At 36.9% G+C, this 72,089-nt stretch overlaps 4 protein-coding genes across 4 annotated transcripts in view; 1 reads left to right on the top strand and 3 right to left on the bottom strand.

Moving 5' to 3' along the window:
* The window catches only part of LOC134746660 (synaptotagmin-15-like), a 71,990-nt gene extending 50,546 nt beyond the window's left edge, over positions 1-21,444 (bottom strand). Inside the window, exons 1-3 of the mRNA XM_063681163.1 lie at positions 21,178-21,444; positions 3,597-3,761; positions 2,689-2,883 (exon numbers count right to left, since the gene is read on the bottom strand). Of these exons, the coding sequence (XP_063537233.1) occupies positions 2,689-2,883; positions 3,597-3,741 (340 nt within the window). The 5' untranslated portion in view covers positions 3,742-3,761; positions 21,178-21,444. The remainder of the gene's footprint in view (positions 1-2,688; positions 2,884-3,596; positions 3,762-21,177) is intronic.
* Positions 21,445-36,174: 14,730 nt separating this feature from the next.
* On the bottom strand, positions 36,175-41,594 carry LOC134746646 (basic juvenile hormone-suppressible protein 2-like). Its single transcript, XM_063681140.1, has 5 exons — positions 41,502-41,594; positions 38,795-38,928; positions 37,873-38,706; positions 37,560-37,744; positions 36,175-37,211 (listed from the first exon to the last, which is right to left on the bottom strand). The coding sequence occupies exons 1-5, from the start codon at positions 41,575-41,577 to the stop codon at positions 36,176-36,178; spliced, it is 2,265 nt and encodes a 754-aa protein (XP_063537210.1). The 5' UTR covers positions 41,578-41,594; the 3' UTR covers position 36,175.
* Positions 41,595-45,953: 4,359 nt separating this feature from the next.
* LOC134746645 (basic juvenile hormone-suppressible protein 2-like) lies at positions 45,954-49,776 on the bottom strand. The gene is made up of 5 exons (XM_063681139.1): positions 49,657-49,776; positions 49,237-49,370; positions 48,318-49,151; positions 48,049-48,233; positions 45,954-47,028 (listed from the first exon to the last, which is right to left on the bottom strand). The coding sequence occupies exons 1-5, from the start codon at positions 49,733-49,735 to the stop codon at positions 45,993-45,995; spliced, it is 2,268 nt and encodes a 755-aa protein (XP_063537209.1). The 5' UTR covers positions 49,736-49,776; the 3' UTR covers positions 45,954-45,992.
* Positions 49,777-67,616: 17,840 nt separating this feature from the next.
* LOC134746640 (hexamerin-like) lies at positions 67,617-71,615 on the top strand. The gene is made up of 5 exons (XM_063681104.1): positions 67,617-67,752; positions 68,422-68,555; positions 69,002-69,781; positions 69,864-69,985; positions 70,109-71,615. Exons 1-5 carry the CDS (start codon positions 67,653-67,655, stop codon positions 71,613-71,615), a joined length of 2,643 nt encoding a protein of 880 aa, XP_063537174.1. The 5' UTR covers positions 67,617-67,652.
* Positions 71,616-72,089: the final 474 nt, after the last annotated feature.

The raw sequence follows: 72,089 nt of genomic DNA, 5'->3' as shown, positions 1-72,089 counted from the left end.
TTCGATCGCATTTATGGTGCGCGTGAGATGCCTAATGATACGATACCATACAAGGTCGTAGCAAAGCAAGATGAAAGTCTTAACAAATCAAATCGGCCATTCGTCCTAATGGCCCTTAAAATTATCATAAAATTGAAAGAATACTATCAGCAACATTTAAAGCGCATCTACTTTAAGAGTCGAGAACGACCTAAAGCATTTCAGGCGAACATTTACAGCGCCGTTATGGCGTTAGAAATATGATATGGCCTCATGAACATTTTTATGAACATCATTAAATACGAGTACGAAGGTTTTATAGGTTTATAATAATTTAACGAGGGCAAACGCAAATTTTCTCTACAACTTGTTACAATTTTATGTTACCTATTTCGTTTACATATTTATTAACCTTGTTATTACTTCACGGCCCTGTTCAATACACGTACTTAATGAAATGTAATCAAAAACGAGGCAAAAACTTGAACGGTTTCTTGAAATTTAATATATTAATTTTGTTAAATTAGATCAAGCCAAGATTGGCGTTTTCTTTGAAAGACTAACACGACCGGCACCCGATTTCATATTTACAAATTAAGGGGCTACCCGAGGTTCGATTTTTGACAAATTTTGAATCGTACCTCTTACTTTTGCATTACATATAGAATTATTAAACCAACGGCTGTCGGTTCTTCAATCTTTTATCCCCATTTTTGTCTACCGGATTTTGAAAGAAATTAATACTTATTTATTTATGTTTTTTTTTAAACATTGGCCAAAAATAACACTTTTTTCATATCTCGATTGCTGTGAAAGATTACCTATACATATACGAAATATATATTTGGGTTCGTCTTTGACGTCTCTAAAAATTTGTAAGTAAGGATTTAATTTTAAATTAATTAACACAAAAGTTATGGCAAGAAATGCCAAATATCTCGAAAACAATGAATTTTGAAGTAAATATACCCATATTAAGCTACAAAAAAAACATTAGAAAATTAAGGGATTCAGATCGTAGGTCATTGGGGCATGGGATCCCCTTAAAACGTTAAAATAGTTTCTAGTCTAGCCTTTTGTATAGTATTCTTTATTTCGAACTTTTTGATTAATAGTAAATAGGTTCCAAATTTAAAGACAAAATGATTGCTCTGGGTCATGAGAAAAATCACGGTTACCGCGATAGTTACTATGCTATGCTATGCTGTTACTAGTTTTGTATGTGGGTATTTTTGCACTTTGTAGCTGCTTTTCCTCAGTCACCCGTTGACCACGAACGCTGTAAAGGGTTCGAAACGTCGGAGTGTATTATAAATTCAATATACGCGATATAATCCGTTTCATAGTTTTATTTTATACGAAAATCTATTATAGATCACATGTTTGATTTAGTTGAAAATGATACCAAACATGACTTCAAACCTAAACTTGAACAGTATTAACCCCACACCCCATTTCACACATTTAAACTAGGAGGATATAACCAAACGGAGACGCCACGTCTGTAATTTTCTGTACAAAAAAGTGCCGATTTTTGCGGGGGAGGGGAACGTCCGTCAAAATAGCCATGTCAGATAAACGTCAGTCCATACATTGTGTATGACCATTGGCCGACTATTTTCGACAGAGGGTAACGCCTGTTAATGGCTACTCCGTAATGGTTATATCCTCCTAGCAATTTTTGAGATAAGAAACTATCTTCTCTCGGGACTCAAAATATCTCTATACCAAATTTCAACTAAATCGGTTCAGCGGTTGAAGCGTGAAGAGGAGTTTAAAAAAAATATTTGTTTAGTTTATACGTTTTTATTTCGGAATGGTGTCAATGTGATGCGATAAATGAATTTGGCACTCCCGATTTAAGGATGACTCACGTTAGACCGGGCCGGAGCTTCCGGCGCTTCGTTTTCTATGGAGGGCATCACGTGATCACCTGTCATGTCATAGAAAAGTAAGCGCCGGAAGCTCCGGTCCGGATACGGCCCGGTCTAACGTGAGTCATCCTTTATACGAAAACGATACCAAACACGACCTTCACTGATGTAGACATCTAGATAAAATTGAGAGCCACAAATAAACTTTCAAGAGAGGATATCTCGAAAACTATTCAAGATATCGAAAAACATGACTAAATTAAACTTGTAGTAAATTAAATCAGCTTTCGTTTTGTGTAAAACCGAAAAATGTCGCTAAAAACCGAAAAATGGGACCTTCTAACCCCTCCCCCTCCCGGCTCTAGGGCTACGGCCGGGGACTTGTGTTATGTTTACCTCCTAACTAGTCCAAACAAAGCTACCGAGTCGAAAATTGTGTTCCAAGCATATCCCTCTTGTTGCTTAATCTATTAAGCGTTTGAATGTGTTTGTTCTGTAGAAACACAAATATTGAACGATGTTGAATGTAGTAGCAATTTATTGGCTAGGTTTACTTTATTTGCGAATAAATAAACAAAATTAGTGTTTATTTACACTCTTTAAAAAAAGAACGTCGCAATAAATCAACTTTTCGTTCCACAAAATAAAATTACCTTTCAAATTAAGATCATTAGAACTAGTGACAGAAGAGCCGGTGACGGAGCTGGTGGTGGACGACGTAGCCTGTGACTTCGGGTGCAAATGAATAACGACAGTTTAACTAAAGTACCTAAAACGCCCTACCACGTAACCGAATACAACCTTATGCTTCCTTGTAAAAAAATAGTATTATTACCTCTCAAATTGACAGCATTAGCGATAGAGAAGCCGGTGACGGAACTGGCGGTGGGCGTAGACTGCGACACCGGGTTGGGCGCGGACGGCAGGCTCTGGTACACTCGCGACGTCACTGGGTCGTCGTACTCAGGCGGGCTCGGGTCATAGTACACCTCGGGCTCGGCGCGCTCTCCCGCGTTTTCCGACTCGTACTCTATCAAAAATTAAATGATCTTTAATAGAAAATAAACAGACTTCTCAAAACAGTTTCAAATGCCTTTAAAATTATTTACGGCTATGGCTATGTGCATCTCAAATAATTACAATTAGCCCCAAGACGTAAAATACGTGTCGTGGAAGATTTCTATTCTGGTTTTCATCAGTATAGGTAGTTTAATTAATCAAATAGCACTGTTCATGCAAATGCTTGGTTTTTAGATTTAGAAAAATAGCTAAGTATGCTTGGGTAAGTATTTATATTTTATATTGTTGGGTTAGAATGAATTGCCTACGACTACCTACGCTTTAAAGGTTGTTAATAAAAGTTTTCTCATCATAAAAAGCTTATAAAAAGCGAAGGAACTTCTGCCCATAAAATAAATAGGTTTATATTTTTTAATCACAACTACAATAACGGTTTTCCTTGAATATACGAGCGTTTTGTTCAATCGTTGCTTTGTAAAGTCGTTCCAATTTTCAGTTTCTTGCAATCAAATTTTCTAAACTTTTTCTCGACTGTAAACTTGTTCCTAGTAATTTAACTTCATTTCGAGTTTTGTAACAAGATCACCTTTATAGTGCATCGATTGAAAATTTGTCTGCATAAAGTGATGAAATGGTCTGATGAAAGTTGACCTAATGTGTGAAAATCTTAAAGAACATGTGTTTTAAGGTAGAACAAGAACTTAGTATATCTTTTTGTCGTACCTCTGTTGTTATACTCCTCCTGGTCTGTTAATGATTCTTGAGGGTCGACAGGCGGCGCATACCAGGGCCTCCTAGAGTATATCTTCTTCGTGTTCACCGCCCGCACCTCACCACCATTCCAGCCTGACGGTGGCAGGCTTAACATCTCTTATCATCTGATGATACCTGTCAACAATATACGGAAGTCTTTAAATATTATAATTAATGTGTCTTTTTAAGACAACAATTGTGGAGGAATATGTTGGCCACCTTTGAGTCTAAAGTGTGTTAATTAAATAAGTTAATATTTTCACCCTTATGTAAAAAAAACCGGCCAAGCGCGAGTCGGACTCGCGCACGAAGGGTTTCGTACCATTACGCAAAAAACAGCAAAAAAATCACGTTGTTTTAGCGGCTACAGAAATACATCATCTGTTAAAATTTCAACTGTCTAGCTATCACGGTTCATGAGATACAGCTTGATGACAGACGGACAGACAGACAGACGGACGGACAGCGGAGTCTTAGTAATAGTGTCCCTTTTTTACCCTTTGGGTACGGAACCCAAAAAAAAGTTCCACATGTAAATGTAATTTAATACCAGTTTGTTGTTTCGTTTTTCCTTTTAAAGATTAATTAGCAATGCCTCAGGGCATAAACGGCACAAAAAATGCTGAAATTACCTTCAAGTAGTAACTACCTAGTGTATACGTTATGGATGGTATAGAAAGGATCGCAATCTCTTATGGCAGAATTGTTGTAAAAGTGTCCGCGTTAAGCTTTAAATAATAGTTCCTAATCTCTCCGGTGGCGCTAGTTAGGCTCTGGGACATGAGTATAACATAAACCATATAGGGCAACAAATAACCCGACCAAATTACGTAGGTTGTTTTTGGTAGTATTTCGGTGTATGGTGGCGCCGCCTAATTACTGTTTTTTGATGGACACTTTTCATACATAGAGATTTGGCTCCTTTATATAGTCTCCATGGTATACGTGTTACCTACCTTCAGACAGATATATTGATCTAAATCCATTGTTTGTATAATAAATTTGCTATAGGATTATACACTTATGGACAAATTTAGAGGAACGCAAAAAAAAAGTTTAATTACTAATTTTAAAATTAAAATAATTAAACCTTTTTTTGCGTTCCTCTAAATTTAATTAATAGTTATCTATTCTAACTCTTATCGGAGCTGACTGTTAAAAACTGATAATCGAATGTCAGTTTTACTCATTGAATATAGAGCACAATGTTAGATGTACCGCATGTTGTCGCTAAATCGCCTCCGCTTTTACAGTGTATACATTTCCCTTCAAGATTAATTTATCGAAGTAATATTTCTTTTTCTAAATTTTCTATACAATTCTGGAGAATAAAAAGCGAATAATATGCACCCCTGACATTGTGTCTTAAAAATAAAAATTGTTGCTATAATCTTCAAGGAAAAAAAAACAAAGACCATCGGAAAAAAGTGGGCGCAGTAGCAATTTTCCGAGATACTCAATTGTCATTCCCAGACTGTCTTGTATTGTGAAAAATAATAACCTTGTTTTTGTCATAATCAGTGTTCGTCTTTTTTCCTAGTGTAATATTTAAATATACACGGTGGCTAAAAAATAAGTGCATTCCCGTTGCCAGGGAGGTTTTGGGATTATACTGAGCAACTTACTATGGGACCAACCCCGAAATCACGAAAAAAAATTTGGCTGTTTCATACATTTTGGCTGGTCCATTTTCTATGGGTTTCGCGAATTCGTGGTTGGTGGTTGGTAGTAAAAGTTGCTCAGTATAATCCCAAAACCTCCCTGGCAACAGGAATGCACTTATTTTTGGCCACCCTGTATGTAGAATAGATCCTACAAGTTGTATAGACGGGGAGGATGCATAACTAGAAAACGACCTACATAGCAGTATGTTTTTTATACCGTCACCAACGATGTTTGAAATTAGTCCATTCATCCTAAGCCCGTCTGTCAACTTTTTTTAAGGTTATATGCGGTTATTTTGCAAACAAGCTTCTGTAATAACTTCTATTTTTCCTTGTTACCAGTTTCCTGTTTCACGTCTCAAGTAAATTAACTTTATAAATATGGCAGAAAAGGCAGCTGAAAAGTGAAACACTATAATTTTTAACCCGCGTAATGGAAATGAATGTTCTATTGTTTATTAAGTTTTTTCGGGATTATGTAGTCTCTTAGTTGGGTTCTCTCATTTGTTAAGAGATATTTTTTTCTGATTATGTCTGTCTATTTTTCATCGCGTAGGTACGAGTACTAAGGTCAAAGGATTTCGGGAGTTACAAAGTAAGTACCTATGTACTGTCATATTACAGTGAGTATGCAGCATCCCTATGATATAACATGAATACCTTACTTAACTAATTAGGTAAATTTAGCTTGTGAAAAATAACGTTATATCATGCATGTATATGTCGAGCAGTCTATTTTTCAGTCAATTTTTTATTTTCGAAGTAGCACGGAAATACAATACGATATAAGTGCTATATAACGAAACAATTGTCATATACGAAGGAAAAAATGACCGAGGCCTCCAGTGTCCAGAGCTGGAACCGCTGGCTGGCTGGCTGGTGACCGGATGGCCGAGCGGTCTAGGCATCTGTCGCGTAAACGAAGGACGCTGCTTCGATTCCAGCTCTGGACACTGGAGTCCTTGGTCATTTTTTCCTCCGTATATGACATTTATTTCGGTTTATAGTTTAATAAAGTATGTAGTGTGTCTACTTGGAATAACACAAATTAAAATATTTTCATAGAAATTTAATTTGTTCTTCGAATTAACTTTTTCAGTTTGCGTCTGATAAAATGTTCACAACTTCACAGTGCCGAATGCTGCATCGTACATTCGACAGTTGAATAACATCGTTATCAAAAGTAAACTTACGTACAGATTCGTCACTACCCATGTAAGTGCACTAAAATCATATCATATCATTTAATATTTGCCACATCAATCAAAATTACAAAAATGTACTTGAGTGTTCAGTCCTGACTCCTGCGTGCAAGCATGACGCCTGCTACCAACAACGGTGCCAGTAGCACGCGTCTTCCACTTAAGAAAAGTCTTTCAAGATTCCCTACATACAATGAAAATAATTCTAGTAGTTTCTTGTCTGAAAATAAGTTTATTTTCAACCTACCTAGTAGGTACCTAATCAACCTCTTAAGGGTTTTCTGTTTCACTTTTATCTATCGGTATATATATGTATATGTATATATTGTATATGAAGTGGAATCGTATGGAATCGTATTTACAGTAATAATTGTGAACTTATACCCCATCAGTTCAACTCGGTCGAGTCGGTAAATACGCATTAGTTTTAGTAGAACCCATTCGGTCAGAAGTTTTATTGTTATGTGCTTCTTGCGGTTGATATCGAAGTATCGTTCGTACTATTTATTTAACGCAAAACTATTTTATATTCTAAGCTATGTGCCATGTTCAATAATAAATATAGTCAATACATATATTTATTACATACGCTTTATAGCCTAAGGTGTTTTATCGAAGTATATCTATCACAATAAAAATGACCTTTTTGTTCCGAAACTTATTTGAGAATTCTGACCAAACGCAAGGCAAGTAAATAGAGTAAATATGTACTAATTATAATATAATATGTAATATGTATTATGTAATATGTACATATATTATAATTATAATATGTACCTATCGAGAAAACTTTATTGACCGAAGCGTCCGTAGCGAAGGTTCACGTTTTGTATCAGGCATTTTGCTTTCGTATGTTGGATGTTCTCCTCTGCAGGTCGCAATAATTATCAACCAATTGTCGTGAAATTTTGTGACCAGATTCTATGAATACATATAATTTTTTTGTCCGGTTTTTGGAAAATTTTCAAAACGGCGGAATCGTGATAGCTCGCCCCTTTACAAATAGTCGTATCGATATATATCATAAGTTTTTTTTCTTTTTGAGACATGTTTACAGAGTAAATGGCAAAAAATGCAGAAAATTTGTATCGCTGGTTTAGGCGCTATTGAGTTTTCACTCGAGATACATAGTAGTTAACATACATATTAAGTTTTTACTCGAGAATAAAGGGGCCCACTCACTATCAGTCCGCCGGACGATATCGGCCTGTCAGTTGAAACAAAAATTTGACAGTTCCGAACAACTGACAGGCCGATATCGTCCGGCGGACTGATAATCAGTGGGCCCCTTTAGTAGCCAAATCTCGTCAGCTTAGCTAAAGGCTATATCATGGCGCAGTTTGCAAACAATCGCTTTGTAATAGGGACCGTTCGATCCCCAGTAATATAGTAGTATGCTGTGTGTGTGTGTGTGTGTGTGTGTGTGTGTGTGTGTAGTAGTAGTATACTGGGACCATAATTAACACTAAAATTTCGAACAATCTTTTAAAAAAAATATTTAAAATTTCATATTGTTGATAGATTAAGCGCAGGCTAAGCGTATTCGTTTTATTTTTACAAGCTTTTATTTAACTAGCCCTAAAAAATATGTTTTTATTTGTCATTTTTCTAAACGGCGGAGCTATACATTTGCTATGCTCGCGAGGTCTACAGCTCACAGAGCCACTAGTGCACCTAATCGTGTAACAATGCTGCTCGATACAAAATCGAATCGAAAATAGGTAGGTACCACAATTAGGCAAAACCATAGGTATTTGTTTCCAGTTTTGGCTTAAAAATATTTGCGGGTATTTTACAACCACCTGGTTGCTTATTTTCCTGCTTAAACCCACAATTTAAACGATGAGGCAGTACATATATATACTGTGACGTGACCTACTTATTATCCAAAGCAAACCCCTCGACAATTAAAACTCATATACATAACCCATTTTTTTAATACTACGTCGGTGGCAAACAAGCATACGGCCCGCCTGATGTTAAGTAGTCTCCATAGCCTATGTACGCCTGCAACTCCAGAGGAGTTACATGCAATATTAGTCGGAGTTTCCCTGTCCGGGTGAGGTTGACACCTGAGGAGTGTATGGAGGTAATGATAAATGGATAAAAGAGTATTTTTAGGAGAAATTTGTTGGGAGGAATACGTGACACTGTAAACGATAATATAAACGCTCATGGAGACATATATTTTAATGCGCACATGGATTTTCAACATTATGTCTATGACTTCAATCAGCGGTTAAGAAAAACTTTATGATAAGGTTAATATTATTTATTTTTACAACATAATAAACTGACTCAAGTTCTTTATTTCTAAAGTTAGAACTATTTATATAAATGTGAGAAGCACTGGTGGCCTAGCGGTAAGAGCGTGCGACTTTCAATCCGGAGGTCACGATCATAATGTGATCATCGCTTTTCAGGTGAAGGACAACATCGTGAAGAAACCGGATAAATCCCAATAAGGTCTAGTCTACCCTCTGGCTTGGAAGGTCAGATTGTAGTCGCTTTCGTAATAACTAGTGCCTACGCCAATTCTCGGGATTAGTTGTCAAGCGGACCCCAGGCTCTCATGAGCCGTGGCAAAAGCCGGGAAAACGCGAGGAAGATGAGAACTATTTAAGTGTGTAGTGGTCAAATAATCTGCACACGCTCGATAAAGTATGCACAGATCACATTTTGTACACCTTGTCCGCTTAGAAACGTCTCTGACTGACAGTGTCAACATCGTCTACTGCTGAGTGCAGCCTAGTTGGGAAAAAACCGACACCTACACCATACCGTCAGGCGGGCGGTACGCATGTTTGCTTATCGTGCTATATAAAAAAAACTGCACCCATAAATATGTAAACATAGCGCAGCCTAGCTTCATGAAAAAGCAGCCTAAAACCTAGCAGAAATGACGATAAGGTTAATCTTCCCCGATAACAACACGTATTTAGTATCTACACTTGCCGAAAAGGCCACTTTCTTAGCTCATTTGCTTCCTAAATGAGTTTGAGTTTTCCCAAATACATAAAGAAGTTCTATTTCTGGAAGATCCTATCCCTGAGAGGATTGAGGGAGGTTTCATTTTGCGAGTTGGCTAACACGCCCTCCAGTTCAATTTGTTTGTGGAACTGGAAAAAGTTTGCAAAACCTTTTTCACTCAAACCTTGAAAATCTGCTGACGCGAAATAAAGTCTTGTTCAGTTACTTTAAAATAATCATAGAACAGTTTTTTAGGGTTCATTTTTAGGGTTCCGTACCTCAAAAGGAAAAACGGAACCCTTATTGGATCACTCGTGCGTCTGTCTGTCTGTCCGTCTGTCACAGCCCATTTTCTCCAAAATTACTGGACCAATTAAGTTGAAATTTGGTACACATATGTAAGTTTGCGACCCAAAGACGGGCATGTAACGTAAACAAATAAATTTTAAACATGGAAACCACTTTTGGGGGGTAAATGAGAAGATTACAAAATAGTTTTTCAAACTATATCGTGTTTACATATCAAATTTTAAAAATAAATAGTCTTAAGAAAATAGAAAAAGATGAGCATCCCCCCCCCCCCGTTATTTCCGATCTAAAATTATGACAAAATACACAAAATAGTTAGTTAGATGACAAGAAAACCTATTAGAAATGTGCAGTCAAGCGTGAGTCGGACTTAATTACTTAGTTTTTAATCCGACCCGGGTTTTTTAAAGACCTTTCCTCTCACGTTTCATATATAAAAGTACATTGTTAAAAAAATGTGTAATGTACGGAACACAACACACTATCGAATGTTGCCTTTGGAAAAAGCTTGCAGAGAAAAAAACGCCTCTTCTTTGACAGGCGTTTCGGCAGCTATTCCTACCTCTACCTGCCATAGCTAATCCGTTCCATTCAGACAACATATTAAGAACGGTTTTTCAATTTTCAATATTAAAAAATAAACGTATTATAATGATGAAGAGGTAAGTAATAAAATAAAATATGTATATTTTTCGTATTCTCACATTAACAGTAGGTTTTTATGTTGGTTACGACGTTTAAAGGAAACTAATATTAACACTCATCAATAAGTAGTCATGAAATGGAACAAGTATAAAGTATAAATTTAAAATAATTGGAAAAGTAAAAAGCACTAGTTCGCGAATACCTACTTTCCGTACGCTAAACAGCTACGTAAAGTAGCACTTTTTGAGCAACTGTATTAAAAATTATTTTCTTACCATAATTTCGTACTTCATACTTTAATATTAGGAAAACAAGAGCGTATGTATACAATTTAAAACATTTATTTCGCTTATTTGATCTGTATTGTTTCTTTTATTGACGTGCATAATAAAGAGTATTCTATTTAGTTTTGAATGATTCACGGTTAGTTTCACTAGACTTATATTGACCGGTATATAGACCGTGATTACCTTTTGTATCACGGTAAAAGGTAACCACGGTCTATATCCCGGCCAATATAAGTCTAGAGTATTCTATTTATCTATCCAACCGAGAACTGCGTTAGCAATATGAAAAAAGCACTTGATTTGAGATCTTTTTTTTGTAAGTCCATAAAAAGTCCCATTCAGACAATAAAAATGAACTGTAAGGCAACGTTTCGTCCGATTCAACCCGGAGATTGTCGCCATAATCGCCATTGTCTTAGTCAAGCTTTGTAGGAATGAAAGGAAAATCGTCGTTGGCCGACTGTGATAAGATATTGAGGATTCGAAATGAAATGGCCGAGAGTTGTTACAAGAAAATTTAAACAACAGTAGCAATTGTTTGACTTAATGAAATAGAAATTGAGTTTGAAGTATCTAGAATGTAAAAGTAATATCTAGATATACTTACTTATATATAAAAACAAATGTTGGTATAAAGCATCGATTAGTAATTTGTAGCATAATTCGAAGGAAATAAAGTCGACTACTTAAGTAGAAAGCGTTATACATACTCGTAAATCAGCTTATACCTATTACAAGTTTGTTTAGAGCAATTTAATGTTTTTGTACAATAAAGATTATTTTAGTCTAAACACAAGGTCAAATTTAAATGATGAAACTCATTCATAACTTCAAAGCTAGTTTGATTGAGTTCAAGTTTTCTTTATTCTATAATTTTTATTCCTTCTCATTTGGATTATTAATTTAAGATAAATGCCTTCAATTTAAATAATATAACATATAGTTTTTCTAACTGCTGTCAGTTTAATGCATCTAATTTAGTGTATAACTGTCAGCACCAAACGAATCTCCCATATAACTTTATTTATAGTGTGGCGTCCCTTCCACTATCTGTCAATTCCAGCGTCACGTCACAGCCATGTCTATTCCATATGCTGCTGACATAATTCTTTAGAATAAGCAAAGATAGATATAACTCCGTAATAGATGGATACAGTCTAAGGAAAAAACGTGCCTCGAAAATCAAGAAAATTTGATTCTCGATCAGATGGCGCCACTACCTTTGGCCTACTCTCGTATAGAGGGCGTTGACGGTTTCGTTTGTTATTTAACAATTTTAACGCATATCAGTGAAAGGACATGGGTCAAATCATATAAAAATAATTAATGCAAATAAAAAAATCATTTATCCATATTTAAATACATTTTATCGTATTTTTATAAATCTTCATTTTTAGTTTTAAAGTGTATCGATAGATGGCAGTGAATTTTCTGTGGTTACAAAATTTACTATGACAGTACCGCGCTATCTTATTATATCCCTCTTTGGAATAAGATACAAAATATTGTACCTCGTGGAAGTTTTAAAGTACTGTCATGAGGCTTTTTATACGTAGCTATTTTGAGCACTAGACATATTGACTTTCAAAGCATTGTCATTAGGCATTTTGTACAAAGGAATATTGATTTTCAAAAATGAGATCGTTCGATTAAAAGTTCATTAGGACATGCATCTTTAGGAATTTCGTACATTAGACATTTTAATTTTCGATGTTCTGTCTTTAGGAATTCCGTACTTCAGATTTGATTTTAGAAATTATGCTACATAACCATTTACTAAATCCTAAAATAACTTGAGTTAGAAATTCTCCTACTCAGTTTCCGCGCGTTATTGTTAAGGCGCGAATAAGCTTATCGGTATAGGTACAACATGGATACCGAAGATTTAATTTTTTACATAGGTAAACCTTCTTAGTATCGAAAACAAATCTCCTTAGTCGCGGAACGTTCCTAGCCGGATAAATAATAAATGTTGAAAAGATTATCTTGTGAAACACGATACGACAGGTTGAAAACAAGCATACGGACATTTGATGATAATCGGGAATTGCAGCTTATGAATGATTGAAATATCAGAAACTTACATTTATTTTTGTCAAAAAAGCTAAACTTGTGTTAATATTATGTATACCAAGTAGATTGCATTAAACACAATTATCCCGTTCACAACAATCTACTGATTGACTCATCACATGTACTTTATATGTACGACTGTACGTCTGTTAGTCCAATGCAATATTAGACAGTAGTTATACGTTGATATAAACCCTAAACACGTTCTACCACCCCCTACCTAATTGCTTCGGGTTAACAAACGCGAACGTAAAGGAAACTAAATAAAGGAAGGTTTGAGTAATGTACAAACGGAATTGACCTTGTTGGTCTCGAAACTAAACCACATGCGGACTAACGTTTCAACTTGGTTTGCTATTGGTTTGTCATTAGTTGCAGTTAAATTCGCTCATAATATCACATGTTGTTAAAAATATATAAACATAACCGGGTTATTTATACATATAAACTAGTACTAATTATGGTTAGGTACTCGCATAGCCAAAAGAATGTCTTCCTAATAAAAATTTACATGTATCTCTGGGACATAATCTTATTGATAATAAAACAAGAACAGTTAGCTTTTTAAGTAAGGCTCTCAGCAAACGGCGTCGCAACGTAAGAGACACGTAAGCGCAACGTAATACGCGCGTAGAACGAGAGCGCTACGAGCACGAACAAGCTCGAAGAAGTCCGCACACGAAGCGTCGTCGTAGCGTAGCGTATGAAATTTCTGTCGTCATTACGACAGTCGTAGGTGTAGCGTAAGCGAAAAGAACTTTTGATGCAAACAGAACGATTACGCATACGCGACGCTTAGTGCGCAGAACTTTACGCGTCTCGTACTCTTAACGTTTTAACGATACGCTCCGTGTGCGTGTGCTGAGGGCCTAAAATACGCGAGTATCATCTTGTTTGTAGTTTTTTTTTCTTGTTTATCATCTTGCCTACCTACTGAGATTGCAAGCAAAATCCACTTTCCTTTAAAATTCAATCCATATTTTAAAATAAGATTATGTGATAAGTACCTAAGGGCCACTTGCATCATCCCACTAATCAGGCGTTAACCCGTTAAACTGCTAACCCAGTTGTCAAATTGTACTGGTAACCATGGTAACTCCAGGTTTAACCGGTTTGGAGGTTGTCATGAGGGATCAGTGTGTGTTGTCGCCCTGCACACTGCCACCTGCTAGAGGGGGAGCTTCGGGTCCAGGGCCTTCGGGTCCATGGAAGGGACAGCTTTGGCAGACGGAATGCCTAAATGCATTACTCTACGTAAAAAAAATGGTGCGAGTGGCCCTAACTATTATATTTAAGTAGGTTAACTAAATGGTCAAGACTTCTAAAAAACACGCTTGCTTCCCATCAGGTGAGTTGGTGGTCAAGCGTAAACCCAAGAATCTAAAATAAATATACACAAAATTAAAAAAATATATACTACCGGTGAGTGATTGAAGTGATGTTACAGTTTTACAGTATTTTGAGTGACATATAATCCACCATACCGGAAATAGTGTAGCGAAAATATGTATTCGCAAAAATTTGTCAAGACCGAAAAGTTCGACAAGTTAACTTCGTTTCGTATAATATGACCCTCTGCCTGTTTAGGATCAAGACAAGTGGTCTGTATGTGGTCAAATGGTCACTGCTCTGCAGGTTATTCACATGACATTTAAGGGTTAGACTATTCACACCTATGAATGAACCGTTTTTTCATCGGAAAAACTAGCACAATATAAAGTTACTTTTATTTTCGGACCTTATTTCACTGTTTTCTAATATAAAAACGAATAAATGTCTCTATTTCATAATTGTTGTTGTGGTTTTATTATGTCAAACCCTTAAAACGTCTATATGTATGGCACAAGCCGTTGGTATACAGGCAGTCGGCATATATCGACCACAGGGTTTTTAATAAAAAAAGCCTGTACACGGCGGGCTATATTTTTACTGCAATATGTGGTCACAACATTGTCGCCAATATCCCTGCCAGCTGCTGTGTTACAATAAAAAAAAAACAGCATGTGGCTGGAAAATATATATCTCGTCAATATATCTGCAACACTATGGCTCTGTGGTTCTTTACACTGGCTACATAATTGATGTAACAATGGCTGACGAACTTGTACGCGTCGCAGCGGCCTATGTAATTTTAAAAGAAAGCTTAAAATCTAAAAAGAAACGAAAGATGTGGATTAGACCTTATTTTAATAGACGTAAAAATCATCATCATTCACTTGCCCTTATCCCATTTATTTGGGGTCGGCGCAGCATGTCTTTTTCTTCCATACCTCTCTCTCGCCCGTCATCTCATCATTCACTCACATTCGTTTCATATCATCTCTCACACAGTCCATCCACCTTTTCCTCGGTTTTCCTCTCCCGATACTTCCCTCCACATTCATTCGTAATACCTTTCTAGTCCTACGGTAAGCCCAAGGAGGCTTGACAAGAGCTCATAATTATAACTATACCGAACAACGTTGCGCTTTATGAGCATTTGCACAATTCCTATTACCAAATCAAAATACGTCGTCATTGGCAAAATCCTTCCTGAACCTACAAAAGGGGAAAGCCACATATTAATAAAAATAAAATATATAATGTCAGACGTATTAATAAATCAAAATACTAATTTACTTTTGTATTTTTTACGAGAAGAAGCAAGTGACGATAATGCTACATGCTATACGAAAAAGAAGACCAGTTTGCTTTTCTACAAGAGTCAGAGTCAGACGAAGGCAGCTACCTACGCAATATTAATAAAACATTTATTCAGGGAATATTGCCGATTAAACGAAAAGTCAACGTTGAATGAGACTTAATAATTGACGAAATACAACCAAATTACTTACTCAAATGAAATTAATGCAGAGGAAAAAATATTCTTAACATTAAGGTAAGTTCCCATTTCCATAAGGTAAGTTGCGAGCGGCACAGGATCGGTCGGAGTGGCGAGCCTTGGGGGAGGCCTATGTCCAGCAGTGGACGTCTATCGGCTGACATGATGATGATGATGATGATGAAGTTCCCATTGTGAAATTTGCACAATTTCCCCATCCTCTTGACTAAATGCGTGACAACGGCACACCACACAGCGACGAATAACTGTTATGTTACCGAATAATAAATTAACTTTTACTATAGAAGCTCGTAAGGCTCTCTTTACTCTTCAAAAACTGATGAGAGTTGCATTTTATCCACAAGAGTGGCAAAGTACTTTGATGTTAATTTTGAGTTGTTTACTCATGTTGGCTGTTGGAATTAACTTTTAAGTGATGATTTTGAATGATAAAAATTTAGTAGCGTTCATTTGGATTGATTTGTAATGTTTTGCAGTTAGTATTTTCCTCGCGTTAGTGTGGAGACAAATTTTGTGTTTCACTTAGTAGCAGAGTTTTTTAATCCTCGTGCCTTGAAACCCTATCTACGCTCCAGATTCAAATGTTGATATCTTTCGCTGGCTCGAAAATCAAAATTAGCACGAGGAGTTACACAACTACTTTGCTCCCTTGTAAAACAAACAAGATATAGCGAAGGCGTTCGATCGGCTCTGGCATCGGGGTCTCCTGTCGAAGTTACCATCTTATGGATTGCCGGAGGGACTATACAAATGCTAGCTTTTTAAACTGAAATAAATGTCATATACTAAGAAAAAAAGCTTTTTGTCCGGCAGACGCATACGAGCCGTGGTAGACGGAAGCTGCTCCGATAGCATGACCATTAACGCTGGCGTTCCGCAAGGTTCTGTGTTCTCCCCAATGCTGTTTTTGCTGCACATCAATGACATGTTGTCTATCGACGACATTCATTGCTATGGCTACAGTACTGGGGATGGCTATTACACAGGCCGTGCCAACATCCCTCGTTCTGTGGTACTGGAGAGTCGTGAAAAGCTTGTGTCGGATGTTGAGAGCACTCTGTCCAGAGTTTCGGTGTGGGGTCGGGACAATATAGCCCGATTCAACCCCACCATGACACAAGTTTGTGCGTTTACCGCTAAGAAAACCCCATTTACTGTGGTCCTACAGTTCCAAGGCACAGCCCTTACCGTGTCAGGGAGTATTGGGATCCTCGGTGTCGACATCTCCAGTGACGTCCCATATGGAGTACTGCTGTCACCTTTGGGCAGGAGCATCTGGATGTCAGCTTGGACCCTTCGACAGTCCAAAGGCGCGCTATTCGAATCGTAGATGATCCCAAACTCACAAGCGGTATTGAACCTTTAAGTCTAAGGAGAGACTTTGCCTCCTTGTGTGTGTTCTACCGCTTGTACAATGGGCTGTGCTCTGAAGAATTGTTTGACATGATGCCAACGGCCGCTTTCTATCTCCGCACCGCTCGCTTGCCGTCGTCAGGGTGTACATCCCCACACCCTAGACCCTAAGTGGTCGCGTACTGTGCGGTTTAAGAGGAATTTCCTCCCGCGGAATGAATGGAATGGAATGAACTCCTTTCCGAAGTTTTCCCGAGGGTCTACAGTATGGGGTTCTTCAAAATGGAGCGTACAGGATTTTAAAAGGTCGGCCACGCGCATGTAAGAGGAGTTGCAGCCGTCCATAGGCTACGGTGACTGCTTACCATCAGGCGGGCCTTATGCTTGTTTGCCACCGATGTGGTATTAAAAAAGCAACTTTTACCATTATATTTAACTCTAAAATAATCTATCTAAAAAGTGGCCACAAATATATCCCGGTTTCACGTTATTGCCCTACCTTTCTCTTTGCCTTCGACAATTAGTCACCAGCAAATATAGCGATACCTACCCTTTATAAAATAACTACCTACCTATTACTAGAAAAGTGGCGTAAATACGTTAATGGTGTAATTATCAATCGGTGTAATAGCTGTTGCTACTACAAACTACAACTTATAGTAGGGCGGCGGAACAGGTGTTAAGTTACTTTTCGTTCATGTCATCTCGGATTTGGGTAAATATTATCAATGCATTCAGTATAATGTCCTGAACACAAATATATGCGCTTGTCATCTCATATATTTGTATACCAAATATACCCATGTCGGAGACGACATGAGCGAAAAGTAACCTAAAGCCTGTTCGGCCACGCTACTATACAGGGTGATCAATCCAAATGGGTCAGTATGGAGAAGTCAGAAACTATGAGAGCGAAATCTGTTCTTAGGAACCATGGCGTCGATTTAAGATTTAATAATAATGACATTCAAACTTTTTTTAAACTCGTACATAACCGGGAAACGAACCTGGTCAATATTCTTTATGTAATCGCGTGTAGTATTTGTTTGTATAATTGATCCTGAAATTTGAATAAAAAATTAGAAAATTTTGAATGCCATCATCATCTTCCTTGCGTTGTCCCGGCATTTTGCCTCGGCTCATGGGAGCCTGGGGTCCGCTTGGCAACCAATCCCAAAAATTGACGTGGGCACTAGTTTTTACGAAAGCGACTGCCATCTGACCTTCCAACCCAGGGGGAAACTAGTCCTTATTGGGATTAGTCCGGTTTCCTCACGATGTTTTCCTTCACCGAAAAGCGATGTAAAAGATAAGTTTCGAAAAACTCATTGGTACGAAGCCGGGGTTTGAACCCGCGACCGAAAAAAAACCTAATGCCATTAATGGCATTATTTTATAATAATAATATAGCCTTTTATTCAGATCCACTTAACCTAGTAACATTAAACTGATTTTAACAAAAGATAAACATAAAAACTTATTCTAGTATTTGCTGCTTGCTTATTTTTTGTAGATCTGTTTGCCAATCGGCAAAGGCCTCCTCCAACCTTTTCCATTCCGATCTTTCCCGAGCGACTCTGTTCCACGTCACTCCTGCCACCTGTCTAATATCATCATCCCATCTTTTTCGTGGTCTACCACTCTTCCTTTTGCTGTTCCTGGGGTGCCATCCTGTCACTTTCTTACTCCATTTATCATGACCTCTAATCATGTGCCCTGCCCATTTCCATTTGAGTCTCCTCATTTTCCGTGTTACATCTATGGTTTTTGTTTTATTTCTGATGACATGGTTTCTCAGTCTGTCTGATTTCTTGACATTTATCATACTCCTTTCCATAGCGTATTGACAGGATGCGAGTTTTCTGGTCATTTTCTGATTTAAATTCCATGATTGGCAGCCATATATAAGGACGGGTAGTACACACGTGTTAAATAGTTGACTTTTTATGTTTATGTGCAGTTTTTTGTCTTTCATAGCTTCTTTTAAGCTCCAGTATCTTTTCCAGCCGTTCGTAACTCTTCTCTCTACTTCTTTGCGCATAGGTTCTTCTAGTGTTATGAGCTGTCCCAGATATATATATTCATCAGTGTACTTGATTTCGGTGTTTTCTAACTGTATCGTGACTTTGTTTCCATTTGTCATCATTTTAGTCTTTTCGGGATTTAGCTTTAAACCCACTTTTCCGCTTTCTAACGTAAGATCTTTTATCATTCGATTTATGTCGTCAGGTGATTCGGCGAATATCACAATGTCGTCAGCAAATCTTAAATGCGTCAGCGATACACCGTCCACATTAATCCCGAGATTTTCCCAATTTAATCGTCTGAAAATTGATTCTAGTACCGCCGAGAATAGTTTTGGAGATAGGGGGTCTCCTTGTCTGACGCCTTTTCCTATTTTGAATGGATCGCCTTTCTTTTCTAATTGGATTCTAGCTGTACTATTCCTATATACGTTCCTGATTAGTCGAATGTATTTATGTTCAATCCCTTGATCTCCTAATGCTTCCCAGATGTTCTTATGTAGTAGAGAATCGAATGCTTTGCTGTAGTCAATGAATGCAATATAGTATGTGAGCTGGTATTCGTGGTACTTCTCTAGAATTTGACGTACTACATGGATGTGGTCAATAACCGAGTAGTCTTTCCGAAATCCAGCCTGCTCGATGGGTTGATGTTCATCTAGTGTTCTTTCAATCCGTTTTAAAATGATCTTGGCGAATATCTTGTAAATGTTGGACATCAGGCTAATAGGGCGGTAATTTCCTATTTCGTGTTTATCTCCTTTTTTATACAGTAGGGTTATGTTGGATTCTGTCCATTGTTGGGGAATTATTTCAGTCTGTAGAATATCATTAAATATGTTTGTAAGGACTGGTGTTAAGACTTCTTTGCATTGTCTTATGATAACGTTATTTATACCATCAGGACCTGGTGCTTTGTCTAATTTTTGGCTATCTATAGCTTTGTCGACTTCAGCTTGGAGAATACTGGGAATGTCTGAGTTTTCTGCTAAATCAAATTCGTCTTCTGTTGTGTTATTTTCGTATAGTTTCTTGTAATATGATGTAGCTGTTTCTAATATGTCCGTTCTATTGTGTTTACATTTACCATTGTCTTTTTTTATTTTGACGATCCAATCCATTGAATTCTTTAATTCTTTGTATGCCATTAATTATTATTAAATCTAAAATCGAAGCCATGGTTCCTAAAAACAGATGTCGCTATCTCTCATAGCTTCTGACTTCTCCCTACTGTACTGACCCATTTGGATTGATCATTTTGTATAGCCGACTTGGCAGATAATAGCCGCCGTACGGTGCCGTATGAATTTGTCAAACGTCAAGTTTCAGGAATGATGTATGGGGCTTTATAATTGTCATTTACAACGGCTGTCATAGGGCCACTTGCACAATTCACTAACCCGGGGTTAACTGATTAAACCTGGAGTTACCATGATTACCAGTACAATTTGATACTGGTTTAACAGTTTAACGGGTTAACCCCGGGTTAATGCGATTGGATTTTTTTCTACATTTTACACCTGTTACTACAAATTACTCTTCGTGATATACATTACTTATTTCTCTTTAATACATGTGCTCTGAGATTTAAGAGATACTTACAGACAAGCGAATTTCTATACTTACGCCAAATAAAAAAAACCTACCTAAACCAACGTTTCCTATAGGTAGGTACGTGAAAAAATATGCCGTTATACATATTAGTAAAATAAACACAGTTTGTTTCTCTTTATTAAATGTTGAATACGGTACGAGTATTTGCCTCGTTTATAAAATTTCTAATAAAAAGGGTTCTGACGAAATAAAGCTCCTCCGGAGATTTTCAGTTGGATTTAAATTATAACATTGCTACCTACCTTAATAATCTAGGCTAGCGCCAGTGATAAATACGTGATTTATCGAACAAAAGCAGAATTCTATCGTGAGATTGTAACGCTTCAGTTACGTCAACGATTATTCTTTTTTTCCTGGGATGTTTGTCTAAGTTTGTTTGCCATCATGTATTACTTCCTGAAAACGCATAATATTTACGAGCAGAATTTTCGAGTACAGTGAAAGTTACATAAATAGGCACATATCCACTTCAGGAAATTACGCATACATAACGGAAGTTTTCCATGCAAGGAACTTCCAACAATAAACGCAGCAGTTACAAGAATCTACAGGTAGGATAGGAACTTACCTCGCGCAATATAATCACAGGCACACACCTAGCTTTGAGGGAAAATAGAGTTTCAGCTCTCTAAACACACATATACATGCTTTACTACTTTTCCATATATGCTTACATATAGCCCTCGGTGGGTATACTTGGGAAAAAAGACGTTCGGACTTTTCCCGATAATCGGCGACCGCGCACACCTCTCAGGTACCGCGAAGCAACTAAATGAAACGCACGGCCAAACTTGCTGACGAGACATACTGCGCATGTGCCAACCGCCAAAAGTTGGAGCACGTACCTACAGATATTTAAATGTTAAAACAAACGGAACCTTTTAGAAATCGCGTGCGAAACATTTTCTAATTAGGTAGCGGAATCGGTAAAAACCGTCCTTTGTGGTTTAAGGGTTTGAAATAGGATTTCGCTATGCCAATGCGTTTACGGTTGAAATGTATTACGTGGGTGTATAGCCTGCGTCAGTTGACCTTTATTGGAATGATACAATTTGGGATATACAGAGTACTAGGTACGTTTATCGGTGACAATGACGTAACAAGGTGTATTTTTTGATCATATTAATTCACGTATTAAATTAAAATCTAAATATTTTCAGGCTTATCTCTGTGGGCAAGTTCAATATTCCAGTAATTTTATACACATATTTTAAAAGTTGGAAGATTGTTTGATGAATAAGCTTTGTCTTTTGACATAATTGGATTCCGACATTACTTTTTGTATATATGAGTTATGGTGTCAATACGTTAAACAAATCATCAGTTATAATACTTATAATATGTACAACCATATTTTATAAATATAGTCTTCGAAGGATGGTCAGATTTAAACTAATAACATCTCAATTCCAACAAAATTAATATAAATTAAGCCACAAGCGAAATTTCAGACTCGCTATAATTGCTTTAAGAAATTTTCGTTTCTGTCTTTACAGGTTCAAACTTATATTATAATTATTTACATGAGCTATGTCGAGGTTTTCCCGAGGGGCTACAGTATGGGGTTCTTCAAAAAAGGAGTGTACAGGTTTTTAAAGGGTAGGCAACGCGCGTGTAATATCTCTGGTGTTGCAGGCGTCCATAGGCTACGGTAACTGCTTACCATCAGGCGGGCCGTATGCTTGATTGCCACCGACGTGGTATAAAAAAAACATACCTACACATAAGCCATGCAATAATAACCGACATTTTATTTAATACAGGCATCTTCTCCTCGTACTCGTGATAAAATAAAGCAAATAATATGATACCTTCTGTAATTATTATGTTAGTCATTTCGTTGAACATTCATTTAGTATCTCAGTAATAAAACCCAGATTGAGAGAAATGAGATTTATATATGACTTGGGACAACAGGCAGGTAACTGAATAGTAATTAGGTATACACATCGGTGGCCGATCGTAAGATCAGGCAGATCGTGAAATTCATAGCCATATCGTGAAACGTGAAAATATTTGTCTCGTTCCCTAAGGTTCTCCGCTATTTCTGGATCATTTGCCTCTGGAGTTGCAGACGTACATAGGCTACGGAGACTGCTTAACATCAGGCGAGCCGTATGCTTGTTTGCCGCCGACGTAGTATAAAAACAAAAAAAAAAACCTTCGTATTGCGTCTGTCAAATGTCGGATCGCACACAACACTCACTGAGTCACTTGCTAAAGGCCGGTCCACACTGACCACCGACGCAGTACCCAAAACCGTTTTCCAACTAGGCGGCACCGACCAGCCACTGTCGCATTGAAATTCGGATAACGGCTGATTTCAATAGCTTCCCGTATTTTTCGTTGAACGAAGAACTTTTCTCGCGCCAGAACGGTTACCCTATCAAACCTAATAGTGCGTCGCGTCCAAATCCAAGTACTATACTATACTATACTATACGTGGTCTGTCACTGCGTAGCTTTGACTGTCCCGGTTTTTCATACTGCGTATGTGCTCAGAAAGTCTCGTCGAAATGTTCCGGCCAGTCTCCCCACCGGACTTTTAATACGTGAGTGACCCGTTTTAAAATAATTTTAATATACTTGAGTCTCTTATAGTTAAAATTACACAGGAACATTACTATCTGTCTGATCTTACGATCGGCCGCCGACATACATATTTAAACGCGCAAGTTTTGCACCAATTGGTTGAAAGTTGAAACATTTAATTAAAAGGTAGTGATTTCGGTTTATTTTAATGTGCTTTATCGGATCGGTGGATGAATTGGTAGATGTAGGTATATACCAATGCAGATAGCGTGTTTCGGATTGGAATGAAATGCGATTAGATCTATACGGTTTGTTCGTCTGACATGTAAAAGCGCATATTTTGTTACCTTATTTAATATCTATATATTTAGCTAGTTGCTTGAACTTTTGTCATTATAATGTCCTACTTCCTCTTGTTTGTCTTTAAATCGCGTGTATTATAATTGTAAATTTATATTTTTACATAGATAGGGACGTCATACATAATTTAATTATAAATGCACAATTGTGCACACCTGCCCGTAACCGCCGAATGTAAATATAAACCGCAACACGACAAATAGTAAAAAACCTCGGTCATACTTCAGACGCAAGTGGACGACCGCGCGAAACCGCCTTTCTATACAAACGTAGTCCTCATTTTCCTCTCTGCATATTAACATTTTTGACACAATTTGATGTATATCAATCACAGCTTTTTTAATTAAGTATTATAATAGAGGAGCATTTATAAATTTGTATGGAAATGGTTTTTCGGTCCTAATTCTTATAATTAATAAAAAAAAGACAAACGAATAGGCATAACTGGTTAATGTTCATCTAATGTAAAAATTATGACCATAAATGTCAATATCTAGAGAGGAAAATGAGGACTGCGTTTGTTTGGAGAAGCAGTCGTCCCATACTTGCTCAGTAAGTCCATTTGGCAGTTGGAAATTAATTAATGTGACATTGTGGTACTTAAATATTTTATTGGATCCTTTCGTAGAGGTCAATGTACTATTTGCCGTTCTTATACCTTCTTAGATCGATAAATCTTTTAATAATAGTCACCGCTCTTACTTGGATTCTTTATAAGAACAGACCTTTCTTCATGAATGCCCAAAGAAAGTGACGCAAAATATAATTTGAATCCGTTTTATTGTGAGAGACCTTTCCAAATTTGCGCTCTTCACATTTATCAGGTGTTCAATCTTTCAAATTAACCTTTTTGTGAGCTTTTTGGTCCGTTTTTATCCTCTGGGGAATATTTGACCATCGAAACGAGGGTTTTCGAAGCGAGTCGGACTCGCGTTCCAAGGGTTCCGTATATTACACAATTTAAACAATGTATTTTTTATGTGAAACGTGAGTGAAATGTTAGGGGCCGGATCAAAAACTAAGGAATTAAGTCCGACTCACGCTTGACTGCACATTTCTAGTAGGTTTTCCTGTGATCTATAGGTAAAGATCTATTTTGTGTATTTTTTTCAAAATTTTAGACCCCGTATTTTCGGAGATAAAGGCATGGTCATTTTTTGCCTATTTTTTTGAATAACCTAAACTGTTTATCCTAAATTTATAAAAGATATATTATTTGAGATTCTCACAATAAGCTCTTTTATTTGATATGTAACACGATATAGTTTGAAAAACTTTATTATTTAATTTTCTCATTTACCCCCCTAAAAATTGCCCCTGTGTAAAATTCATTTGTTTACGTTACATGTCCGTCTTTGGGTCACAAACTTACATATATATATACCAAACTTCAACTTAATTGGTCCAGCAGTTTCGGGGAAAATAGGTGTGACAGACGGACAGACAGACGCACGAGTGATCCTATAAGGGTTCCGTTTTTTTCCTTTTGAGGTACGGAACCCTAAAAGGTCATCCCTAAATGCGATTACACCCTAAATATAACTCAACAATGTATTTGATGTCTTCCAGTTAATTTAATTAAGATCACCCCATGAAAAGCTATCGACACGGCAACGTACCCAGATTAAGGCCGTACTCGCCCGGTAATTAAGTGAGAGCCGCACGTTTCATGTTGTAATGGATATCTGTGGCTCGATAAATTGCTCCGGGCCAAAACCGCTAGTCAAAGGGTTTCTGAACCTATTGTAATTGAACTATTAGTAGATAAAAGCGAACGGATTCTATCTAGGAGCCTATTTAAGAGCTGTTAATCAATAGTTTTGGTCGTATTTGTACGGACAACATGGATCGAAACAAGATCTAAATTTACCAGGCAATTTTATTTTATTTTACTGCGACAGTGGCAATGATTAGAAAAAAACCGGACAAGTGCGAGTCGGACTCGCCCACCGAGGGTTCCGTACTTTTTAGTATTCGTTGTTGTAGCGGCAACGCCGGCAACAGAAATACAACATTTGTGAAAATTTCAACTGTCTAGCTATCACGGTTCATGAGATACAGCCTGGTGACAGACCGACGGACAGACGGACAGATGGACAGACGGACAGACGGGCAGACGGACAGACGGACAGACGGACAGACGGACAGCGGAGTCTTAGTAATAGGGTCCCGTTTTTACCCTTTGGGTACGGAACCCTAAAAATTGCTGGCCCGCCACCGTAAACACAGCTAATCCTTATAAGGTCATAGAGTAATACGACAACACTAGGGCGACGGCAACATTGTTTATCAATGAAACACCAAAAGTTCAAATCTTCCTATCTGTTGTTTTTAAAGTTATAAGTGTAAAGCATTCTTGGTTTCTACTTATCTTTAACAGTTTCTGTAAATAACCTTAACCTTTTGTGTAACCTTTTTTTTAAATGAGTTTTGTTTCATTGTGTACTTGTGCATGTTTTTAATGAAACACTATTTTTTACAGTGAAACAAATGTAATAATTATAGTCTACCATGAAATATCGTTAAAAAACATTGAAACTGTATATGCTTTCAATCGATTAATGAGAAAGGAAAGGAGAAAATAGTGTTAGGCTGAGATTAGTTATTTAAAAGGTTTCCGACATATGAAATGATTATAAGATTGCTGAAATATATAAAAGCGAAAGACTTGTTTCGTTGTAAACAACGAGTTTCATTGTGAATTGAGAATATGGTCGGCACGTACGGCATGCTGCGAGAAAGTTACGCCTTTTAAGTCCACGGAGCATGATTGCTTGATATCATACACTTTCTGGCAACATAGTGTTTTATAAACGACTGTTTCAATGTTAGACATGTGACCTTGCCATCAATGAAACATTCAAAATATAAACCATCCTATCTCAGCCGTTTCTAAAGTTTAAGTATCTTATATTATTTTGCCATATGATAGACAAATTATTATCAATAAGAGTTTTGAATGTTTCACGGTTAGTTTCACTATGCTTATATTGACCGTGATTAAAGGTAATTACGGTCTATACCCCGGTCAATATGAGTCTAGTAAAATTATTATCAATTTTAGTAGTAGTTTACTTTCACATATTTCGCACATATTATTTAATTATAAAAAAAAAGTTTGTTTCATTGTGTACTGGTAAATGGTGTTCAGTGATCAACATGTTTCATTAAACACGAGACCTGTTTCATACATGTTTCATTGTGAGACTAGGGGTGTTTTTTAAAACAATTTAAAAAAACTGCACCAAAGATTCACGATTTTATTCATAAAACATATAATCCAATTCATTCACCAAATTGGGTAGGTATATAATATTAGTTAAATATGCATTTATTTTTTTTATGCAGTTATAATTAATATCGTACAAGATCGAAAAACAAAAGTGAACGAAATTTAAAAATATTTAGCTTCAAATAAACTTTATTTAATACACCAAACTAGATTCAATATCTTCGTTACAAATTGCGAAACATATGTGGCGCATCACAATACTGGCTGCTCACAACCCGTCTACGTTGCTACGTCAACGTGTCAATGTCATTCCTACACAACTAAATTTTCCTTCTATCATACGGAAGCCTAAATCTTATTTGTGAATCCAATTGTAATTAGCCATTGTAAATATTCTCTCATTATATATGCTCAAGGCAAAGGCACTAAATTGGTGACCCGCGACTTTCAAAATGACCGACAACTTCGAAGACTCCGTTTGCGAGAAAATAGAGGCCGAACAATCCAGCGCAGCGGTAGATCGTTTGACCATGAGATTACCACCATTTTGGGCAGAAGATGCGTAAAGGCTCACCATACATACATGAAAAAATTTACTGTTGCCGTACGAATTCGGGTCTCTATTGTTTGACAATTGTTTCAATAATTATTGAAAGTCATAATGTAATGATTATCATATTATCATTAGTCATAATTTGGTTTTTCTCAGAAACGCGTAACTTTTCAGGATTGCCATAAAACAAACCTAACCTAACCTAATTTATCTTTAGGATAACCCGAGGGAAATCCTGAAAAGTTAACGGTTTCAGAATTATGACTAATGATAATATGACAATCATAACATTATGACTTTTAATAATTATGTCAAACAAAGGGACCCCCACGAATTCACAATAACGCTAGTAGCAACGTGCTCCTTCTCCGAGGCGCGCTCGCATATTGGGGAGGTGCTGGGGGTCCCTGAGCCTGCCTTTGCTTGACAGACGGCACTAGCTTGCAATAGCTAGTTTCCGAGAAGTTGCATACATAGTTTCATTGTGTACGATTGTTTCAACCTAGTACAATTGACCCTACATACTTACAAAGTTAACACATCCAGTGTGTTAAGGTGACTGTCCATTTTCAACCGCAGCTGCGTTACTGCTCCGACACTACTGCAGCGGCCTGAACGCGTCGGTGTTATTGTCAATTTCCATAGTAAAATGAATGACGATATCGACTGCACGTAATATGGTGATTTTAACGTTTTCCCGACCGCAGCTGCACTACTGCTCCGACACGTCGGTGTTATTGTCAATTTCCATAGTAAAATGAATGACAAGACCGACTGCACGTAGCATGGCCATTTTTGCGTATTTGGTGTATTATTGCAACTGCGGCTGCAGACCGCACGTCAAATCTGTCACCTGCACTGAATTGTCTTTGATCACAGATATTAGTAGTTTTAAGCAAAGAGGATATAACCACTACGTTCTAAGGAGTTATTACACCCACGGATAAACAACCCCGATGGTACCGTCGCCATATATCGCAGATATATCGGGGCGGCCAAGGAGCTCACAAATATCTGAACACGCCTTTATTGTCAAGGCGCTAGAGTGCATGTTCAGATATATTTAGCACCTCGGTCGCTCCGACATATCTGATGGCGACTGTAGTACTACTGTAAACTTTTTTGCTAATCTATATTGAGCCATACGAGTATCACAGAGCCAGTTAGGAAACTAGAATGATAGGTCCGAAAAAGAGAGTGTCAAATTCGGAAGTTAACTATAGTCTGGCAAACCCTTCGAGCAACACCGGCTTCCGACACGTCGGAAGGGAGGAGCCCAAGCGATATCTTACCGTACAAATCGTTCTGCCATTTTTTGCGGGGGAAAACGTGCAGACAGTCGCACTTCTCACTCACTACTTGCAAAATCCAATCTCTAATTAGGATTGTTAATTTTTTTTTAATGTTCTATTTCGAAAACCATTTCGAGATATTAGGTTTTTAAACAGTTTCCGACATTTGCTGCGATATAATAATCGAGGATTGAAGATATTTCAACAAATATACTGATGACCTTAGTTTGACCTTCTCGCGAGGCTGAATATAATAATGTCATCGTATAGTAAAAGTTATCGAACCATAGTAAATAAATCCGTCACTCACGTAATTGTCAAAGATGTCATTGTCATCAATTGTCATAATATAAAAATTCAGTTAAACCGCTAGTTTCTTACGATTTGATTTATAATTTTTAATACCTAAACAGTAGATTTTGATTGCTTAATATATCAAAAACCATGTTTCCACTTGTGGGAATGATTTACAAAAATTATAGTCCGCGAAGACCTACGTGAAAGACAGTGTTGTCATGAAAATGTGGAATGGAATACTTCAAGTGTTACACACAATATTGCTGTGAGGATCACGTCGATGTAAGTATAAAATTAATATTATTTTACTACGAATATTTAAAAGTCCATTTTGGTGGTCGGGTCACTATTACCTATTTATTTTCTGTGATGATGTGGCCAGAATATCTAAAGACAAACCGTTTAACACAGCTTGTCCGCTACTAGCTCCATTTTACTGATTTGAAGTTAAATTCAACAAACAGACATACATATATGTAACTTATAACCATCTTGCAAGCAATAAATCATATACATACAAAAATACATAGTTATATTCAAAATACAACATGAAACTGAAAAGATAATTTCTAATTTCCAGGTACCTACAAGTTGCAGTTCAAGGCTCAAGCTGCTGATATCACGGTCATGGCGGACAAAACTAAAGTTAATAAAGAGTTGTGAAAAATAAAACATGTCTCATTTTTTACTTTTTTATTAATTTACGAAAAACCTGTTTCCCAAAAAAGTGTATACATTATATGTTCAACATGTTCTGCACGTAAGGTTGACATTGAGGGCTTTGTTTAGTAGCATTCAGTTGAAGTTGATTTAGGTTCTACTCTTGTTGATCCAGAAAATAATTGTATAGTTTATTATTAAATCTATGCCCACGCCCAGGCACTATTCTTGCTATAACTTTACATTCTCCGCCTTCTCTAGAAATTTGTACATTATATACATCCAATAAAACTAAGGTATATAACTTAAGGCAGATTGTGGAATCAGCTTTCACAAATTTAGCGTATTTTGAGATTATTGATTTAGGGATTCAAATAATACGACGATATTATTTATAGATTCATTAAATAAACTGTTTTTATTTTTTCGTAGTTTTGCGAGGATAGCTATAAGCTCGACAGGGCACGAGCGATAGAGAGGCAAATAGAATACCGAATATCCGGCAAAGTGGCCAAATACCGAATAGTTGCCGAATATTCCTGGCAACTGTAATTGTATTGTATTATATCATATTATATAATGTCGTTTATGGTGACAATTTCTCATTTTGTCATTGCAAAGCCATTCCTGAGCTAAATAAAAGAAGCAATCATTTATTTTTATTACAAGGGGCAAAGATGTTATTTAATACCTCATGGTAACATATTGATATCCAAACATACGAAACGATACAAAATTGAACCACGAGAGAAGCGAATGGTTTAAAATTTAGAATATTGACAGTTGCGGAGGTCTCAAGGCATGAGGGTTAAACAAACTGTGTTACAGTGCAACACGTAATTCTTCACACCAACACGAGGAAACCATTTATTATTCAAATTAATTTATTAAAAGTTCTTTCTATCGGCCAAGGCGAGGGAAATATCTTTCTTCATAAAGGATTTCTTGTCTCGCCCGTCAAGTTTTATATGGATGGTGCGGTCATATCATAGAGTGCCGTCGCCCATTCACACCTGCAACTGGACAATATGAAGTGTAAATTATAAATTATTTTATTCATCATACTTCACTGTTCGGTACCTAAGGAAAGTAAAATTGGCTTAATATGGTACTTAGAAAGATAAATCTGTAATATTTTGCTAACACCGAACGACTGCCTGCCCACCATTGGATAATTTTATTCTTACGTGTCGCATCGTCATCTCCAGAACCCACGAATCACTTTGCAGAAATCAATAAAAGGCCTGCTAAAAGAGCCTACCTGGCATGGTTTTGAGGGGACGTTTATTACAGACTTCTAAATCCAGCCGCACTTTTCTGACGGCCGAGTACCGTGAGTACGTATACGTGATGCAGGTGGATCAAGTGCGCACTCCCCCCGTATATATCACGAACTCCATGAGTCCCGTTTCCGTCGGATTGCTGTGTGCGGTGGTCACGCATTTAGGCAAGAGGATGGGGAAGAAAATTTCACATTGTGAACTTACCTTAATGTTAAGAATAATTTTTCCTCTGCATTAATTTTATTTGAGTAATTTGATTGTATTTCGTCAATTATTAAGTCTCATTCAATGTTGAATTATCTGAATAAAGGATCACCATTAAATATCAGATTTTTTATTAATATTGCGTAGCTGCCTTCGTCGGACTCTGACTATTGTAGAAAGGCAAACTGGTCTTCTTTTTCATGTAGCATGTAGCATTATCGTCACTCGCTTCTTCACGTAAAAATACAAAAGTAAATTAGTATTTTATTTGTACGTCTGACATTATATGACTTGACATTGACAAGCCATCAACGAACGCTGTCGCGACTGCACGCCGCAACAGCCGCAGTCGTGCTGCTACAGTAATGCGGCACCGCGTAACGTCGCAACTGCAGTGCAGCGGCAGTTACAAACGGACAGTCACCTTTATTATGACATTCATGTCTGTCTATCTGTCATGTATGACTGTGGAGTGTGGACCTACCTCTTAGTACAAAATAAGAGCTATTTTTTAATTGTTGTTGATATTTTTAGGGTTCCGTATCCAAAGGGTAAAAACGGGACCCTATTACTAAGACTCCACTGTCCGTCTGTCCGTTTTTCTGTCTGTTTGTCTGTCTGTCTGCCTGTCTATCCGTCTGTCTGTCACCAGGCTGTATCCCATGAACCGTGATAGCTAGACAGTTGAAATTTTCACAGATGATGTATTTCTGTTGCCTAAACACATAGGAAATACAAAGTCCGTCTACTCTTAATCGACTTGCTGGTAGCGACAAAGACTGTTTAACTGTTTGAGAACGCCGCGCTTGACGTAGCACTTAACGTAAAAAAAACTTTTGTAAATGTAAATAATGGTAAAATATATTAACCTATTATTTTACCATTATTTAAGTCCATCCATATCCACATCAATACTAAATTCAAATTATGATGCATATACGTCTGACTTAAAAATAAAGAAAATTCAATCTGCAGAGTGGTAGTACAGTTTACTTTATTCCTTCCATCTCATCGAGAACCCGAGGGACCCACAATGCTGTCGAGAGCGCATTAGGTACCCATATAATATATTCTCTCACTGGCTTTCAAAAACTCATATAACTTTGAAGAGTTGTTTATGATAGTATACTTTATTTAATATATTTAAAGGTTACTATTCCAATGAAGCAGTCATAAAAATATGAGTTTTAGAAAGTAAAGAATCGATATTTCTTAGCGTTTTACCTATATTCCTTAGATACATTTGTTACCTCTTAGGTTTTAGCACTGCTAGCAGTCTAAAGGAAATTTATCTAAAAGCTAATGGTTCAAGAGGTTGCGATATTAAAAGGTATAAATTACACAAAAAAAACTTCTTAACTCTCATTAAACATTTAACAGTAGAGTAGATAGTAGATAACAGCGACGGCTAATTTACGAGCAATACAAATAAAAACACTAATCAGTCTACTATTCACCAACTACTAACATAAATCAAGCATTTCATTACAACGTTGTCAATTTTAAATAATTAATTTAATTTATTATGACCAGACACTAAAACTTTAACTAAACAATTTTATCGGTCGATCTCGCATTTTTATTAATCAATCAAAATTCTTACCTATTATTTTTAATATTATTAAGGTAGGTATAGTTTTCTTACCTTCAATTTATAACACAATTTAAGTAATTTTAACTATAAAACTCCCGTGAGACTCAAACATATTAGATTATTTACTTAATAATACGAGTATTCGACTATTCGGCTATTCGACTTAATAATACGTGAGTGACCCGGTTTAAAATAATCTAATACAATTAAGTACCTATAATCAATCATTTTAATAGGTATAATTATACCATAGTTTTATGCATGTGTGTTTAGTATTGGCTCGTTAAAGAACAGGAAAATAAAGGGAAGGGAAGGGATCTAAATTGGTTTTATGAATAAAATTATTATGATTATGAATTCATCTGTTTCCAGGCCAGTTTATGTTTTGACTAGTCGTTAATTTGTGGGTCTAACTAAAACAAGGTAATTCCATAATTCTGGCAGCAGTATAATTCCTGATGTTCTGAGATAGTTTGTGTTTTCGGCTATCTTAGTAGGTAGGCGTTTTCTACCACCAGTATTTTCTGTTTTATCTGTGGGTACTTACCTCATTGCTGTACTTTGTTGAGAAGACCTTAAGCAATTCCAAAATATGATCTAAAATACTTATTCGTTCAGTGAAAATTTATTTAACACATGGTAGGTTGATGATACACATTGTTCTACACATACTTATTTACAGTAAAGATTTACGTACATTTTGTATTAATAGTACCGAAATTGCAGAACAATGTGTCTTTCAGTTCCATGATGACATCATCATCATTCGTTATTGAATTATTTATTTGATGGCATAATATTAGGAGGATATAACCAAATGGAGCCGCCACGTCTGTAATTTGCTGTACAAAAAAGTTTACCAATTTTTGCGGGGGAGGGGAACGTCAAATGTATACGTAACGTCAAAATAGCCATGTCAGATAAACGTCAGTCCATACATTGTGTATGGCCGACTATTTGCGACAGAGGGGAATGCCTGTTAATGGCTACTCCGTTTGGTTATATCCTCCTAGGCATAATAACAAAAACTTCCTGTCTTTACTCTTATCTAATGGCTCCTCTACACGATGGCCCAGCGCTTTACCAGTGAGATGGCCATGCGATGGTTATGGCTCCTTTACACAATGGAACAGCGCTGGACCAGCGAGATGGCCATACGATGATTGAGAGCACGCACTATGGAAAGGGCCACAAGTAGATGCGTACGCACTATCGCTGGCCCACTACCTTTGATGTGCGGACGAAAAACCGACACCGTGACTATCCCGCCGCGCCATAAGGCATCCGACACCACTAAGATGGGCCAGCGTGTAGTGAGGGACTACACGCTGGCCCATCTTAGTGGGCCAGTATGATAGCCCATCGTGTAGAGGAGCCATAAAAGCCGCGGTGCGGTGAGGTGCGGTAGTCTGTTACAGCTTTTATAATCACTAAGTTACAATAAATTAAATTGATCACCACGGTCCTAAAATGGTGGGAGATAAAAACAAATGGCGTTCTTCATAAACGCGTTACTGGCCAAAATTAGCTATGAATCGTTTGTCTTTATCTATCATTTCGACATGTATTTGTAAGAAAGGGATAAAACATCATTTAACTAAATCAGTCCCGTAAAGTTTTATGAGTAAGGGGGAAAAAGATAAAGTAAACGAAGCAATGAAGGTAAATAACAGCACGAAGTGGGCGGCGCACGGTCCACACGGATGAATCATTGCCTTCTGAGGGCCTACCGCGAACCACGTTCGACGTGTTGCCTCTCTGTCGCACTTGTAAATTCCTATGTAAGTGTGACAGGGAGGAAACACGTCGAACGTGATTCGCGGTAGGCCCTCAGATATACGATTATTACCCTCGTGCTTAGATAACCTTCTGTTCTACTCCTGACTGATGAGGCAGAAGAGAAATCTTTTTCAATTTCACAAATAAAACTATTTTGTATGGCAAAAAAGAGTTGTGATTTTTTTCCTGACTGCGCTCACCAATCGAATCTCCCTAAACTAAAATACAATATACAACTGGCAAACCAACCTTGTCAGTAGAAAAAGGCGGGAAATTCAAAATTTGTCAGACTATACAGGGTGGCTAAAAAATAAGTGCATTCCCGTTGCCAAGGAGGTTTTGGGATTATACTGAGTAACTTTTACTATGGCAGCAACCACGAAATCGCGAAAAAAAAATTACCCTCCCATAGAAAATGGGCCAGCCAAAATGTATAAAACAGCAAAATTTTGTTTTAAAACCAAAACTTTAAAGATAAAAAAAAGATAAAAGACATTTATTCGTGACGATCACAACACAAGTACGAACATGTACAGACACAGACAACAACAGCAAGAAAAGAAGAGATCATCAAGTGTGCATCACGAAATGGACCCAACTCAGCATAATGCTAGCTATAGAGCCAGCGCTGGTCTTCCGTAGGGCCCATTCGGTGATGCCACGACAGATAACACACAAAGATACATTAGATTTAATAAAAAAAATATATACTTACCTGATTGTACACGGCAATAGGGATCAGAAAAGGTAATTAACCTAACTGGTGCATATTGTGTATGTTGTTGTATGCTTTAGATTGGAAGTTTGTTAGTCAGTAAATTTTGAAAAAAAAAAATAGATTTAATTGGGACTTAATCGAGTATAATTAAGTTTTAATTTACCTTCGACATTTCGAAAACGGCGACCAGTAACTAATTGGTTAATAATTTAAAACTTAATTATACGTGATTAAGTGCCGTTTTAGTGAATAATAATTGCCGTTTAGTAGTTTTACGACCTGTCTGGCCTAGTCGTTAGTGACCCTGCCTGCAAAGCCGATGGTCCCGGGTTCGAATCCCGGTAAGGGCATTTATTTGTGTGATGATCACGGATATTTGTTCCTGAGTCATGGGTGTTTTCTATGTATCTATTTATCTATTTAAGTATGTATATCGTCGCCTAGTACCCATACTACAAGCTTTGCTTAGTTTGGGGCTAGGTCGATCTGTGTAAGATTGGCCCCAAATATTTATTTATTTAATAATAAATAAATAAATGTTTTTTTATTAAAAATAACCATGACCATTTTTTACAACAACTCTATTGGTATATGAATCATGCTCAGGAACATATTTTATTTGATAAAATATGATTGTCATCCTGTAAGCAGATCAGTGAAGGTCGACCCAACTTCGGATCCACTACTTACTACTTCTATGGTGAGAATGGGGTGTCCTAACGGTGATAGAATCCATCCAGACATGTTTAACTAGGTTTTTCTATCAACCGATTTCTCTTGAGGTTTTAATATTATAATGAGATTAGAATGATTTCTCAAGTTTAGAGTTGTAGCACTTGCACTAACTGCATAACACTATTTATCTGGCACATCGAAATTTTTGATTACCTATATACATCATGCATTGTGGAGTATAGATAACGATAATAGATATTTGTACAAATGTATAAAGTAATTCATTTTCATTATTATTGCATTTTTACAATTGCCATACTATTACATTCACAAAACAAAGACGTGATTACATTCATCATACACTTTGTACAAGGGTTAACAATGTATTTAAAAATCGACATCAGTTAGGTGCAAATCATGGTCCATGTGAGTGTTGAGGTCGGCATCCACGAACACCTTGTCGTCGTCGATGGAAGTCATGTGTACCATGTCGTAGTGCTTCAGAACCCATCTGTTCCAGCGGGTCTTCATGTCACATTCTAGTTTTTTGTGGAAAATCTTGATATCCACAAACTTCATGTTGGGCGTAAAGAATTTAGTTACATCAATATGACGATCGAAGGGGAAACCAAGCGGCATTTTGTCAAGAAGGACAGTCGATCTGAAGTCCATAACGAGGTCTTTGCGGTTAGTTTCCAAAAGTGTCAGATCCATATTGTCAACCATCTTCAAAGGGGTAACAATACAATATAGCATCATCTTCATGCCTCCAACATGACCCTTGGGCAATAACAGCCTAGTCGGGAATCCAGTCATGTAGTTCCTCAGGTCCTTTATTAATAAATCACGCATGTCAGTCATGCCATCAATCTTCTTCCACAAGTTACGAGTCATCATACGGTCGCGCACGAGGTTGTGCATCTCCTTAGAATCCCTGACAATGGTGTTCTTGCCAGTAGTCAGTTTGTACAAGAAAGAGTCAAGCTCGACCATGTTGAGACGGTTCTTGTTGATGTCAATCAGTCGGTGTAAGTAGTCTTCCTTGGGTCCCAAGAAGATTCTCACAACACAATCGACAGTCTTGTCAGACATTACGTCGACGGTAATTTTGAAGGTTTGATGGTTCAGGCGGTGTTTGCGAACCATGAAAACCATGTCGGATTTAGTTTTCTTCATTTCTTCATCGGTCAAAGTAACGGCGTTAGTCATGTCCATAAGGTAGTCGTCGAAATAGGTAACGAGCTTGTCTACTACAATGTTGTCGATCTTAACACCGGGGAACAGAAGATCATCCTTAGTGTAACACGGCAAACGTTCCTTGAACAAAGTCATGATGTTCACTAGGCGCTTTTGGAGCTTGTAGAAGACCGGATCACGCAAAGCCGTCTGGTATTGGTCCAAGATTGAGGGCACGACAAAGTATCTATAGAAAAAACAGCTATATAGAACCCACGTAACGTTATATAAAAATTTAAAAAATGTTTGGACAAAAGTTAATCTTAAAAAATAACACTATTATTTATTAAAAACTGTAATAGATGTCATATATTAAAGAAAAAGTGACGAAGCCCTCCAGTGGTGAAGGCCGGATTCGAACCGGCGTCAAACTTGTTCACTATTATTTATGTTATAAAGTACTTATGTAGCACCCATAAAGTATTTATGGGTAGTTTTAAGTAACTGATAGAGAGTAACTGCAAACTACCCTACTCCTAGATAAAACTACTAGTGCCTTCGCATGTTACTGAATATAATTAGTGTCTATACTAACTTGTCTGATTTGAAAACGTTAAGTCCAAGGCAGGCCTTCATAACGATGAGCAGATAACGGTAAGCTTCAACACGGTCCTTATCGATTAGGTTAGTGGTTATGTCCTTGTCAATTTTTCCGTAGATAAGTTTTCCCAGAGTTTCAATATCCTCAGTTTTCGTCAGTTCAAACCTCTTGCCGTTGATCTGATAACAAAATAAAATTGATTATGTTATGTGTACCTACTGACAAAACCAAGAAAACAATAATGAGTAACATCTTAATGATCAATTTTGACAATTACTCAATTCTGTAAAATAATTTAAAAACTTACTTCGATGTGTCCTTTAACAACAGCCTCTCTGATGATCCTCTCGTAGGTCTGAGCTAGAGTTACAGTATCAACGTTATCGTCGCGAACAATGACGTAGTTGTTCATCCTATTTGGAATAAACACACCGTTGTGCAATTTCAGCCAAGGCCAGTATCCCTTTCTGATGGGCTTGTGCCAAGACAGAGTTTTAATTTCTCCCAATCCGTTGGATAATCTCTCAAGATAGTACCTGGCCAAGATTTGCTGGTATATATACAGAGTTAGCTCGTAACGCCTAGTCTTATATTTATCAAAAATAGTATCCTTCATCCAGAATGGATAGTCGACGTGGAAGTAGTAGTAGTAGGTGTTAAGGCCAATGTCTTCAGTGAAGTATCTCAGCTTGTCATCGTCATTAAGGTACACACGTTTGTCGAAGACGTTCTCATCGATTATGTAAACCTCTTTGTCAGTTTTCTTGATGCCGTAAAAGTCACACAGCTTGTGGTCAATGAGTCCTTTCTTCATTTTCAGCATGTACGCCTTCTGGATTACATCTGCGCGTACAAAGTAGTAAGGATAGATTTCGTAGGGAGGAGGCAGAATGATGCCCTTGCAGTCCTCACGGTGTCTGCAAGCAACAGTAAGAGCGTAGACAAACATGCCCTCGTTCATATAACAACGCATCCAGCAGGCGGTTTTGATGAAGGTCTCAAAGTCCTTGGCGTAGTAGAGCATGTGGAACATAGTTACCACTTCGTGAAGCTGGCGATCGATGTGGAGCGTGAAAACTTCGCCTCGAGGGAGCACGCCGTACTTTAGCATTTTTACAAAACGTTTGTGAACATCGGTTTTCTGGAAATAAAAAATACCTATAATATGAAGAACTGTACTTAATGTAATGAATGCATGATATCAGTATTTGTAGAGATGTTTTACTTACGGTGTATAAGTCAACGCCTTGCTCAATTTTGAACGTTTTGGCGATATCCATGATTTTCTTGTACATGCAGGGTTCCGTGACATGGTTCAGCATCTTGAGAATAAACGTCTGTTTCTCTTTAACGTCAGTTTTGACTGTAAGTAAATGCGTATTAATGATCGAGTAATTAGGTCTAATATAAGTTATTAGTCACATTTATGAAAAACTATTTACGTATCACTACGTAGATATCAAGTTTACACTAGATTAACATGTTTTATTGCAACTTATTTGCTTTAATAAATTCGTTTAAAATGTTGCAGATATTTCAGGTGCCGTAAATGTGAGCAACGGCTATCTTCTAAAATTTACATCAATTACAATAAAATATCTAAAACATTAAACAAAATTAAAACTAAATATTTTTATTTACGACTTGATGAAAAATTTTGTTTTCTATCAAGGTTACTTACATTATTATCGAGCCATGATTTTCCAAATTTAAGACAAATTATTTTAATTTTAAGCCTCATTGTATTAAACTCATGTAAATATTTTATGTAGAAATTTTATCACAAAAATACTTTTTAAAATGTTTGTATGCGGTAGTGAACAAGTCATCGAGTTTATAAATTGCTAAAATGTGTTTTTCATAACAGCGGTTATCACATGACGACTAATATTTATTAAAAAGTTTATACCTATTTATTAAGGAGCCAATCGTTTCAAAACACATGGACTCAGTTCTGTTTTTAAAATATCCTTAATAAAACCTATGTAATTTTTAGGGTTCCGTACCCAAAGGGTAAAAACGGGACCCTATTACTAAGACTCCGCTGTCCGTCTGTCCGTCTGTCTGTCTGTCACCAGGCTGTATCTCATAAACCGTGATAGCTAGACAGTTGAAATTTTCACAGATGATTTACCTATTTATGTTGCCGCTATAACAACAAATACTAAAAAGTACGGAACCCTCGGTGGGCGAGTCCGACTCGAACTTTTCCGGTTTTTATTTATTTATTTTACCGACCATCTTTCCTAGCTAGAGAGGATAATGTATAAATATTAAAGCGAACACGAGCATGTCGGGCCATGAAGTTCAATGTAGAGTTTGATGGTTGCCCGTCCATCACAACAGTCGGACTTAAAAGGAGGATTTTGTAGATACATCAGTATCTTCGCAGGAGGGATGAAAGTCATGTGACGAGAAAGGTATTACGAATGCATGGAAGTAACAGGAGAGGAAAACCAAGGAAAATGTGGATGGACTATGTGAGAGATGATATGAAATGAACGCAAGTAAATGTTGAGATGACGGGCGACAGAAAAGTATGGAAGAAATAGACATGCTGCGCCGACCCCAAGTGAATGGGATAAGGGCAAGTGAATGATGATCAATTTCGGAGCGAATATTTCCGAAAGTAAGTACGTTTTAAAATCCCACCCATCACGTATGACAAATTGCAGCTTTTTTTATGTAATACGAAGCAAACGAGCCGCCTGATGTGAAGCAGTCATTGCCGCCCATGGACATAAGCAACATCAGAGGAGCTACTTATGTATGTATGTACTAATGATCACTGAGATTAGCTGCGGATGGCCAGACAAGCAGACGGATTTGGCGAAACAATAAGGGTTCTTGACTACGAAAGCCTAAAAAGCGGACTCTGGAATATGGAAAAAATGGTAGGTAAGGTATATTTTACACCTTTTATTTATAATACAGCTTCGTTTCTCAGCATACAATTCCTTAAAACATGTAAAATATGAAGATCATGCAAAATGTCAGTTTAAATATTAAATAATTATGTAGGGTCTCAGCATGAAAGACTCAAAGGAGATGTTAGAGATCTATCGTGGGCTACTTACTTGTTTATCAATAGTATGGTACATTATTTAGCATCTATAGGTATAAAGACTGTACACGATGAAACCCGGCGTCGCATGATGTGATAAATCTTTTAAATGAGTGTATATTTTCAAGCAGCATTTTTTCCTTAATAATATGTAGTTTGACATAATAAAATCAGAGACATAATATAAAGTTAGGTTTTCTGTGACTTTGAGCGTTATATATTCTACAGTACCTATATTTTTTTATCCACGGTCTTCGGACAATCTTTACCAGTATAAACCAAATTATACCTTATTACTTTCTATTTTCACAATACCTAACATTTTTATGATTGAGTTCAGATTGAGATAGTTCTGAGGTGTTTTAACTTTGGTGAATTTGACTTTTTAACAAAATAATGCCTCCCATATAAAAACAACTTTACAATACAATTGTGGCATTATTAAGCCAGTGAAGATTATCAAAAAACGTTGTATAAAAAAATTATGGTATTATGGAATATATTTGGCGAAAACTCACAGAAGCTTCTGTGTTGTAATATAATTAATTGAATTTAGTTTTAATTTATTTTATAAGGTTTTAGTTTTATTTTAATTTAAGATTAGTTATTGTATTTTAAATGTAATTTTTATTGTGAAGATGAAATAAATATGATTGTATTTTTATTATAAATGACAAAAATTACAGATATTTAATTAAAATAAAAGAACTGCTTCAATATGTGCATTCGGAAAAAGATATACCAGATCATGCATGGCCGGGTTTCATCGTGAATCGTGACAATTCTTTATTCTGTGCTCGTAAGCTGCATCAAACATAAAAATAATAGAACTAAAGTGAATTTTAATGAAAATAACATTTTGTTCTTCTTACCAGTAATATTGTCGTCTATCTCTCTAGCCATGGCCATGGCGGCCAGGCCGAGAACCAATAGCGCCGTCACCCTCATCGTACAACCGACCCAGAGGGAACTCTACTGTGCTTTTCCTCCCTGTTCAGTCTCCTTTTATACTACTAAATTGTAGGCATTTCTACTTTTACTAGATAAGCAACATAGTTGCACATAGATACAGTGTTTTCTTTATAGAAAACTAAGTTGCCACTTTGACATATACTATCTTCTTACCTACTAGTCAATAATAACGTCAATAATTAAAGCTGCTGCGGCGATGTAAATAAGTTTACAAATCTTTTATCCTTACTTTTTATTATTGTCAGCAAACTGACTATCGATTGGCCCTATGTGTTATGACAGGACGAAAAACCGGACAAGTGCGAGTCGGACTCGTCCACCGAGGGTGCCGTACTTTTTAGTATTTGTTGTTATAGCGGCAACAGAAATACATCTGTGAAAGCACCTGCATCACGCGGGTCCACATATCCCTAGATTGTTGGCTATGCTGTTTTCATTGTGTATAAGTCATTCGTACCTACCAGAAGACCTTAGAAAAACAGTAGTTGTGCCTATAGTCAAGAACAGGACCGAAACGTGTCGGAAATAAATAACTATTAGGCCAATTTCCCTAGCCATAATAATTATATCCAAAGTGTTGGATGGTGTACTTGAGAGGCATCTCAGTGGTTATGCCAAGTTACATGACGGTCAATTTGGTTTCAGGTCTGGCCGGTCTGGCGGTGAGAGTGCGATTCTAGTCCTCAAGCACACCGTCCGATACTACACGGACAGGAAGACACCGGTATACGCTGCCTTTCTTGATTTATCGAAGGTATTCGACCTTGTGTCATATGATACACTGTGGAGTAATTTAAGGCAAACAGAACCTTGCGAATTGATAGAAGTTTTTAAATTCTGGTACAGTGACCAAAACAATTATGTAAGGTGGTCAGATTCCTTTTCAGATCGTTATAGGGCAGAGTGTGGAGTTAGGCAAGGGGGGCTGACCTCTCCTTTACTCTTTAAAATCTACGTTAATCAGCTGATCGTGGAGCTCAGTGGCACCAGAGTTGGCTGCTCCATAGGAAGACAAATGGTCAATAATATCGGCTACGCCGATGATATGGTGCTACTGGGAACCACGGTCGGTGCGATTAACGATAACGAGTTGTTAGGGATGTGCGAGTCATATGCAGAAACCCACGGGCTCTGCTATATGTTAAAAAAAATGAGCTGCTTGTGTCAGAGCTAACCGCAGGAGTTCGTCAGTTACACCGTCGGTGACTCTTTGTGGCACCCCTCTGAATAGGGTCTCGAGCTTTAAGTATTTGGGGCATGTAAGTAGTGACAGAAGACCTAAACGATGATGCCTATATTGAATGGGAACGCAGGGCACTAGCAGTTAAAACAAACATGTTAATTCGTAGGTTCGCTCGCTGTACGGCTGAAGTTAAGCAGACACTTTTTAGGTCTTATTGCCAGTGTTCTATACGAGCAGCCTATGGATTAACTATACCAAGAAAGCTTACAGTGTGCCTTGCGTGTCCAATTCAATAACGGATATAGAATGCTGTTGGGGTTGCCGCATTTTTGCACCGCATCCGGCATGTTTGCTGAGGGCCCGCATGGATGGTTTTTATGCAATAATGCGCAAACGAGTAGCATCCCAGATGTGTCGCGTGCGACTCAGCACCAACAGTTTCTTAGTGGCAATAGGAGAGAGACTAGATAACCATTTTAAACGACATTGGGTGTCGTTGCATGATCCAAAGTACCAAGATTGTAAATAAGTTATTATTAGGATAGGATTAGGATAAACTAACATAGATATAAGTAGGTTTTACTGGACTTAACTAACAAAATATATGGACTGTAATTTTCACTGAGTATGTCTAATCCGCTAAAGATTAAAATCTGAGAAAGTCAGATTCTAACCAAGTTCAATTATAACGAAAGCAAATTATAACTGCGTCGAATTCAATAATGAACCCTTTTCTGATGAGGTCAGATTCTTCATACGTTTAATTCATTGATAGTTTTTTTCTAATTTAGTTAGATCTTGATAAGATAACGTCAGACTCTCGTAAGTGACATTTCTAGTGTAAGTCAATTTCATAGTACGTGATGCGGATACACAGTCAACCACAATTATTTGTAGCCTAATATTTCAACGAGAAATGCAATAACAGTATTAGGTAGGTACAGTATGGTGTAAAATTGTATGAACACTAGAAAGAATTCCTTCTGTTACTTATTAACCGACTTCAAAAAAAGGAGGGGGTTATCAATTCGACCGTATTTTTATTTTTTTTATGTATGTTACCTTAGAACTCCGTCATTTCTTAACCGAGTTGGAAAGTTATTTTTTTGTTTGGATGTATATAGTCCCTAGGTGTTCCCGTTTTTGTTAAAACCCAGTTTTGATGATGGGGTCCATGAGGAATCCAGGGAGCTCTTCAAATCTTATAGGCATACATATATCGATTTTAGTATTTTCATCAACACAATAAGCACTTTCATCCAAAACAGTACCATTTGATGAAGTGGAACTACTGATGATGACCAGAACGGGACTCTTTAACAACGCATAGGTATTTCAATTTTGGCGATTTGTCCTCTTTAGAACTTACTTGTTTGTTAAGCAAGTAGTTAAGTTCTGAAGGAACATTTGTGTTAAGGTTCTGATGATGGTTTACATGTAGAATTTGGTTTCTAAAGAAACGTTTCTCATTTGAATTCGTCTTTGTTCCAATCTAACCTACTACCGTAAAGTGGGGTGAGTAGGAGCAAAGCTGACATTCAAACCTCGATAACATTTTATTTTTACATATGCAAACTGAATGGTGTATATAATAAGTGTTCCGGACGTTTGTATTTTAGTTTTTATTTTATTTTGGGTAGCTCCATTTCATAACTGACGATAAACAGGAAAAACCACCTCACCCCGTAGTCCCTGGTAATTGGGGTGAGATGGGATTTCATACAAAGGTGATTTTGGAAGATTGTTGAATCTATTTTTTTATTATGAGTATTACTATAGCCCCATTTTAAAATGAAATACATTATTTTTGTAGCAGTGGCCCTAAAAACCCATCTCACCCCCCTTTTATACCTTCTCTCCCCATTCATAACCCAACTCTCCCCGCGTACCCTACTTACCCCATTTTACGGTACAAAAAAACTCCCTAACCTACTGAGAATCTGACCTCCCCAGAAAAAGACTAAATAAAAATATAGTGTGAGACGTGTTTAGAAACTGACTCACTTCGAATCCAACCTAATAAAAACATAGTCTACTGAGAAGCTGACCAAATAAGAAACTGGAAAAGTCAGGATTGAACCTTTTTCGAATTAGCTAACCTCCGCCCAAACCGAAAAATCGTTAACTCTCAGAATGACATTCGTTTTTCGGGTAAAATCGGACGTAATCGCTTAATAGAAAATGACAGTGTCTTACTGATTTAGTTGCAACCCAACACCCAAAGAGTGCAGTCGTCTTTTCAGCCTTAAACTATATAGAGTAATTAATACCACCATAACTAGTAGGTAAATATTTAATTTCATATCTTTCGGCAACTAATTTAATGGGGACTCTTTAAAAAAAAAGGGTATTTCTGTAATGTCAATCACGAGAAATCATACTATGATAAATACATTAAGAAAAATATTAAGCGAAGCCGACCAAAAAAGAGACCGAAAAGGACTGTGTTAAATCTGGATAGTTATGATTACGATGTAATCTGGAGGATGGTATATGATTTCCATAATAGATTCAAAGATCTCCCGAATTTGAAAAATTGTATAATTTTACCATATGAATTGGAATATGTGACTGGTATTAACAACTCTATATGATTTCCGCCAGAAGTAGTAAATTACGGTGTGACGTTCTGTTTTCAAATTGTGATTCTATTTTATTTAGATTATGACAAAAAGTCAAATCGCAATTTAGTCATCAACCGAATATTAAGCATAATGTCATTAAATTAGGGCTTATTTATTTTTACATTGAGACAATAGGTATCCTTAACTTTTTGCTTTTTGTGAGTTAATAAGAAAGCAGAACAACAGTATCACCTTCGCGTGTTACCGCTTACCGCCGATACCCGATGTATCTTTCTAAAATCCGAAGGTCATTCTCAGAGTTAACGGACTGTATGTACCTACTTATATGGTAAAAAAATATCCAAACAACCTCAGATACCACTCCTTTAAGGCTTTGCACCTATCTACCAAATAACCTGTACGATTTACTTTAATTTTCCCTGTTTTTTGTGCGAATTAAAAGCAATTCAATCATAAAATATCCTACTGATAAAAGTAGGTAGATTCAAGAAAACAAGATATTATAAAATATATATATATATATATATATATAAATATATATATTTTATTAGTTTTTCAATTGCTAGAAAAGAATATTATTTCATTCATCACCATAATACACTAGAACTTAATTGCTATATTGTTCAGAAATCAACGTTCAGAAGATTGACATCACGGTCGATGTGAGTGTTGAGGTCGGCATCCACGAACACCTTGTCGTCGTCGATGGAAGTCATGTGCACCATGTCGTAGTGCTTCAGAACCCATCTGTCCCAGCGGGTCTTCATGTCGCAATCCTGCCTCTTGTGGAAGATCATGACATCAACAAACTTCATGTTCGGCGTAAAGAACTTGGTTACATCAATTTTACGATCGAAGGGGAAGCCAAGCGGCATCTTATCGAGCAAAACAGTTGATCTGAAGTCCATAACCAGATCCTTGCGGTTAGTGTCCAAAAGTGTCAGATCCATATTGTCAACCATCTTCAAAGGGGTAACAATACAATACAGCATCATCTTCATGCCTCCAACATGACCCTTGGGCAATAACAGCCTAGTCGGGAATCCAGTCATGTAGTTCCTCAGATCCTTCACTAATAAATCACGCATGTCAGTTATGCCATCTATCTTCTTCCATAAGTCTCGGGTCATAATACGATCGCGCACCAGGTTATGCATTTCTCTGGAATCTCTCACAATGGTGTTCTTGCCAGTGTTCAGTTTGTATAAGAAAGAATCAAGCTCAACCATGTTATAACGGTTCCTATTGATGTCAATCAGTCGGTGTAAGTGGTCTTCCTTGGGTCCCAAGAAGATTCTCACAACACAATCTACAGTCTTGTCAGACATTACGTTGATGGTCATTTTGAAGGGTTGATGGTTCAGGCGGTGTTTGCGAACCATGAAGACCATGTCGGATTTAGTTTTCTTCATTTCTTCATCGGTCAAAGTAACGGCGTTAGTCATGTCCATAAGGTAGTCGTCAAAATAGGTAACGAGCTTATCTACTACAATATTGTCGATCTTAACACCCGGGAACAGAAGATCATCCTTAGTATAACACGGCAAACGTGCCTTGAATAAAAAAACCAAGTCTACCAGACGCTTCTGGAGCTTGTAGAATACAGGGTCACGCAGAGCAGTCTGATATTGATCCAAAATCGAGGGCATAACGAAGTACCTGTGTAAAAAAACGTTATTCAGAACTTATAATTTCCAGCGCTATATAAATGTTCACATAGTGCCGTGCTACAAATATTAAAACTATTTATTTTCGATTAAGTCATTTTGATGTAGATTGAATGACAACTTTTTATTAATTAGTTAAATCCTTGGTACAATGCCTCATGGGCCTATTAATTTAGTTTAGTATTTGTACAATTGCTCTTATACCTCTGTATATATATCTATTAAAATATATTTACATCAGGTAAATTACATTTGATTTGAGTTAATCATCCAGTTGGGTCGCCTATTAGTAAGTTATTAAAAAAATACTATTAATGTAAAATATATGCAGTTTATTTTATATAGAACTAGCTTTTGCCCGCGACTTCGTCTGCGTGGACTTAGTAACCCCAGCTAGAGTAAGAATAGCGCCTGGAGAAAATCTTATAGCAATTATTTAATTTGAGCATATTATGCACACAAATTAGCAGACACTTCATTAATTATCACAACTCCACCCCGCTTTTTACTTTCTCAAGGGATGATTTTCGGGATAAAAACTATCCTATGTCCTTCTCAGGGACTCAACCTATCTCTATGCCAAATTTCATCTAAATCGATTCAGCGGTTTAAGCGTGAAGAGGGAACACACAGACAGACAGACAGACAGACAGACTTTCGCATTTATAATATTAGTATGGATGAATGTACTTACCTATTAACAAGACAAACTGAGAAATAAGAAAATCTGACAGTTATTGAAGATTAAATATTTTTAGGCTGCGCTTCGACTAGAGCTGTGCGCGGATGCGTTGCGAGACTTGCGAGGGATGTGTTTGTTAAAAACCAATCATTTGCTTTCCTCGCTCAGCGTGCAGTGATTCTCGAACATCTCTGGTCGAAACGCAGCCTTATGCTAGGTAGCTAATACCTAGTATTATTGTCTTTTACCACTATAGCAAGTACAAAAACTCAAAAGAACAACGCATGCACGCACGCACGCTATGAGAAAGAACGTGAATGTGTAACTTACTTGTCTGATTTAAAAACGTTAAGTCCAAGGCAGGCCTTCATAACAATGAGCAGGTAACGGTAAGCTTCAACACGGTCCTTATCGATTACGTTAGTGGTTACGTCCTTGTCAATTTTTCCGTAGATAAGTTTTCCTAGAGTTTCGATATCCTCAGTTTTCTTCAACTCAAACCTCTTGCCGTTGATCTGTTGAGAAGACAAGGAATAAGCAATTAGACATAATGTTCATGAAGGATAATTACATAATTACTTTCTGAATTTCTAACTTACTTCACAATATCCCTTGACAATAGCTTCCCTTATGATCTTCTCGTAAGTCTGAGCTAGAGTTACAATATCAACGTTATCGTCGCGAACAATGACGTAGTTGTTCATCCTATTTGGAATGAACACACCGTTGTGCAATTTCAGCCAAGGCCAGTATCCCTTTCTGATGGACATGTGCCAAGACAGAGGTTTAATTTCTCCCATTCCATTTGATAATCTTTCAAGATAGTACCTAGCTAAGATTTGCTGGTAAATATACATAGTCAGTTCGCAACGCCTGGTCTTATATTTATCAAAAATAGCGTCATTCATCCAGAATGGATGGTCGATGTGAAAGTAGTAGTAGTAGGTGTTTAGGTCAATATCTTCAGTGAAGTATCTCAACCTGTCTTCATCATTAAGGTACACACGTTTGTCGAATACGTTTTCATCGATTATGTAAACGTCCTTTTCAGTCTTCCTAATGCCATAAAAGTCGCACAGTTTGTGGTCGAGCAATCCCCTTTTCATCTTCATCATGTAAGCCTTCTGAATAACATCGCCACGCACAAAGTAGTAAGGATAGATTTCGTAGGGGGGAGGGAGAATGATGCCCTTGCAATCCTCACGGTGTCTGCAAGCAACAGTTATAGCGTAAACAAACATGCCCTCGTTCATGTAACAGCGCATCCAGCAGGCGGTCTTGATGAAGGTCTCAAAGTCCTTGGCGTAGTAGAGCATGTGAAACATGGTTATTACTTCGCCAAGCTGACGGTCGATGTGGAGCGTAAAAACTTCACCACGTGGAAGCATGCCAAACTTAAGCATCTTTACAAAACGTTTGTGTACATCGGTTTTCTGAAATAAAATATTAAAATAATTATAGAGCTAGTTAAAATGAAAGTAACCTCAAGTTTGTTTTTAAATTATGTTTTTTACTTACGGTATAGAGATCTACGTAGTCCTCAATCTTAAAGTTTTTGGCCATGTCAACGATTTCCTTGTACATGCAGGGTTCCGTGACATGGTTTAGTAGCTTGAGAATCAACTTCTGTTTTTCTTTGACGTCGAATTTAACTGTGAAATACAATAATTAATGGTTTTGTTCGTAACCTTCATATTAAGTTTTATTTACCTAAGACTTGTCATAAATTAAAAGTAACCGAACCGAACGCACACTCGCAAACGTAGTTGTGAGCAACAATTCTATAGTGGGAGATCCTTTCTCCACAAGTTACTAACTTACTGCCGCTATCTCAAACTAAGACCATAATATGTAATCAAGTACATTGGGAAAGGGAAAGAGAATATTGATATATATATAACAGATAATTAAATTGAATGAAAAGTTTGAAGTGCTTACCCATCTTATGGTCGTCATCTATCTCTCTAGCCATGGCCATAGCGGCCAGGCCGAGTACCAATAATACGGTTCCCTTCATCGTACAGCCGACCCCGTGGGAACCCAACTGTGCTTTCTCTTACTGTTCCACCCCCTTTTATACCGCTAGATAATAGGTAAGTATTATACTCGAGATAAGCAACAAAGTATTCTTTGACTGCTTACTTTTAAATAAACATTACTTTTTAATATCCTAAGTTGTCAAGAGAACATAATAATATATTAGAACCATAACGATGTAAATTTAAATATCGTCTTACCTCACATGTCGATAACGTTATGTATTTTTTAAACACAAGTATATCGTTTGGTTATTGTAGAATCGGCAATTTTTGAAATGCATACTTACATGTACTGGCGTAGTACTAGTTTGACTGTCGACATTTTAGTCCCATACGTACCTACTTAACCGCCCTTTCAGAGATCATTAGATAAATACTTTGATTGGTTCCTAACAGAAATAGAACTTGGCCTGTATAGTAAATATGTCTTAACTTGGGCGGATTACAGATAACTTAGGTACCAAAAATAAAGTGTTCGCAAAACGAACAAACGCGTATAGCTCCCGAAAAGATATCAGATCTCGTTAATTTACGGCTTCACTTAGTCCTTTCAGATTGTTTAGTAATGTACATTGGTATAACTCATAGCAGAGTCTAGTGGATGCAGACTAGTAATAGACTAGTATTTATATAAGGAAGACTGACAACCCCCATACAAGTTCATACAACGCCGCAAGAATGGTTGTCGATGGATTTATACATTTTAGCAGTGAGAAATAAGTAAGCTTAGGTACTTATTTGTCTATGATTTTAGTTAAGTATTTACATAAGAACAATAAGAATTTGCGTAAAATGCTTTTATTCAGATTTAATTGCGTGCTTGGCCCTACATTGTTCTTAATCTACATTAACGATATTCATACCATTTCCCTTCCTCAAGCTAAAATAATCTGCTATGTCGACGACACAGTGATCCTTTTTTAAGGGCCATTCTTGGGAGAGTGTTTTTGCTGCAGCAGAAAAGGGTATGATGAGTAACGTCGTTAGTTGGTTTAGAGATAACTAACCTAATGACCTTAAATAGAAAAAAAAAACTAATTTCTTGCTGTGTTTTCATAAATCTGCCGCTTCTAGTCCCACTAAATCTACTCATCTAATCAAAATTTATAATTGCAACAATGTCAGTAACTTATCATGTTTTTGTGAAGTAATATGTCGTACCGACTCTATCAAATATATCGGCTTACTTATAGACGAAAACATAAATTTCAAATCTCATATCAACTGTCTCTCCAATAGAATTAGGTAAACGGTGTATACATACATATTTAAGAAACTTCGACATTCCGCAGACTTGAGTCTTTAAAAATATTTGAAAATATATACATCTCTCTATGTCAGTCTCTGATCACTTACGCTATTTCAGTATGGGGCAGTGTTGCAAAGACGTCAATCTCAATGGCTGAAAGAACTCAACGTTCGGTCTTAAAGGTAATGCTCAAAAAGCCCTTCGGATATCCGACTAACAGCTTCTACCAAGAAGCTAAAGTACTGACAGTCTGCCAGCTTTTCATACATAAAGTCTGTTATCCGATCCATAAAAGCGTCGCTAAGACCGAAAATTATTCAAAATTAGTTTCTAAATGCGTGTTTAAGTTGCCTGTTCCGTGCTTTTGGGAGACGATTTGGCGACGTCGTTAGCTCTTTGATCTAATACGGCCGTAATGTTCCAGAGCGAATTAATTACTGGCACTGTGCAATGTGGCTAAAAAGTTACTTTTTAATTGGTTGTGGTCACTTGATTACAAAGAGACTGAGACATTACTCCAAAAAACTGTGTAACACTAACATAAAACTTTAATCACTACATAGTTTAAAACAGCTTTCCGCTGTCTGTATGTCTGTCCCTATGTATGCTTAGATCTTTAAAACTACGCAACGGATTTTGATGCGGTTTTTTTTAAATAGATAGAGTGATTCAAGAGGAAGGTTTACATGTATAATTTGTAAAGGTTTTATGTAAATTAGTTGAACTACCCGTGCGAAGCCGGGGAGGGACGCTAGTATGCATATAAAACTAACTAGACTAAAATAGTACCAATTTATATAACTGAAATTAAAGTTAAACCTAGAAATAAAGTAGAAATAATGTAACAAATAGGTAATCTCAATCCAGGTACCTATAAACCTGAATATTTTCTTTATATTTTAATATAAAAAAAATCTCCTTGACTTGCATGGCATGTAAATGTACATGGTCTCCCGCGATACAGGCCTAGCCTAGGGCGGGGACTTCTGGAAACTCTGTAGTCAATCTAGTTATGCACCAACTCTTTGAAACAATTGCTGTATACTCGTACTTTTTCTGTGTTCTTTTTGTGCAATAAAATATATAATTTTGTTTTTAATATTTATCTTTAAATTATGTTTTTGTGCATAGGACAGTATCCTGGCAAATCAGTATTCGTTTAAACACCGTAAATAGCGGTAGGCGACAGATTATGCACTCGTAAATATAAAATTGATAAAAAGCATAGACATAGTATGTACAAGTAGTTATAGACGCGCCACCGAGCGACCGGGGGTAAGAAAAAGAATATTCATATAAAATTTGGGCAGCATAGGATTTTTTCTCTTTCAAATTTCGGTATTTCGCCATCGCCTCCTACCTACGATATGCCACCCGGTCGGTGATAAGGACAAAGCACTATTTTCTCTTTCCTCTTATAGGAATCGCAATAAGACTATCTTTCTCTATCAAAGTGTCAGGCCCTTGATAAATATGTACATAGTAAAAAGCGTCACCTACAAAGATGAAGCACGCGGGAAACGCTGTGTTGTATGGAGACCGCGCATCTTGACTATTTTCTTAGTCTCTGCTATACATAACATTCTTATAATAATCAACATGAAATCAACATTATTATAAAATTATAATAATAATATAAACTTTTTTTCAGAATTAGGTATTCCATAAGTATGTGTTAGTAACATTTAAAACTTCAAATCGATATAATTGTACCGATACAAGAGACCTTGCGCAAAAGAACTTGCACATGGTGTTCGTGGACCTGGAAAAGGCATACGATAGAGTCCCCCGTAAGGTTCTGTGGTGGTCTATGAGAGAGAAAGGAATGCCAGAGAAGTATGTGAGGCTTGTTCAGCCGATGTATGATAGAGCCAGTACTCACGTCAGGTCTGAAGCTGGAGTAACCGACAAGTTCAATGTGGCGGTAGGTTTACACCAGGGATCGGCTTTAAGTCCATATTTGTTCCTCCTGGTTATGGATGCTCTGACATCGAACATACAGGAGGAGGCACCCTGGTGTATGCTGTTTGCCGATGACATTGTTCTTGTCGGAGATAATGCACTTGAGGTCCAGAGCAGGCTGGTAAAATGGCAAGAAAAGCTGGAAAGTGTGGGACTGAAAATAAGCAGAACCAAAACGGAGCACATGTTCTGCGATTTCAGTGGTCTATCCAGTTTTTCCCATATTGCCTTAGATGGTGTATCCCTACCAGTCTGCCCCGACTTCCGGTACCTTGGGTCATTGATCCAGGGCGACGGACGCATAGACCGTGACGTGAAAAATAGAATAAATGCGGGATGGATGAAATGGCGACAGGTCTCTGGAACAACTTGCGATCCACGAATGCCTCTTAAACTTAAGGGGAAAATTTACAGGACGATCGTGAGACCTGTTGTAATGTATGGATCAGAATGCTGGGCGATGAAAGTGACGGATGAAAGAAGAGTGCACGCAGCGGAAATGAGAATGTTGAGATGGATGTGTGGAGTGACGAGAAAGGATCGGATTAAGAATGAGTATATTAGGGGAAGTTTGAAAGTAGCACCAGTAACGGAGAAGATAAGAAGTAGTAGGTTAGCGTGGTATGGGCATGTGATGAGGAGGGATGAATGCCATATAGGCAAAAGAATGTTAGGGATGAATGTTGATGGACGGAGAGCGTATGGTAGACCCAAAAAGCGATGGATGGATTGTGTGAAAGAGGATATGAGAAAGAAAGGAGTGAGGTGACGAAAGATAGAGGAGAATGGAAGGGAAAAACATGTTGTGCCGACCCCACATAACGTGGGATAAGGGCAGGAAGAAGAAGATAATTGTATCGGTACACAACACATACACATGAACATATAAATAAATTCAGAATTAGGTACCTATTTACATTAGATCTAGGTGGACATGTGCATCTGGTTCCAGTAATTATGGAAAGGGCCATCTTCCCGTCCTGCCACTGTTTCCAGGAGACTGTTGGGGGGCTACCAGCGATACGTCTCAGCAGGGTCGCGACACGTTTTCGCATTATCGCGTGAAAGCCATCCGTGCGCGCCTCCGCGAACATGCCTGATTTACAGCCAATGTTTGCCGAAGATTAATTGCAATTAACCATTAACCAGTACAAATTGAACCGTAAACAATTTGTACTGGTTAATGGTGGTTAATTGCATTAACGTTTCGGCCAACACTGTGTACAGCAATGTCTCGGGAGCCCCAACAGCATCCTGAAAGCGTTGTTATACTGGGCGCGCAGGGCGCTGTAAGTTTTTTTGAGTATAGTTGATCCATAGACTGCAGGTGTAAAATGACTGACAGTAGTATGCCCAAATTAGAGTGATCTTAACGTTTTTGTTACACCTAGCAAATCTACGGATCATTATGTTACTCCTCACCGCCAGCGCCCTGCGTTCCGTTTCGATGTCCTCGTTGTCTGTGAGGGATGAAGTAACCCAGTGCCCCAGGTATTTAAACTCTTCAACCACCATATTTGTTAATTTTGTTTATTTTCACACAATATTTGTTAATTTTGTTTATTTTCTTATTACAAACGCCATCTAGCGTACAGTATCATACAAAGCGTACAAATCAAAGCGTTTACCAAGCTTCCTTCTTCTATCCTTACTTTCTAATGGCTACACCCTAGTTATACTACTCGTCACTAGATGGCGCTTTTACGCCACGTACTGTTACACTATAGTATGATAAAAGCAATCCTAGGTCTAATTCAATTTTTTAGACACGGAATTAATGTATTAAACCAAACAGTAAACAAACTACTGTCACTGTTAAAAGTGACACTTGCAGGCAAGTCAGGGTTTCTCAAAGTAAGTGCTCGCAGAAAAACTTAAAAAGTAGTTCTAAGTTACCAGCCAGTCATAAAACGAATAGAACGACTTCAAACATATCGGCCTACCGCGAACAACGAAGTTCGAAAATTGCGGTCATCTTTCTCTATCACTCCGATTAAGACGTAATTAGAGTGAAAAACTAGAGGCGCGCATAAAAGGGGTAATATTTTATTTAAACATTTTCATAATTGACTTTTCTTTTTGAAGTTAATTTTATTTTTACATTTTAGTCTTAAGTTTTCCGAGTGACGCAGCATTCTACAGGACTCCATTCTGGCCGAGACGCATCACTAAAAAGTAATTAGAAATGAAACGATGTGATGTAATATGATTAAAACTATATTGATGATGATTATAATTAACCGTTTGTAAAGTAGTAACGTAAAATTTTCAGTGTAACTATGTATATTGCAATGTTTGGGAAAAATTCTGTACAATAAAGTTTACTTTTCATTTAATAAATCATAATTATCTAAATCAGTCCAGAAATGACGGAGTTTTGCGGTAGCATACCTACATACTTTCAAAACAAACGATCAAATTGATAACCGCTACCTTTTTAGGGTTCCGTACCCAAAGGGTAAAAACGGGACCCTATTACTAAGACTCCGCTGTCCGTCTGTCTGTCACCAGGCTGTATCTCATGAACCATTATACCTCTAGAGAGTTGAAATCTTCACAGATGATGTATTTCTGTTGCCGCTATGTCAACAAAAACTAAAAACAGAATAAAATTAATATTTAAGTGGGGCTCCCATACAACAAACGTGATTTTTTGCCGTTTTTTTTGTGTAATGGTACGGGACCCTTCGTGCGCGAGTCCGACTCGCACTTGGCTGGTTTTTTTAAAAGTCGGTTTAAATTAAAGCGATTACGGGAGCACTTAATCTCGAAATTCAGTGAAAAATAATGTTTAGCGTCCCGCAACTTGGTCGCCCGGGTGAATCTCCATAGTGATACCAGTGCAATAAAAATAAAACCCCCGCAAAAGCAGCTTTTTATTTTCCATTGATATACCAAAATGTTTTATGTAAAAATTTCGTTTCCTTGTAACAAAGTCATTATTTCTATAGTAGAATATAAGAAGATTTCTAATAAATATGGAAAATACGGACAGTTTAAGTAATTTGAATGCTGAAAAAAATTTTTTTCAGCGGCCTCACCTTTGTTTCCGTGTGTCTTAAAAAATGTAACATAGTATAAGTTTGTATGTCTATCTATCAAGAAATAATGGTGTTCCGGCATTTGGGTGATGGCGTGCGGGGAGCCGAAACCAACACGTAAATGCCCTCGTACCTCCAACGAGCGGATGCTGCTCTTGTGCGTGTCATAGCCGTCATAGGACGCTCGCTCAGGCTGCAGTCAGGCAGCATCCGCCAGGGTGTAAGAACTTATGAGATTGATGGAATCTGAATTAATTACCTTTTTGGACCTATAAAAAGCACTTCCTGGTCTTATATTCTGTTCTAGTATACCCATGATCCCATTTAATATCGGTAACAATGCAATCTTTTGATAAACATCGAGCTGATCTGATGCAATGCGTCCGAAAGTTGCCATAGGAACTTGGTGATTGATAAAACAAGTCTTTGTTTTAGCTTGGCTAAAAATGCTTTCGTAGGCCCGACTGTTTTGCCTTAAAGATTTATTTCTTTCTTTCCCAATTTTGTGAGCAGGTTCGGAATAAATAATGAAGAGAAGCGCTGGTGGCCTAGCGGTAAGAGCATGCGACTTTATCACCTGTAACAACATATGTACCATGGTTTGCAATAAACATTTATGATTTATGATTTTGTCTGGTCGCGGATTCAAACCCCGGCTCGCACCAATGAGTTTTTCGGAACTTATTTGTACGAAATATCATTTGATATTTACCAGTTGCTTTTCGGTGATTGAAAACATCGTGGGGAAACCGGACTAATCCCAATAAGGCCTAGTTTCCCCTCTGGGTTGGAAGGTCAGATGGCAGTCGCTTTCGTAAAAACTAGAGCCTACGTCAATTCTTGAGATTAGTTGTCAAAGCGGACCCCAGGCTCCCATGAGCCGTGGCAAAAATGCCGGGATAACGCGAGGAAGATGAAGTTGGGACTTGAACTCACGGCTCTGGAGTTCAAGTTTCACCCAAGGCGGTAATTTTTCCACTTTTAAATTTATTCTAAGCTTAATACACAAATGTTGAAACATGCATTGTATCTCAATCCAGGTATTTACCCAAACCTTTTTTTGTTCAATTGTAAATAGTTATTTGTTATGTGCAAAGTTGTATTTTATCCGCGAGTGTTTCAACACACGAGAAGTAAAATACATTTGCACCCTTGTGTAACACAAAACTTTTTACCTCACTATAGCGAGGAAAGTGCAACATGCAAAAAAACAGCTCATAAAAAATAAGTCTTTATTTGTATACATTATAATCATCATCAGGTTAATTATAATCATCAATATCATTATCAATATAGTATAACATTATGTAAAAATTTTGTTGACATTGTTGACATTTCTGACGATGCGTTTTGATATTGCATTGACTCAACTTGTGCGTTCAGAATTACATTCAACATCATTATAAAAAAAAATGTTTCTTATGGAATTTTAAGGTTTATGACTTAAAATCATTAAAAAAAGCTAAATTTGATATTTTTTATTAAATTCTCAAACAATTTATTTAATGATAATTAATATCGAACGAACCATTATTATGAGCGTTTTACGTTTTATTATCTGTCAAAAGTTTGTTTTAAAGGATAAAAGACGGCTTTCCGAGCTAGTGAGGGGAAAAATATTTTTTATCTTAATAAAAATCATTTGAGAAAGCCGATTTCGAAGTCTTGACGAAACGAAGACGGTAGGTATATGAATTAAGGGTGAAAGGCTGTTTGTTTGTTTTGTCTTTTGTTTATACAAAGCTCCTTAACCCTTTTCCAGGCATAGTTAAGTACTACACTTTATCGACCACATACGCCCAAATATAATTTCAACCAAATTCAAAGCTGAAATTAAAAAAAGGAAAAGTGACTTGTCTTCAAAATGAATCATGAAAGCTGAATTAATTGGAATATATTTCATTTCGTTTTTTGGGAAAACTTTGAAGATTTGGGCGGCCTGGAAAAGGGTTAAATATTGCAATTGTAATAATATTCTCAATGGAAATGTCGTCGGTGATGCAGTAATCTCAAAGAATAATTAGTAATTACTATGTCAAACCCAACCAGAAGTACAGAAAAGGCTAGCTTTTATTGAAACAAAATATTATTAAATACGCCCCCCATTACCTGAGTAGGTAGAATATTCTAGTACTTACGTCAGTTGGCAAGCAAACACGCATATCTCTAGTCTCATTACTAGTCAACATTAAGATAAACATGTTTATAGATACAGTGAAATTGTTTTGCATACCAATTTTTTATCTACCAAAACATTCTCTACATTACTCTACAACATTGTCAGTGAATGTCAAGTCCGAAAGTTTGCTTGAGACTGGCCGTTGCCACGGCGGCTTATCGTAGGTCAACGAATGTCAATTTTGGTGCACAATATTGTAAACACAGCAAGTTATTGGTATTTTAAATATGTTTAGATTTCACTAGACTTATATTGACCGGGATATAGACCGTGATTACCTTTTGTATTATTTGTGAGCTCCCGATATTTCGACGCAGTTACATGCATCATGTTCACGGGTGACTGAAGATAGCGGGTGGGTGTCAAAGTTGTGTAGACAGCGCTCTGTCTACCCTCATTCTTGCGCGTCGGCTGCGTTCACTTTCAACGTTACCAACGGTCGCATTCACACTTGTTGGTCCGGTCGCGTTCACACTCGTTGGTCTGTCCAAACACACTACACTAACCGTGAATCATTCAAAACTCTAATGTTTAGATTTATTTCTTTGACAGCTAACAAAACTTAGTTGGATGATAGTACCTAATGAAAACTTATTTAAAGTCAAAGCTTTTTTTATATGTATGTAAAAGCCATTTAACCAAACCCGTTAATGTTTAAATCAGAATATGAGTGGTATATTATACCTATTTTATTTTAACCCGGACACTTTTTGTGGCTGGTTTAAAAATAAAATCTTTTTACTATTATTTTGGAACTCCCCTGTGTCGTTTGTTTACAATCTTATTGATAACAGCACCAAATGGCACACGTAAAATTTCATGTTGAAGTGTAAGTTTCTGCCTAGTTACAAAAAAAAACAATACCTACACAAAACGCATGTGCGTTCTTAATGACAACGGCCAATTTTTAATTATTTGCCTAGGTTACCTATAAACAGTTCTCAAAGCGCATGAACGTTGTCATGAAATTGACTAGGCAAATATTGATCGATCAGGTGCCCCTTGTTACATATCAACAGTGCACACAGTAGGTACGCATGCACCATACTAAAAACGTAAACAAGCTTTACAGGGTGTTACAAAGATTGTTAAATGACTGGAAAAAGAAGGCACTAAAGAAATTTATTAATGTCACAAAATATTCTCAGTATTCAGTACTCATCTTTATTTGCAAATATTGACATAAGCCATGCAAAAACAGTAATAACATGTTACATTAAAACTAATCATGCACATAATTAACAATAAAATCATTAAAAAAACAGACAAACAAACAAAAAGGAGTCCTAGAAGTAACACATTACATACAATTAAATAATAAATACAAAAAAACCTGAGAAACTAGTAAAAAGCATTTCATTACAATGTACTCCAGTTTTCCATCAACCAGTTTTAACAAATTGTTTTCGTAGATTTACTTACTGTATGTATGTAGGTGCAAGACCAGGTTAGTTATATAATATAATATGATTTAAATGTAGATATATGTGTTGCTTACAGTTAATATACTATTACAGAAAATAGTACGTACTTAAGCGATTCGACAGGTTTTCTTCTTCTTCCTACCCTTATCCCACGTTATGTGGGGTCGGCACAACATGTTTTTCTCTTCCATTCTCCTCTATCTTTCGTCACCTCAGCACTCACTCCTTTCTTTCTCATATCCTCTTTTACACAATCCATCCATCGCTTTTTGGGTCTACCATACGCTCTCCGTCCATCAACATTCATCCCTAACATTCTTTTGCCTATATGGCATTCATCCCTCCTCATCACATGCCCATACCACGCTAACCTACTACTTCTTATCTTCTCCGTTACTGGTGCTACTTTCAAACTTCCCCTAATATACTCATTCTTAATCCGATCCTTCCTCGTCACTCCACACATCCATCTCAACATTCTCATTTCCGCTGCGTGCACTCTTCTTTCATCCGTCACTTTCGTCGCCCAGCATTCTGATCCATACATTACAACAGGTCTCACGATCGTCCTGTAAATTTTCCCCTTAAGTTTAAGAGGCATTCGTGGATCGCAAGTTGTTCCAGAGACCTGTCGCCATTTCATCCATCCCGCATTTATTCTATTTTTCACGTCACGGTCGATGCGTCCGTCGCTCTGGATCAATGACCCAAGGTACCGGAAGTCGGAGCAGACTGGTAGGGATACACCATCTAAGGCAATATGGGAAAAACTGGTTAGACCACCGAAATCGCAGAACATGTGCTCCGTTTTGGTTCTGCTTATTTTCAGTCCCACACTTTCCAGCTTTTCTTGCCATTTTACCAGCCTGCTCTGGACCTCAAGTGCATTATCTCCGACAAGAACAATGTCATCGGCAAACAGCATACACCAGGGTGCCTCCTCCTGTATGTTCGATGTCAGAGCATCCATAACCAGGAGGAACAAATACGGACTTAAAGCCGATCCCTGGTGTAAACCTACCGCCACATTGAACTTGTCGGTTACTCCAGCTTCGGACCTGACGTGAGTACTGGCTCTATCATACATCGCCTGAACAAGCCGCACATACTTCTCTGGCATTCCTTTCTCTCTCATAGACCACCACAGAACCTTACGGGGGACTCTATCGTATGCCTTTTCCAGGTCCACGAACACCATGTGCAAGTTCTTTTGCGCAAGTCTGTATTTTTCGCACAGTTGGCGAAGTGCAAATATGGCGTCCGTAGCTCCCCGTCCCGGCATAAACCCAAATTGGTTCTGTGTTACCTCACTTTCTTCTCTCATTCGTCTTGCTACCACTTTTTCCCATATCTTCATACTATGTGACATGAGCTTTATTCCTCGATAGTTGTTGCAATCCTGTACATCACCCTTATTCTTAAAAACGGGCACCAGTGAACTGTTGCACCATTCCTCAGGGATTGCCTCTTCTTGCAACAACTTATTAAAGAATAAAGTCAGCCACTTCCATCCATCCGCTTTCAGAAACTTCCATACTTCCACAGGTATACCATCTGGCCCAACCGCTTTCCCATTCTTCATACCTTGCACTGCCATTTTTACTTCTTCTATAGTGATCTCTTTCACCATACCAATGTTATTTCTAGCATTTTCTAGCACTCCACTCCAATTATTCTCTTCGTTCATTAGTTTACTGAAGTAGTTCTTCCAGCGTTCTTGTATGCTCTTGTTATCCGTCAAAATCTTTCCTGCTTCGTCTCTCATACATTTCATATGATTTATATCTCTTGCATTCCTCTCTCTCTCTCTTGCTATTCTGTAGAGGTCTTTTTGGCCTTGTGGGCTCTCAAGAAAATCGTACAATTTATCTTGTATCTTGGCCCTTGCTATTGCAACTGCTTTTTTAGCCTTCTTCTTACTTGTTAGGTAAGCTGACCTCTTGATTTCTTTCTCTCTATCGTTACCCTCTTCCACACTTTTCCATTCTTTAAAAGCATTCTTCTTTTCTTTCAGAATCATTCGCACATCTTCATTCCACCACCATGTATCCCTATCAATCTTGCCTTTCCCTGTTGTTTCCCCAAGAACATCCCTCGCCACACTTCTTACACATACTGCCATTTCATTCCAGCAATCATTCACTCTCATCTCTGCCATATCACCCATTCCTACCATCTTATCGACTATTCTTTTTCTAAATTCCTCAGCCAACTCCCTTTCACTCAATCTATACCATTTCGTTCTAGGTGGGGGCTTCGAGTTCTTTTGCAAACGTTGTACTTTAAGATTTAAGTCTAGAATCAGTAACCTATGCTGGGAAACTAGGCTCTCACTGGGTACTACTTTGCAGTCCTTAGCCAAATGTATTTTACTCCTTCTCAGGAGAAAGTAATCAATTTGGGTAGAGTGTTGACCACTACGGTATGTGATAAGGTGTTGTTCTTTCTTTTGATAGTAGGTGTTCATTATGGCTAAGTCAAAGACTAAGGCTGCTTCCAGTAGAGCTTCACCCTCTTGATTTCTGACTCCGTAACCACGGCCCCCATGCACTCTTTCATATCCGTCATTCATTCTTCCCACATGTCCATTAAAATCTCCTCCAATGTATATCTCCTCACATTCTGGTATTCCCATAATTTCCACATCCAAATCCTCCCAGAATTTCTCTTTCAAACTATCATCACATCCAGTCTGCGGTGCATATACACTAATTACATTTAAAATCAAGTTTTCTATCAACAATTTCACGATAATTACTCTATCATTCACTCTCTTTACATCCATCACCTTGTTCTTAAGCTCCTTATCTAACACTACACCCACCCCATTTCTTTTCCCATCACTGCCGCAATAGTAAAACTTATAACCCGCTCCAATTTCTCTTGCTTTCCGTCCCTTCCACTTCGTCTCCTGCAGACATGCCACGTTTATTCTTCTCCTTTCCAAAACATCCGCTAACTCTCTTCCTCTTCCAGTCATCGTACCTATATTCCAACTTGCAATCCTCAGTCTTATTCCGCGGACTAGCTTCTTACGCTGCCCCCGTCCCTGGTGCAGCAACCCTCGTCCATTTCTCACAGCCGCCGGGTGCTGCGCCTGCGCGTCGCCTGCGGGGTACGCCCTAGCACTATCGCATATTCTATTATCTGTCGCACTCATGTTGTATACGATTTGGCATATCTTTTTACGATCGGCCGCCTGCCTGACATCAACCCTCCTTGGGAATCCCTAGTTGACTTAGGTGACTGTCCTTTTACTCCTTTAGTCGCCTTTTACGACATCCATGGATAAGCACGGAGTGGGCTATTCTTAAGCCGGCAACCACACGGCCTGTACAGGTTGTAATAATAATAAAAAAAATAAAAAAATAATTCATTTATTTCAAGCTATTTAGCTATTTAATAATTAGTAGTATTACAGTAATGCAAAACTACAAATTAAAATACAAAGAAAACATCAAATGAAATAACAACAGCCTAACAACTTATAAACATGAGAGTAATAAACCAATGAAAAACAAAAGGAAAACATATATTTATACGGAACTCTCAGCTGACAAGGAACGTTTACATGCAGAAAGAAAATATATTTTTTACATTAAGGTACCTACATAATGGGTCTTTTTTCTTTCGCTGCTCGTTCCAGTTTAGTCGGAAAGTCTAAAATCTGCTACAAAACAGTGTATTATAATACTCGTACACTGTACTTACCTACATATACTTTGCATCGACATGTTAATTGTAGCTCGTTTCCAAAAACCCCACGTGCTACAGTTGGCAGGTTCGAACCCCTACACCGTGATTTAAAGTATCGTTTAAGTCCTCCCCTTCGTTGGCACCTCATTTAAAAGATATAAGACTGCTTTACTGCCAAGTGTGTGAAAAGTCAGTAAATAAACAAGATTTACGTACAGTTGATTACCTGTCGTTGAACCTGTGCTCACAATAGTTATCCGCCAACCGCCAATGCTAAATATTTTCTGCTTATTACAAGTTAATCTAGCTTAAAAGCGGTCGATTTGCCTAATTAGTTATGTTGCTTTATTAGTAAACACATTTTCGCTTTACATCATTTAAATGAAATTAAAAGTATATTTTATGTCCATAAGCGTACACATATATTTTTGTATGAAGAATTATTTACACATAGCAGTCATATTTTTTTATCACCTATTTTATTTTATAAAACCATTATAAGTTAGGCCGAAACCCACGTGCATTACTAATTGACTACACTAATAATGTTGTAGGTATGTAATTATTTTTATGTTTATCCTATACTAGCGACCCGTCTCGGCTTCGCACGGGTAGTTCAACTAATTAACACAAAACCTTTACAGATTATACATATAAACCTTCCTCTTGAATCACTCTATCTAATAAAAAAACCGCATCAAAATCCGTTGCGTAGTTTTAAAGATCTAAACATACCTGGACAGACATACGGACAGCGGAAAGCGACTTTATTTTATACTAATCTATGTAGTGATGTAAAATCTAGTGACTAAGCCTGTAGGTGCGGAGCAATGTCAATCGAAAACAAACAAAATGACATTGAACGTTGAGCGTGTAAATTCCCCTCTGGCATGCACGTTGTAATTATGTGCGGGATTTAATCCCAATTGGCGACGTGACTCACAACTACATCCCGTAACTCAGAGAGATTTCAGCTTTGTTCAGACAGCTTAATGTATATTATAAAGCTAAAACCCTAGCCTTTATGCGTCCTAGTTACTGGCTAGTGGCCGCTTCCAATCCTCAAATTATACAGGAGAGTGGGCTAGAGTTCAACGCTTATCCAATGCGGATTGTACAAACACGTCTGGATTTCCTCGAAATTGTAGGTATAATATTTTATATAGGATTCGCATCGATGATTTCCGCCACCGAAAAGCAACTTGTTAAAGTACCTACAGGACCTATATGTCAAATGAATAATAAGAAACTTGATACAAGCACATATTCGAACTAGCATTTTTTGATTTGGAAGTCATATGCCTTGTTTTTTTTTTTCAATTTCGCTTGTCTAGAGTACTAAATATTCCATTTTATGGATATTTTGTACGACAGACGAGTGTAAGACCTAATGTTTCTTGGAGAAATGTTATCATTAACATTAACTGTATCGACTAGTAGAATAAAATAAGGTGTTGATTTTTTTAAATTTTTAGTCGGTTAGATTCCTGGGCCTTATTAAAAATAAAAGAAAGTTTCCTTTAAGTAAAATGAGCTAACTTAAGGTTTTAAGGCACTTTCCCTCCAGGGCCCATAAATTTTTTCCACACTGTATATGTACAGTCAGCATCAATAATGGATGAATCAACGCGCCAAAAGTATCTGCCACCCCGTAAAACTCTTCCGAATAGACTATAGAGATATATCTCTGCAGTTTGCGTTCCAAAGTATCTAATTGTTCTACATAGAAAGTCATATCTCTTTTAGCTACTTTAGACGCGTTGTCTGGTCCGTTACTTTTAATACTGACTGTACGCGTGCAACTCTGGCAATTCGATAGACACTTGGTTAGAAAAAAAGAACCTCTTTAGAGCCAATTAGCTTAATCTGCTAATAATGATAACGGTAATAACCTAATAACCTCAGACATCGACACCGTCCGCTAGAATAGGAACGAATTCAGAAAAAAATGTCAACATTGATTAAATCACAATTTAAGTATTTAGTCATAATAACGAATGATAAGAATGGAATAATGGAATCCTTGACCAATCGAGTTTTGTTATTAAACTGACCTTATTGTTTGTACGTTGTTGACTTCAACTGGTTATATTTTAGGTATTTGTATGAAAATTTCTATCAGAATAGTATAATAATAATTTTAACCCCACCACCTGTTTTTAGTACTTATAGATAATGTTTTTGAATTAATTCCAAATTAATTAATTTTTGTTGCGTTTATACTTTCAAAATAAACAACTATTTAATTTTGGTGGTGGTACATACTCGACCCAAAAATACCCACCTTCATACATACCTTACCTACAATGGATTGCTGAAATTATAACCCTTTTTTTTGCTTTTCCACACATACTTTTCTTTTTTTTTAAAGCCATTTATGAGAATAATAACTAAATACTTACGCTAATATTATCACAAAGGGTCGCTGAGAGGTTGCTCGATGCTAAGCGTATGTCTATTGGATTGTACGACAGTTCGAAACGAATTTTTTCGGAAATAATATTCAGCAAAGTTGACTTTGCTGATTAGTTTATAGGCAGTCAAGTATTAAAAATACATAACAAACATGTAGGCTTTAATTAAGCGACAACTATTTTGCATACAAATTCCATTAGGTACGTATTTTTTGAGGCCAAAACTTTAAGACTGGCATTACTCAAGTCGTGATTATCTGTCACCATCATTGGAAAGCAGGCCTATACCTGTTTATGCTATTTCATTGGAAGAGGTATTCAACCCATCCAACCCATCTTTTTAACGTAATTTTTAGTGACCGAAAGTGGACTTATATATAAGGCCTCTTGATCAGAAATCAGAAATAATACTTAAATATTCATAAACAAAATTAAGGGCCATAAACGTTTTCAGTAGAAAGGTAGACATTTATTGCAACCCTTAAGGGGATACATTAGTGATATTTTTCCATACAAACGTTCTCGACATTTTCCGCTCTGGATTTTGGCCCTAGATGAGTATTTTTTTTATACGAGTTCAATATTGGCAGTATCTGTACGTTTTGCTTTTTTGATATCCTTGTTTTTATAAGAACTAGGTTACTTTAAATAGCGCTAAAAACGGCCAAATGAATCCGCCGTAAACTTACACCTATCATACAAAATCGGCAACAATAAACGTAAAAATCAAAACGGTCAGACACAAATAATTTCTTTCTCATTCCGTTTCCAAAATTTTGTTACGGTTGCTTAAGTTTTATAGGAGGAAAATGTCGAGAACAAAAGCTCGATTTCCGAGATTTTTACGCAGGATTTTTCGCCTAAGCTGCAGTTCTCCTTATCGCACTAATTTAAGGAGCCGTCCCCGTCAGCACGACGGAGATATTTACCTAAAATTCTCAAATGTGAGAAGGGGCTTAGCTAATTATATCCTCTTAAGTGATAAACTTGTTATTTGCATAATATTAATTATTATTACGCGAATAACTAGGTTATTAACCAGTGTTAGGCAAAAAGTAATTGAATTACAAATTAACACAATTACTTGTATAAAGTAATTTTATTTTCAATTAATAATTAAAATTGCGAAATATAATTGTTAATTAAATTATTAATTACATTTTGTAATATATTTTTTTTAATAATTATTTTATTGTATTACAATAACTTTTATATAGGTATTAAAAAAAATATCTACCTACCTAATTCATAATGAGATTTAAATTTGACTAATCCTACAATGTTTTACTCTACATATTGAAAATAGAAGCGATGGCGAGATTTTGTACAAGGGGGAAATCCATATTTATATACTTAAAATATTATAAATGCGAGCTAACGACTACTGGTAAGGCTTCGTCCATATATTACATCACACAAAAATTTCGATTTTTTTACAACGAACTTAAAATTCGACACCTACCAATAGTCTGCACCTACCAATAGTCGACACCTACCAATTTTGAAATAATAACGACTGCTTGAATTTGACACACAGCACAAGATGATTATTGTATAGAGAATTCTCAGCTTGGTTTACGTGTGTATTTCGATAAGTAATTGAGTAATTTAATTATCATTTAATGTAGTTGTTATTACAAAACTATATAGTAATTTCAATTGCAAGTAACTGAACTACATGTATTTCAGTTACAAGTAATTTAATTACATGTATTTCAATAAATAAATAAATTACAGACGTAATTATTTACGCCCAACACTGTTATTAACCAATCACGTTTCCAATGTTGCAATACTTAACTAACCTCATGTCACAAACAACTCGTCCATTCAACTATTCAATTATCTTCAAATTGAGTCTATGTACTTATAAAAATAACCCTATAAATATTGGGGAGCAGCTTCGAAAATTAACAGTGTTCTAGTAAAAATGAAGGAGTTGACAGTAATATTAGTCACGGCGTTAGCTGCGGGAAGTTTAGGGTTCCTTATAAAGGTTCCGGATATACAACAACCAACATCAAGGACCAGTAAGTTAATATATGTATTATTTTCATATTTATACACAATGCAATATAGACTATGTTTTTGATTCTGCGCACGAATACTCCCATTTATCTCCTATAAGAAGAATTTAATCTAGCGGATTAATAGTTGCTGTTTTCTGTAGGTATGGATCTTACATAGATGCATTATCGAGTAACTAACATTGCACTATAATATATTTTGGAGGTTTCACTTTTTAAGTTAAATCAGTTACTGGTGTTGTTTTTACTTTCAGAAAGAAAAAAATATGTTATTTCAGGTCTGTCTACATGTTGGTACAGTCAGAAAAAGTATGAGCTGCGAACTTTTAATTAAAAGTTTATATACACGGTGGCTTAAAAATAAGTGCATTTCCGTTGCCAGGGAGGTTTTGGGATTCTACTGAGCAACTTTTACTTTACAACCCCGAAATCGCGAAAAAAATTTTGGCTGTTTCATACATTTTGGCTGGGCCATTTTCTATGGGAGGGTACATTTTTTTCGCGATTTCGTGGTTGTTCCTACAAATAAGGACCGGTACCGAAATATTTGGCCACTTCGGCCGTCACTATATATTTGATGGTGACAGTGCCAAGGTTTTTTGTAAATCTACTTTCTTCTTAATGATTTAAGATTGATAACATTTTAATGTGTAATGGTATAACCGTTTACAGGTTCTATGGGATGGATTCATATGCAAAAGTTATTACTGCCATTATTTGACAATGTCTGTGAAGAAAGCACCGACCCAACCATTGTCCGCTTGTCTCAGGAGTTTACTTTAGATTCAATTGCTGATAAATATACGGTAAGCATAAATAGGTATCGTTTATACTAACATACCAGTTAATTATTATCAATTTTCTATAAACAACTATTGAAGTGGACCAATTGATGAAATAATAAAATGAATTGCTTGATCTTACTTATTATTTATTTAATTGTGTGTTTTCACAAATATTTGTTCCTGAATTAAGGATGTTTTCTATGTATACCTATAAGTATTTATATATGACTATATATTAAATATCTATATCGTCGTCTAATACCCATTACCCACAACACAAACCTTACTGAGCTTACTGTGGGACTATATCGATATGTGTAAAATTGTCCTATAATAAAAAATAAAAGTTTAAACCCCCAGGGCTCATAAGTATTACTAAGTGTATGGAGCATTTCAGTGTAGTTTCAATCAATTGGAATATAGATTTAGTTTAAACAGTTAAAAATATAGTGTACATTATTTTTCAGGATCCTGAAATAGTCAACAATCTGAAAAAACTATATGCTGTTAACGGCCAGCTGCAGAAAGGTGTAATATTTACAGAACTGAATAAAGATCACATGTTTGAGTTCCAGTTACTTTACGATGTTCTGTATAATGCTCAAACTTTCGACACTTTTTATAAGACAGCGGCATGGGCTCGCCAAAACGTGAACTGTGGACTCTTTGTAAATGCTATATACTTAGCAATTTTGAAAAGACGTGACACTGAAAAAATAACAGTTCCTGCTCCATATGAATTGTTGCCACACTACTTTATCCGTCAAGATATTATTATCAAAGCGTCGTCTCTATTGGCTGGTGGAGATGTAGCAGTTACAGAGAACATTGTTAATGAAGGCAACTCATATATATTAGATGCTAATTATACATGTAACATTGACGCTAGTGGTGAATCTAAACTAGCGTATTTCCACGAAGATGTCGGATTGAATACATATTATTTCTTGAAAAAGCTTCAATACGCTCCTTGGTTTAACACTGAAGATGTGAATAGTAATCATGCAGAGTACTTGTACCATTTCCTGAAACAATTAACCGCTCGTTATAATTTAGAGCGGTATTCAAATGGACTGACGCCACTAGAGAGGTTTGATTGGACAACAAGCAATGTCGATACTTATGATCCGATGCTTGTGTTTTCTAATGGACAAGGATTTACCCCGAGACTCATTGGTTTAGATATTACAGGCCTAAATACATTACAAAACATCGAAGACAGCGCAATGAAAATGATTCCAACGCTGGTAAAATAATACAAACACACTGCAATATTTAAACTTTTTCATTTTGAAAGAATTCTTGCTTACGCTGCGCCTCTTTTTTTAGGTTCAAAATGGATACACTAAATCACAAATTATCAGCAACCTGATGAACCTTCTGATGACCAATGCAGAAAACTACGAATTAGATGTTCGCAGATTCTTTGGAGGTGTTGCGACCGAAAATAGGTAGGTAACTAAAGCAATTGTAATTAAATAAATATATTCAATTAATTCTTAAAACGAAAATAGCTTCCAGTGCTTAAAACTTGGAACGATGTATTATACTTACAATCCTTTATTTATTTAAAGGTGTCGATCTGTGTTGGCGCACTATATGACGTCGCTGCGGGACCCAGTATCTTGGAAGATAAATAAAAAAATTGTGGATATAGTAGATGAAGCTCTTAAGTCTATTCCTGGGTACATAAGGAATGAGTTATACTTTCCCGGAGTACAAGTTGTAAATGTAGAAGTCAAAAAACTTACAACAATGTTTGAACCATTCAAGTTTGAGGTAACAGATGCCTTGAGAATATCGACAGATCGTCCAATGTTCGACGTCAATGTAGTTGAAAGCAGATTGAATCATAAACCATTTACTCTTAAGCTAAACATCTCTTCATTAGTGAGTCAGACAGGTTTAGTCAAGATTTATTTGGGACCAAAAATTTTACCCGGTGAATTTGCTACGAAGAAACATTTATACATGTTACTAGATAACTTTGAATGTAATTTAAAAATTGGAAGTAACATGATATCTCGTACATCTAATGCAATCGAGAGAACATCTGAAGATTTCGTTTCGCTTAAAGTCCTTCGCAAATTAGTAGAAGACGCAGAATTTGGATTAGATGTTCAACCATTAAACTCTCTTGAGAATTTATCCGGTTTCCCATCACGTCTAGTACTTCCTAAAGGTACTTCAGAAGGTCTACCAATGCAATTACTTGTCTTCGTAGCACCCTTTATAAAAGTAACAGCTGCAGGAATAAACGTAATGCCAAAAACAGAATATAATTCTGCAATCTTATCTCCTGGGTATCCATTTGACTTAGACTTTGATGATAAACAATTCTTTTCATTACCTAATGTGTTAGTAAAAGATATCATTATAACACACAAAGAGAGTAGTGGAGCAAACAAAGGTGAATATGATGGATCAAAGAAATGGGGTGGAAGTGATAAAACAAATACTTACGGTCTAAAAAAAGAACCCTATGATTATAATTTAAAGAAAACTCAATATGGTAAATCCCAAGACTATGAAGCGAAAAAGGACGACCATGCTACTATTGCTCCGAAAATAAACGATAAAGTTGTTACTGACAATATTCAAGTAATAAAGGATTATGAAGTTGATGGGCAAAGTAACCTTAACCCAGAAGCAGACCCCGGTTCATATTTTTCAGACAAGGAACCTTATGCTCTACGTTTAAGGAATAGTCCATACGAAGTAAGTAGTAAGAATGACTACGAAGCAAGGAAACAAAAGTATAATTATGAAGAAAAAAGAAACAAGTACAATACTCGTAATGAAGCCAGAAGATCCAAGTACTATAACAAATATGTAATTGGAAACAGAACTCCAAACCCAAAAAATGATAAATTGGAAGATAAACTCAACATAAACGATGATGAAAGATATAATATTGACGTTATGAAATCCGTCATGAAATGGCATCCAAAAACGACCTTGGGTAATAACATAGAAGACACGGACGAGAAGGTCATATCCAAAAATGAAGCTGCTTCTACATCTGAGGCGTATCTGCACAATGGCAGCATACTCCAGCGCGATGATTACATCTATGAGTAAAATAGAATAGAAAAAGAGTTATTTTATTGTAGTTCACAATATTTTTTACTGTTTTATTATTGTTTTAAGTTTTTATTTATTAAAAATAAAAATGTTATTTTTGTATTTATTAGAGAATATCTGGGAGACCGAGCTTTGCTCGGAAAACATATAAAAACTCGAAAATGCGCGTTTTCCCAGAGATAAGACCCAGCTAGATCGATTTCTCGCCCCCAAAAACCCCCATACTTATAGAAAATTTCATCGAAATCGTTAGAGCCATTTCCGAGATCCCCGAAATATATACATATATACACGTATATACATATATACAAGAATTGCTCGTTTAAAGGTATAAGATAATCATCTATATCTAAACTACTCTTCGTGATCGTATACGAATAATTAGTTATTTCAGTTATTTATCTTACAAGGGGGCAAAGTTATTGTTTAACCTCTCGTGCTAATATTGATAACCGAGCAAGCGAAAGATTC

The sequence above is a fragment of the Cydia strobilella genome, chromosome 13, assembly GCF_947568885.1.
Source record: "Cydia strobilella chromosome 13, ilCydStro3.1, whole genome shotgun sequence".
Taxonomy (NCBI): Eukaryota; Metazoa; Arthropoda; class Insecta; order Lepidoptera; family Tortricidae; genus Cydia; species Cydia strobilella.
This window is presented reverse-complemented; position numbering and strand designations above follow the sequence as displayed.

Excerpts from the sequence above, each read along its gene's own strand:
- LOC134746646 (XM_063681140.1), bottom strand. The coding sequence starts at position 41,577 with ATGAGGGTGACGGCGCTATTGGTTCTCGGCCTGGCCGCCATGGCCATG. Across the intron at positions 38,707-38,794 it reads AAGGCGTTGACTTATACACC|AAAACCGATGTTCACAAACG; the intron begins GTAAGTAAAACA and ends TTTTATTTCCAG. Across the intron at positions 37,212-37,559 it reads AACGTTTTCAAATCAGACAA|ATACTTTGTCGTGCCCTCAA; the intron begins GTTAGTATAGAC and ends TTTTTTCTATAG.
- LOC134746645 (XM_063681139.1), bottom strand. The coding sequence starts at position 49,735 with ATGAAGGGAACCGTATTATTGGTACTCGGCCTGGCCGCTATGGCCATG. Across the intron at positions 48,234-48,317 it reads TTGTCAAGGGATATTGTGAA|ATCAACGGCAAGAGGTTTGA; the intron begins GTAAGTTAGAAA and ends TCTTCTCAACAG. Across the intron at positions 47,029-48,048 it reads AACGTTTTTAAATCAGACAA|GTACTTCGTTATGCCCTCGA; the intron begins GTAAGTTACACA and ends TTTTTTACACAG.
- LOC134746640 (XM_063681104.1), top strand. The coding sequence starts at position 67,653 with ATGAAGGAGTTGACAGTAATATTAGTCACGGCGTTAGCTGCGGGAAGT. Across the intron at positions 67,753-68,421 it reads ACAACCAACATCAAGGACCA|GTTCTATGGGATGGATTCAT; the intron begins GTAAGTTAATAT and ends AACCGTTTACAG. Across the intron at positions 68,556-69,001 it reads CAATTGCTGATAAATATACG|GATCCTGAAATAGTCAACAA; the intron begins GTAAGCATAAAT and ends ATTATTTTTCAG.